This window comes from Lathyrus oleraceus, chromosome 7 (genome assembly GCF_024323335.1).
Source record: "Lathyrus oleraceus cultivar Zhongwan6 chromosome 7, CAAS_Psat_ZW6_1.0, whole genome shotgun sequence".
NCBI classification, from domain to species: Eukaryota; Viridiplantae; Streptophyta; class Magnoliopsida; order Fabales; family Fabaceae; genus Lathyrus; species Lathyrus oleraceus.
Genome location: NC_066585.1, coordinates 264,692,461 through 264,764,549, shown reverse-complemented (window position 1 = coordinate 264,764,549; position 72,089 = coordinate 264,692,461). Strand labels below are relative to the sequence as shown.

The following is a 72,089-nucleotide window of genomic DNA, read 5'->3' as shown; positions in this document are numbered from 1 at the left end:
TTATTGGAGCGTGAATTGATTGATATGTTTATGGGTAACCTTCAATGCCCCTACTTGGACTGAATGGTAGGAAGTACATCTATTGGTTTCTCTGATCTAGACCTAGTCGGTGAGAGGATCGAGAATATGATAATGATGGGTAAAATTCAGAATGTCGCAAGCATATCCCGTGTAGTGAAGAAACCCTATGTATTCTATGGCAAGAAAAGGGAGGGTGAAGAAAATGAAACTATCGTGGTAAGAGGAAGAGTCCCAACTTACCGTGTCCCATATCAACAAGTTTCCACTATGGCACCAGTTCAAAACTAAACACCGTATGCTATCCTGGTCAATCAGCAACAACATCATCAATAATAACAACATTTTCCACAACAACAACAACAAGGGTTTATATGAATGTGAATGAAGAACACACACAGAGTTTTCTCAAATTTTTGGGTATATGGGTCTTGGTTTTCAATTGTTATCACAAGCTTGATTAATCAAGATGAACACAAGATTAGTCAACTCATTATCTCTAATTCATAAGCAATAACAACAAATTGCACGAGAACAAGACGCAATAAAAAGAAAGTGAATTTTGACATAATTACACTTAAGAAGTTGTTTTAGATAAGAAGAGAAAGATTTGTGGTGATGGGTATAGACACACTAATAAGGGAAGAAACAATTACATCTTTGTCTCTATAGGTTTCGCCCATATGTTTCACTCACTTGTGCATTTCATTAAAAAAACAATGATTTAAGTCAAGGGTGGAAAATGGGTCTTGTGAAGCTTTGATTCGAATCAAGAAGAAATTGTAATTCAAATCAAATTTGAGCAAAGCCCAAATATGACTTCAAAAGGACAGTTGATTCGAATCAATTTTTACACTGGATTTAGATCACATGAGGTTATGATTCGAATCATGTTTGTTTTATTAATTCGGATCAAATGGTCCAGAGGCAATCCCCAATTTTCTCACATCTTATGATTTGAATCATGTTTTACACTTGTTTCAAGTCAAGTAACTAAAAATCCAAATTTAATAGTTCTAACTTATGATTCAAGCAACGCCTGTTGAAACGACAAAGTAGAAACTTTATAGGCTAAAAAATTCAATATCATGGATAAAAATTAACTCTTATTCAATTGTAAAAAAGAGGGTTCTTAGTGGTACAAATCACAATAGCTGAAGCGATTACAATACAATATATCATACAAGTATATGAATAATAAACGAGGGACAAATTAAAAATGCACAAACAGAATAACACATATATATTCAAAATGATAAAAACATAAAAACACAAAAGCGATACCAATGCACTTTCAAAGGTGGCTCTTTCAGCTGAAGAAGGTGGTTCTAACGATTATACTCTTGAAGTTGAAGACCCTGCTCCTGCTTGTGTCACTTCTTCCCGTGGTCTCCATCAGATGCCAAAGCCTATATGGATTTGTGGGACAAATATTTTAGCACAAAATCGTATGAAAGATATTGAAGATGCAAGTCAAGAAGAGCACATGACTTCTCATATCAACTCCCTTTTTGCCTCCATTTGCTTCGGCCAATCAATTCATCAGGATATGGATGCTTTTAGGTTGTGTGATCTAAGAAATTTCACATTTTAGGATCTCCACCAGTTTGATCAGCAACCCTTTCCATCATCATATCATATCATAACATTCATGTTTTTTCTTCTTGTTTATTTATGGTATTTTTGGTGCTCTGCACTAGCACATTCTTCTTGCTCTTTTTTTTATATATTTTGTTGGTAATTGTTTATATTAGTGTTTTTGGATATTTTGTTTTGTTTTACATGCAGTTTTTCTTCTATTATTGTTTGTTATCTCGTATCCTCCTTCCGTTTCTTCTAAAATGGCTTATGTGTTTATCGGTTAGTTGTTGCGTGTTTAACATTATCTTGTGTAGATTTATTATTTAGTTATCATCATTTTATGTTGTTATTTGTTGTTAGTTTATCTTTGTTAATTTGTGTGTTATTTTCATGTTCATCTCATTTTCTTTTCATCTTTTTTTTTGTCGGGGGGGGGGGGGGGGGGGAGTTTTCTGAGATTAAACTCAGTTTATGCACATGTGTTGAATGCCCGGGGAGCTTAGCTCTGTAACACAAATACTCAATTTTTCCAAGCATAAAAAAAGGGAGACTGGAATTGCTCCTTGGGTAAATTTATCAATTAATTTTTTTAATGCATTGTTGTTATTTAAATTCGAGAAATGTGAATCAATTCAAGAGTGGCTATGAATTGATTCATAACTGTGTCTTTCAAGTTCATTTTGAGCTCTGAAAATATGCTTGAATTATGGGATTATACAAATCAAGTCACATGAATGGATTTATGACTCATGTCACAACTTGAAGAACTCGTCTCTTTTTGTTTGTTTGATTCAATTCATTGCATGTTGTTGACTGGAATCATTAATTATTTTTTACAGTGGTTTTGTGTCATATTGTTTACTGTAAAAATTGGTAAACAATCTTTGGTCTCCAAACAAAATGGTTTACTTGATAGGATCAACCAGTGAATCCTAGGACATGTGCTTTTGTTAAATGTTCCTTTTGAAAGTTCATGAACACTTCGACAATGTTCATAATTTGAGAATGTTGTTTTAAAGTTAAGAAATAGAATGCAGAAAGTGTAAAAGAATTAAAATAAAGGAACTCTAAAGTAAATTGCAGTAAGTAGAAATAATGGATAAACTGCGAACAATTTCAATTAAAATGCAAAGACGGTGATTCACACGTACATTCTCAATAATCTCGTTTCTCATATATATTTAGATACTTGGAGGAATTTATGAGTGATTGTACAATATTTGGACACATGAAATCCTATACACTAAGACCCCTATTTATACTAAGTCGAAGATAACCGCTATCAATGGTCTTTCCTCCAGAAAATGACACGTTTTACTTGCATGTCTTCACTTCGCCGTAACTGTACACGCGTCCTTTTCAGATAAATGGATAAATACAGAAAACGGTTATAATCCTTATTCAAAATTCAAAATCTTTCATCGAAAGCAACATTAATATTGCTTCTGTCGAAATTTCAGTCTAAACCCAGAAATACTTCTAAGTCTTAAAACCAACATTTCTCGTACATCAAAAAACCTCTTCGACAAGATCTCTTTCTTTGATGGCAACTCCTTCCTATTGTCGAAGTTGAAACAAACAACACTCTTTTTGCCTATAACATTTAATCCAATCTTGGCGTCGAAAATCTCAGCTAACAAATTGCCCCCCAAAAATGTCATTTTTGACCAGAAGGAGATAAAAGCATTTTTTGAAAGTATTTTTCGACGCTATAGACTCTCCATCTGCTATGACATCATAACCATCATGATAACTTTTCTAAAATGTCTCCTCAAAAGCATGCGCAAATCTTTTTCCAATCATCGTGTTTCCAGCACCTAAGAAATCATGGGCTAGCTTCAACTGCCACCGTCTCATCACTTGTTCACTGATTGACACGTGTCCTACCATCGCTTCTGCCATTAATGCTTGAAATGAACCATTTCCACTACACTTATTTATAAACCACGGATACTAACTTTCTTCACTTTTCTCTATCTTGAAAACTTCTCATACCCAAAAGTTCTTCCTAAAACTCTTCATCTTTCACACAAAAAAAACTAGTTTCTTCTTCCTCACACCTACTGCATCAATGGCGTCCTCTACTAAAACTCCTAAAGATTCATCAAAGGCCACCAAAGAATCCAGGAAATCATCTGGTCTCGCTTCAATCCACAAGGTATTAGGTCCAATTATTATGGGTAACCAAAAGTACGTACCGGAGCCTCCACTCGCTGAGGAAAAAAGAGGGATCTACCAATCACATGTATTAATTCCCATTTCTATTTCTGGAAAAACACATGTTATGTTAGGACCCTTACCAGACGCAACAGTTAATCCTGATAGTCTTAAGCATTTTTTCCCAACCTATCATCGTTACAAACCCATAGCTAATGGGAAGAGACTTAGGGTTAGCAATAAAATTGCTGAAAACCCTCACCCTGATAACCAAAGCGTACCCTCAATAGATAAACCCATTGAATTAGATTATATGAATAATGGTTTTAGGGTATTTCGACCGTGTGTTTTATTCAAGGACCCCTCTGATTACCTAGGCTGGTTACAAAAGATAGAAAACCAGAAATCCCAAGTTTGGAAAAACATGGGTATCTTCGACATGATTCAATTGTCGAAGGTTGGACTAGGATATTGCCAACCTATGTTGGTTTCTTCTCTGTATTTCTAGGATAGAACCCATAATAATTTTCATTTTCCCTGTGGTATGATGACACCTACATTGTTCGACATTACTGCCATTACGGGTCTCAAACCGATTGGAGAAACTTATGACCCAAGTGTTATGGCTGAGGACACCATCTTTTTCAACACCACTAAAGTTGCCTTTACCACCTATATAGAATATTATCATGACAAGAGTTCTATCAAAGATTTTCATCAGGAACATATTACTTTCCTTGCTCTATGATTATCTCACTGCGTCTTCTGTTCGAAATCCCTACAGGTAGCAAAGAATTTCCTGAGTATGGCGAACCAACTCCATGTTGCACATAACCTTTGTTTCAGTGAAATGATCTTGGCTAGCCTCTATGAGTTCCTAGGGGAAGGCGTCACAACTCTAAAAAATATTCAACCCAAAGGAAACATGCTACTCTCTGTTCCTTTCTGGTTGCTGCAACTATGGTTGAATGCTACCTTCGAAACATCTCTTCCGGTTCGAAATACCATAAATGCAGAGGCTGAAGAGATAAAAAAACAGGAGGGTCAAAGGAATATGCCTCGCTCTGCTGACTCCTAGTGATTAAGGAATAAACCTACAACAAACTTTCACTGGCTATGTGATGATGTTCGCCAAACGTTATAATTTTATTGCTTCCATGGCTCATTTCGCCCACAGGACGCATGGCCCTGAGTGGTTTACAAGAAAATTCCCTGCTCCGTCAAAAGATCAAGAAGCAGAATCCCTTGCCATATGGGAGGCATTTCTCACCCCCAGGCTACTGCTAACTAGGCTTAGGCAGTCGAGGAACCAGTTTACCCTCGTGAGCTACCAGCCTAATCTTGTCTCTTGACAGTTTGGACTTATCCAAATCATGCCAAAACCACTCTTCGCCAGAAAGAACTCTCTCATTCTCTATAATATGATATACACATAAGTCTAAAGTGACAAATTACTAACCCGATACTCTGGCAGAACACAACTCACTCTCATTGCATTCAAACCAAACTTTCTCTGTACCCAAGAGTTCCATTCTTGGTGGAGAAATTATTATACTGAAGAGGTCTTCGACGTTCATGCTTTCACTCAACATCTGACTAAAGTTTTCTCCTTTGTGCAGGACAAAACCAAGAAAGGTAGTTCAACTCATGTCAAGGAAATCCAAGCATTCCAAAAGTACTTTGAAACTACTTACAGACATGATGATCTTAGTTGAACCATCCACGAAGTAGCAATTACTTTAAAAGATAAAATTTTAAAGAATTGGAGGATTTGAAATTGCCTTCGTATGTTAAACCTGAACAACGATACAAACTAGATTTTAGCATGCATCCCCCAATATTTCCTCGACTTCCCATTGTTGAGTTCGGCGTGGCTTTTAGCCCTTCATTCCCATATTGGTTCGCCTGTGGAGATTTTGTAAAAGTGCTTCTACAAGAATCACAAAAACGTGTCAAGCGGGTGGTTTTGACTAAGCATACTCTGGACAATTTCAAAGGTCATCTTCATATTAGCATAGAACATGTTCACATAGAGCCTCGAATATATGAAGGTGTGGAATGGGAGGTTTTTCTACTTCATTTATCAAATCCTTAATTTCCTCTTATTTATGATAATTGTCTTTGTTTTATTTCAGCTATAAAAATAACTGCCAAGAAAGCTACTTCTACGAACGAAGACGTCGTCGAAGAGAAAGACAAAGGAAATACCAACAAAGCAACAACAACAAAGGTACACTTCATATATTGTTATCATATCATTATTATTTTTTGTTGCCTTCTTGTCTTTTTCATTATTTTGAAACGTCTTTTCTAGCAGGCAAGTTGAAAACCATCGCCTACGCCTAAAAAACGAAAGCAAAAGGAACCTCAGGTTCAAATAACCGATTCAAACGATGGTGATCTCTCACCGGATACCACAAAACCAACTAATAAGAGAAAGAAGCAAATAAATACGTTTAATACTCTCTCTCACTCAAAAATAAAGGCTATCAAGGTTCTAGCGAAGATAACTTCTATCCCAAGGGTATCTTCTGCTGATCCCGAGCCTCAATCGAAAAATACTCCAGAACAACTTGAGAGCGACAATTCCATCCCTGGGGCTGAAGGTCCTAAAGTAAACTAAAATTTACCTTAATTTCTCAAGATATTAATTGCTTCTTTTGGTTTTAGACTCATCCATGTTTGATTTGTCTTTTTCAGGGAGTCGTAGATAGCACAAAGCAACCAGTCATTAAACAAATAATCCTAGTCAGCAGTAGCAATCCCTCTTATCATCCTACCAACACTCCCTCCTATCATCCCACCAACACTCCTTTTTACCATCTGACATCTCCCAAAGATTCTAGAAAAGAATCAACAGAAGTGGACAAGCCTATTGAGGGAATGCAAAAGGGTCATACCAGTGATTTTGAGCATGAGGATAAAGAAAAATGCCCATGTCGAAGGGGAAGAGGATGAGGAGATGCAGGATGCGGGTGACGTCGCCGAAGACATATCTGAAGATGGATCTCCAACAATTGGAAATCCAAACACTGATAGTCCAGATGACGAAGAAGAAGAGGATCATTCCATGTCTAACCTTCACACGGAGCCTACTGAGGACGAAGATGAGGATCAAGATAATGCCCTAGAGGATTAGCAAAACAAAGATATGCCAAAGACCCAACCAATGCCTGATGCTGCCAAAAAGACAATAGCAACTTTGACCAGAAATACTGCCACCCTCTCCTCAGAAGAACTTGAAGCGCTGAAAAAGAGCAAACCAATGGAATACCTAAAAGCCATTATCAGTGTGAGAGGTAGTTCGACTGGAAAAAACCCCAGTACTTCAACAACGTCAAGTGGCTAATCTGCTAGCAAATATGGTGATGAATTTCTCCTCAAAATTAAAGAAAAGGCCTTTGAAGTCGATCTGTTCCAACTTCTAGAGAATGACACCACTGCCTGCTTTGGGATCAAAGATCTCCTGAAGCAAGTTGACATCTTGACTGCTTCCCTAGAAGTTGCAGACGTCATCATGGATCTAGGATTATTTATTGATTAAGTCGTTGTTGAACTTCATTGTATAAGGGAAGCTTCGAACAAAATCCACAACAAATCAGAGACCTAAGCAGCGGAATGGGAATCCACCACTTAATCCACTGCAAAAGTAGCAGAATTGGAGAAGGGATCTGAGCATAAGAAAAATGAGGTCGAAGCTTGTGACAAAAACATCGAGGCTTAAGAGCAACAGATAAAAGAATTGCAAGACAAATATATCAAGGCCAAGGAGTGCAAAGATGAAATCCTAAAGTGTGATCAAGACGAATTGGCCAAGGAAATCCAAGTTGGTATGCATCATGTCGAAAGGGACCATAAACTAGAAAAGGAAATTGACAGCCTTATTTCAAACAAATCTGTTTACAAACGACACTTGTGACTTCAAAAGTTGAAGTACCACAACATGAAGGCTTCTTTTACTTTTTTTGTTGTAATGGTTGAACCTCTGACTCTTGAACATTTTTGTATTTCATGTAGGGCCGGTTTGTTTTAGCTTTAAAAAATAGATTTTTTCTTTGTATTTTTGAATATTGATTCTACAAAAATATTTTTCAAAATATTACAAGTTTTTTTAAATTTATTTTTTACAAATTAAAAGATTGAATTGTTCATTCTATAACATAAATATACATTATTGAAGATCAAAACATAGTCAAAATCACAATTTCTTCAAAAAATTGTATCTTAGAAATGATTTTTATGAAAAGCTATTTGAAATAGCTTCAAAAATAAGTGATTTTTGAAAATTTGATATCCAAAAAAAGTTTCCATAAAATGATGAAATACCTAAAATAATATTTTAAGAATAACTATTCAAACCAAATTTTCATTTGAAACTTTTATGAAAAGTTTCTTTGTAAATTTTTTTTACACTAAAATATGTAACACTATAAAAATCATTTTTAAAAAAAAGCCAAAACAAACGGGTCCGTAATGACTTTAAGCCCTTCGTGGCATTTATACAATGATTTATCCATCTTGGCATTATTCATTTTAATTTTCCATTTTGGCTTCCATTATTGAGTATGAATTATTTTGTCCTTATTTTTACTTCCTGAAGTTGCGATCTATACTTTTTCAAACATTTCACGTTTACTCTTAGGACTCTTTGTTCTTCATTTAATTATTAGATCTCGTATGCTCCATTAAAAAAATACTTGAATAATTTGAAAAGGGTCTTCCCGCTTAAGGGACCACTTACCCAATGCTCTATCCTTTCAATCCATGGGTAAGATCACTTTTCAAACTAAGTCTTCAGGCAAAAAAGATTTAAGTTTAACCTTTTTATTGTAAGATTTCTCCACTCTCTTTTTCTGCCTCCTTAATAACTCTAAGGCTTTCAACCTTTCTTTGTCTAAATCAACTAACTCGTCCAACATCATGTTCCAATAGGATTGGGATGGAATCTCATTTTTCCTTTGGACTCTAGTTGACTGAAGATAGATTTCGAAAGGTAACACTACATCATGACCATATGTTAGTCAAAAAGGCGTAGTATTTGTAGCCTCTTTAAGGGAAGTTTGACATGCCCATAAAATCTGGTCCAATGTCTTATGCCAAATTTTTGGCTTCCTTCCCACGTGTTTTTTAATCAATCCAATAACCACCTTATTTGCTGCTTCGACTTGACCATTTGCCTGAGCATGATAAGTTGAAGATGTTAATAACTTGAACCCCATTTCCTTAGTAAACTCCTAAACCTTTCGACCATTGAAAACTAATCCCTGGTCAGTTGTAATGGTTTCTGGGATTCCAAACCTATAAATCATATGCCTCTGGATGAATTCAATCACCACTTCTTGATCAACATTCACCAAAGGTATAACCTCGATCCACTTAGTGAAATAATTTATACCCACTAGAATGTATCTTTGACTCTTGGATGATGTTGGTCGAATTTCTCCAACCATATCCAACGCTCAACCTCTAAAGGGCCAAGGTTTCACAATAGAGTGTAGTTCGCTTGCAGGGACATGTAGTATGCATGCATGTGTCTGACACTCTTGGCACCCTTTAGTGAATTCAATACAATCCTTAAGCATGGTAGACCAATACATCCCTTGTCGAAACAACAACCATTTCATCTTGTGGCCTACCTGGTGTGCCTCACACGCCCCACTATGGACACTAGAGAGAGCTAAATATGCATCAACTTTGCTAAGGCATTTAAGTAAGACTCCTTCTGGGGTCTTCTTAAATAGTTTGTTTCCCATAAGAATATAACTTAAAGCACGGTACCTGATTTTTCATTCAGCAGATGTTGTTGGATTTTTTAAATATTCTAGAATTGACTTTCTCCAATCTTCATCTGCCAATCTGTCTATGGCTAATATTTCAAAACACTCTTCACCAGCGTACCCTAACTTTGTTGTTTTCAAATCTGTTGGGGATAATCTAGTTGACACAACTCTTCCTCTGAATTCGATTATATCTTGCAATTTTTCTTTTGAAGTCTTATATCCAGAAGCAATTTGGGCTAAGTAATTGGCCTCTTGGTTCTAAAGTCGAGGTATGTGTCGAATGCTTATCATTTCGAATCTTTGTAATAGTCTATTGGATATCACAAAGTACATTATAAGATTATCTTTCACACATTTATACTCTTTTGTGATTTTTTTTATGACTAACTCTGAGTCACCCATTAGTTAGACTCGAGTTGCCCCCAATTCCAACAAGATCTCAAGTCTGGCTATCAAAGCCTCATATTCAGCCTTGTTGTTTGAACAAAGTCCTTCGACCTTATACTTGAATTTTTTTAGGAGAAATATCAATACTCTCACACCCGTTCCATCTTTATGACTAGAACCATCAAAGTATAATTTCCATGGTTCAAGCTCCAGATAGTTTAGGGAGTTTTCGACTATAGAGTGGTTGACTAGAAAGTATGCTGCCACTTGTCCCTTAACAACCTTTAAATGCATGTAAGTTAACGAATACTCAATTAAAGCTAGTGCTCATTTACTGATTCGACTATGTAAGATTGGTTTTGATAACATATGTTTAATAATGTCGAAATAAGACAAAACATAAATATCAATTGGCTTTATATAACGCTTCAATTTTGTACATGAGAAATATAGACATCTACATAACTTTTTGACTATACTATATCTAGTTTCTGCATCATTTAAGACTCTACTAAGGTAGTAAATGGCTCTTTCGACGCCATTTTCGTCCTCTTGAGCCAACATGCTCCCTAAAGTCACACCAGATGCAAATATGTACAATCTCATACTTCCATTCCTATAAGGAGGCGTCAGAATTTGAGGGTGAACAAGGTAGTCTTTGATCTTGTCGAAATCCTCTTGTTGTGCTTGCCTCCATTCAAAACATTCCTTCTTGAATCGAAGTAGCGGTGAGGAGGCTCGAGTCTTGCCACTTAAGTTTGAGATGAACCTCCTTAGGAAGTTGATCTTTCCTAGCAGCGACTGTAATTCCTTCTTTGTTGATGGCGCTTTCGCTTTCATGATGGCCTTGGTCTTGTTTTGATTAATTTCGATTGCTTTCTTATGGACCCCGAAGCCTAGAAAATCCCAAGCATGCACATAAAAAGCACATTTAAGAGGATTAATCTTTAGACCATGTTTCCTCATTCTTTCGAATGATTGTCGAAGATGGTCTATATGACTTCTTCCTAAAACAGACTTAACCACAATGTCATCAATATAAATTTGCATGAAAGTTTCAATGAAGTCATGAAATATAGAGTTCATTGATCTTGGATAAGTTGCCCCAACATTTTTTAGGCTAAAGGGAATCACCATTTGTTCATAGGTGCCTAGGGCGTCGGGGCTTCAAAATGCCGGTTTGGGCACATCTTCATCAACATGGAAAATTTGGTTATAGCCAGAATATCCATCGAGCAAGCTAAGATATTCATGCCTTGTAGTGGAATCAACCAGCATTTCTGCTACGGGCATTGGATATTCATCATTTGGGGTCGCAACATTCAGATCTCTGAAGTCAATGCAAACTCTCAAAGTGCCAGTCTTCTTAATGACTGGTACAATATTGGAAATCTGTTCGACATACCTGATCGTACGAATGAAATTTCACTTGAGAAGCCTATCAACCTCTTCCTTGATTTTTGACAGAACTTCAGGTGTAAAACACCTTGGAGTCTACTTAATTGGATCCTTCCCATGCTTTATAGGCAACCTTAGTTCGACAAGTTCCCTGCTTAGTCATGGCACCTCATCGTAATCCCATGTGAAGTAGTCCTTGTAATCCTTCAACAGCTGGATTACTTTGACCTTGAGTTTTGGACTGACGTTGGCGCTTATGTATGTTGGCCTTTTGATTTTCCCTTCTCCCAGGTCGACTTCTTCTAAAGGATCTTGCGCTAGCATCTTTATATTGTTTGCCAACAGATCTTTTTCGAAACCCAAAGTCTTGTCATCATAAATGGTGTCAAGCCTCTAGCCTTATGCTTTTTCTTGAACCTTATCAGGTGGTTCTGGCTTGAAGTCCTTACCAGGACCTTCTAAGTGCGCTTCGTTTATTTTGGATTTGACAACCATGTAATTGACTTCAGCCTCTAAGGCCGCATTTAAATTGTTTTGGGCTATATAAGCCGAAATCTTTTTCAATGTCTCTGACTCAGACATCGTCATCGAATTCGCTCCCTTAACTAGTTGGTCGGATTCCTTCCGTTCCTCCGAATCCCAAATCTTCTTTGCCTAATATCTCCCCATCCCACTAGAAACCATGGGTTGGGTATAGGTATAAGAAATAGTACATATTGTCAGCTGGTGTCAAGCCGAACCCTGCAAGATTGCAAGGGGAAATGTGTGCCAGGTGTTTTTCGAATTGCCTGTTATCCACCTGGTTGACTTCCGCCATGTAGTAACTTTGGTCTTCCTCTATATTCTCCATTATTCCATCGTTTTTCCATATGTAAATCCGTTGATATATTGAAGAAGGCATTGTGCCGATACCATGGATTCATTCTCGACCCAGAAGCACGCTATAGTTGGCTTTTGATGCTATTACCGTAAACATAGTTGGCCTTGTGATGGTGTTGATTGTGAGGTATACTTGAATTACCCCCATTATTGTACCCACCTTCCCCTCATAGTTCGAAAGGACCATGTTATGGGGTTTAGTGTCGGTATTATCCTTCCCTATTTTTTTCAACATGTAGTGCGACATTAAATTCACATCTGCTCCACCATCCACTAGGATTTTATTTACTCCGATGTTTTCCACTTTGCCTCTAATATACAGAGGTTTCAAGTGGCTCTTCATCCCTTCATAGGGCCTTTCAAAAAAGGAATTTTGCTCTTCTACGCACCCATTGTTCATCACGTAGTAACAAACTGGCTTACGCCTGGCCATTTCCACATCTTTTGCATCCTCAGATTCCTCTACTTCCATGACTTGGTCGTATTTCCTGGGCAACACAGACATCATGTTACACGTGATATCCAAGGATGGTTCTGAATCTGTGCCAGAATCATCTATCAGCATATCGTCTTCTCATGTTGCTTGGTCAGACTTCTCTGCAGATTTCTCCTTTTGAGAGGAAAAGAGCTTCCTTTCGATGAGCTTCTTTTCTTCATTCCTCTCCTGTTTTAGGAGTATGTTACTATTGGATTCTGCTTTCGCCATTTCTCTAGCCTCTCTCTCTCAGCTTTTTGTCTCCTCTGATCTCTCCTCCACTAGGACCTTGACATCAAGTTCTTCCTTTTGTAGTTTCTGGAGCTTTACGCTAGTTGTTTTGAGGTTTGGAATTCCTTGCGGTATGCCAGAGAGGAACCTCTTTGTACTTCAAATTTTTGCCACTTCTTATGGCCTTGTTCGCCTCTTTCGACAGGCTTCACCCACTTACCCTTAGGGGCATTAGTCGTAGGCTTGAAGGTGGTTGGTCTGTAGCCATGAGGGGTCTTGGTCTTCCTCCCTCTTGCTTCCTGGTTACCCCCTCTTGTCGAAGGTGAAGCGGTTGTTGGTGTATCTCCAGTTATTCCTGTTCTTGGCCAGTCGAACTCCCTCGACGTTCTCTTCCGCCTTTAGGTCGAATACTGAGTTGCACCTTGGGCACAACATTACCTCTGATTTCTTCCTCTGGCACCTCCGGAGGAATTCGACCAAGCTTTCGTCTTGCTCTAGGTAAGCTACCTTGGCATACTCCTCTTGCCTGAGGTTTTGTTCTTCGACTTCCATAGCAGTCTCTTGGGTCACTTCGACCATGTTAACTGCTAGGTTGGCATCCTTAATGATGTTCAAATCCTGTAACTTGATTCTAAGGCCTTCAGTGGCCTCAGTTATGTTATTGACCAGTATGAAACCCTTAGTAGTTTAATTTTTTGTTATCATATGACTGGAATCCTCAGCAATTCCCTTGTCTAAGCCTTCAATGACTCCTAGAATGGAACCTTCAATGGTTCCCTTGCTGAAGCTTTCAGTGACTCCTTGGTTGAAGCCTTCAGTAGCTTCGACCATTTTGACTTTCTTGGCACAGTTCACAGACACTTCTACCATATTCATAAAAGATGGTTCAGCAAAGTGGGCGTTTGCCACCTGGAGAGGATCTAAGTCGGTCCTCATTTGAGACTTTGACCTGTCTCCAAACTTGAGCCTTCCGTCTCTGATAGCCTTCTACCCGAGATCTCTGAAGAGAAAACATTAAGAAGATTTATGGCCCAAAAAATTATGATACTTACAAAATACCCTCTTTTTTCTTTGTTCTAGATGAGGTAGTTAAGCACCGGGAGGCACTATCATATGGCCGTCTTTAAGTAATAAATTAAAAATCTCGTTACACTTGGTGACGTCGAAGGTGTATGTCTTCTTAAGGACAACATCACTCTTTTCTAGTTCGACTGGGTTTTCCCCAATCGAAGGCGCTAAGACTCTGCAAGAGTAAGGTGGCCCTTGCTTCAATTCAGCGAGGCCCATTTCACTTTGTCACACCTCGAAAAAAAATGCGATCCCTCACGATTGGACGCCGAAAAATGTTCGAACAGAGTCGCCACCGAATTTTATTCATTCCAATGAAGGAATAGGAAAATATCGAGAAAACCCTTTAAGAAAATGGAATAATGGTCGTCGCAACCATATTCGGGTTCGGGAGTGGATTACGCAGGGGGAAGGTATTAGCACCCCTCACGCTCGTTGTACTCAACGGGAACCTTTTAGTTCAATTTTGCGATTTGAGTGTTAACTGAATGTTGTTTGTTTTCTTCGAGTAATTAGAGTTGATAATAGATATGGATGAAGACCTCGGGAAGGGGAAATGGGAGGTTTTTTTATTAGTATGCTCGCGAAGATACAACAATCTCCTGCCTACGTATCCTTATGGTGCAATAAGGAAATCAGAGCATTCGTAGTTCGGGCTACTACGAATATTTGGTGTGTTTTGTTTGATGAACGACTGTGTAAGTCGGTGTTCTAACGGCTAAACGTTGGCTTGTCTACTCTCGGTGGAGGCTCTAGCACTAGTTTGTTGTGCGCATTAGAAAGTATTAACAGTTTTCTTTTGAGTAGAGTTTGTTGGTTTTGGTCACACGGGGTGACAAGTTGAATTGATGTGTTTGATGTTTTGTTTGGTTTATTTCGATCGCACGGGGGCGAGAAAAGATAGGTTGGATGTGTCAAGGTATTTTTGATTGGATGATGATTACTCGGATGGCCGAGTAAGATAACTCGTATCCTAATAATCGGGAAAGCGAATAGAAAACTCTAGACCACTTTCTTTTTCCTCCTTAATTATAAAAGGTTTTAGTAATAATTAAGGTATTTTGACTAGATGGCGTATACTCGGATAATCGAGTAAGACAACTCGTATCCTAATAATCGGGAAAGGGAATAGAATACTCTAGACCACTTTCTTTTTCATCTGAGTGATTATGAAAATAGGTTTGTGTATGGTTGATGTATTTTAGAATGAACGACAAGTACTTGAATGACTGAGTAAGACAACTCATATCCAAGCATTTGAGAAGAGCAATTGAAAACTCAAGACCATCTCCCTTTTCATACAGTTTGTTATGAAAATGATTTGATTAAGTTATATGTTTGTGGAAAAATGACAATTGTTTGACTAACCGAGTAAGAGAACTCGTATTCAAACAATTGGGGAGAGAAGTTGAAAACTCAAAGTCATCTCCCTTTTCATTTAGCTTATTAGGAAAGTGTTTTGGTTTAATCGAGGTTTAGAAGTTTATAGAGGAACGACAATTATTTGACTAACCAAGTAAGAGAACTTGTATTCAAATAATCGAGGAGAAAAATTGAAGACTCAAAGTCATCTCCCTTTTCGTTTCTTATTATAAAATGATTCGATTTTTTTGTGCTTAGATGGATGGAAGTGACGACTATTTGACTAACTGAGTAAGAGAACTCGTATTCAAGTAATCGAGGAGAGGAATTGAAAACTCAAAGCCATCCCCTTTTCATTTCCAAATGAAATGGTATTTGATTGTGATTGGGTACTTTAATTTAATTCGAATGAAAATACTCGACATTTGATCGAGGTTTTAAATTTGGTGCTTATGAGTGAAATGAATTTTATTTTAGTGTATCGTTCTTCTACTCGATTGAATAAAATCAAATAGGTCTCATTGTAAGAAAGCCCAAGAGTAAGCTATGTGAGATTGATGGCGATGCTAAAAGCGACCGACTTATAAAGTTTTGGAAAAATGGGCTCAACTTTGAATTAAGAATTGTACGGTTTATTTGTGATTTTGGGTTGATGATAACATGAAGTGGAATTGAATTTGCTTATTATGAAAAGACAGTGGAAAAGAAACTAGTCAACCTTTAATTAGTAATTTATCAAAATTTGGTTAAGTCGATTAATTGAATCGGTGTGCTCAAACCGGTTTGTGCAAGTTGACAACATGATCAATGTCATTTACAAAATCCAAACGCGGTGAAAAATATTCTATTGATATATTGAAATTTTGGTGGAATAACGACATAAAAGGTCGAATCCATTAATTTATCGAATTTTGCACGCACCAGGAATAAAATAATAGCAACACAAACATTGTTTATATCTTTGCAAGAGTAATACAAAAACTGGAAAGAGTAAAATTCCAACAATGGCTACACGAGTGAACCGAAATCTAGAATGTTACATTAATATAAGAAAATAGTGTCAGCATACTAACCTATACTCAGTATCGAAGCTACATATAAATGTCCTATTTAATAAGCAATTAGCTATCATATACTACAAAAATAAGGGTGCATTTTCAATTTTGGCATACTAGCTAAGGTCACCTTTATATTTAAGGTCCACATTTTGTCGAAGGAAATGTTTGATGGTTTAATGGTGGTTATGGTGTATGAGGCGCGGTAGATTTGGTGGTGATGAACGGTTATTTTGGGTTGTGACGGTGGGGGAGTATGACGGCGGATGGATTCAAGAAGAGGAACAGTAGTTCCTCCTTTTCTTTTTTATCTTTTTTTAATTCTTTTTTAGAGAGAGTCTGAGCGTAGAGAGAGATGTGAGTGAGTGAGTAATTGTAGGTGAGTGTCAGGAGAGAGAGAGAGAGAGAGTGGTGGTTCGTGCCTCTCTTTTTCTTTTTTCGTTTTTTTCTTCTATTTTTTATGCGTACGAGAGATTAGAGAGAGAGTTAGTGGGAGAAAGAGTATTTGTTGTGAGTGTGATGTGGCTGGGAGAGAGAGAGAGATGAGAGATCTTTTTTCCTTCTTTAATGATAGCTGTCAAAAATACTACAAAGAATCCAATGTTAAATCTCAAACAATTACTATTATTATTAAAAGAAATATTCTTATTAAAAATTCCTAATAAATATTTTGATTTAAATAAACTTTTAATTACTTTAGTTGAATAATTAACCTAGCAAAAATAGTGATCGATTATAAATAGAAGCCGAATATAAATTTGCTCGAAAAATTAAATCGGGCACACTAAAATTATCAGCACAAAATATACTTATTGAAAAAATACAGCGTTTCTTTAAATTTTGAAATAAATTTTCACCGGTTAAAAGGCTCAGGCGGGTCACAACGTAGTCGAAACAGTCATTGAAAAATATGACGAGCACACCAAGTTAAACTACGTGAACCGTAGATTAATAATACTGGCGTCTGCAATTTTAATTTTGAAACTTTTTACCCGCTGATTTTTGCCCGTTTTTGAGAAATTATTTAACCGATTGTCTGTATTTTCCATAATTTATTCCGACTGATATTTTAGGTTTTATTCATGATGGAATGCATGTCATGCTGTGCATATGATGCAAATTAAAAATGAAATCAATTTTACAAAGATTTAAATGCCCGGACAAAATTGGGGTATGACAGCTGCCCCTATTTAATTATCTTGAACTAGAAGGTAAGAATGACAACAGTCTTCATACATTCGTGGTGGAAGGTAATTAAATACGAAAAGACCCAAATTTTGTCCTTTGGAATGCAATGGAGATATACAGAAAGAAAATGCAATGAATTTTAACATCACCAAGGTATTAGGGGTAGAATGTCAAATCAATGTCAACCCTCGAGTCGACATTTAAATCTTTGCAAAGGTCGTTATTGATGTAAAGACAAATGTGGGACTAAAACTGAACAGGTTTTCTGGCACCGAAAGGATGACAGTAGGATTAATTGATGTCACCAAAAGGATGACAGAAATTCACCATGATTTTCAGGATCATCATCACCAAAAGGATGATGGATAAACTGGGCTTCAAAAAGAATCACCACCAAAAGGATGAAGTCCATCACCAAAAGGATAATGGTTAAACTGAGCTTCAAAGGTAGTCATCACCAAAAGGATGATGGTTACAATGGATACAACAAAGATCGCCATCACCACAAGGATGATGGTAATATCAACAACAAATCTTGCTATCACCAAAAGGATGAAAGTTGGACACAATCCAAAGGTTTCCATCACCAAAAGGACGATGTCCGTCACCAAAAAGGATGATGGTCGTTCTGATAAAGTTTCCCATTACCGAGAGTATAATATCAGGGCTACCACCAAAAGGATGATAGTTAACTCATCAACTTCAAAGATCGCCGTCACCAAAAGGATGAAGGTAAGATCCAGCAACAAAACCTGTTATCACCAAAAGGATGATAATAAGTCAAATGACTTCAATGATCACCATCATCAAAAGGATGAAAGTAAGACCAAACAAAACTTGTTATTACCAAAAGGATGATAATAAGTTAAATAACTTCAATGATCATTATCACCAAAAGGATGAAGGTACAATTAAACAACCAAACTTGTTACCACCAAAAGGATGATAATAAGTCGACAATCACCAATGATCACCGTCACCAAAAGGATGAAGGTCAGATAAAAGACGAAACGTGTTACCACCAAAAAGATGATAATAAGTCAACAACTCAAATGATCACCATCACCAAAAGGATGAAGGTAAGATCAAAAATAAAACTTGTTATCACCAAAAGGATGATAATAAGGACAGAACTTCAAAACTTGTTATCACCAAAAGGATGATAATAAGCCGAAATAAACTTAATGATCTCCATCACCAAAAGGATGAGGGTAAGATCAAAACAAAACTCGTTATCACCAAAAGGATGACAATGAGCCCATAACTCAAATGGTCACCGTCACCAAAAGGGTGAAGGTAGGATTAAATAACAAAACTCGTTACCACCAAAAGGATGATAATAAGTCGATGATTTAAATGATCACCATCACCAAAAGGATGAAGGTAAGATCAAAAACGAAACTTGTTACCACCAAAAGGATGATAATAAGTCAACAACTCAAATGATCACCATCACTAAAAGGATGAAGGTAAGATCAAAACAAAACCTGTTATCACCAAAAGGATGATAATAAGTAAAATAACTTCAATGACCACCATCCCCAAAAGGATGAAGGTAAGGTCAAACAACAAAACCTGATATCATCAAAAGGATGATAGTAAGTCATAACCACTTAAATGATCACCATCACCAAAAGGATGAAGGTGAGAACAAAACTTCAAAACTTATTATTACCAAAAGGATGATAATAAGTCACCAATAACCATCACCAAAAGGATGAAGGTAAAATTAACAACACAACTTGTTACCACCAAAAGGATGATAATAAGTCACACAACTCAAAGGATCCCCATCACCAAAAGGATGAAGGTAATATAAAAAAAACCCGTTATCACCAAAAGGATGATAATGAGTCCATAACTCAAATGGTCACCGTCACCAAAAGGATGAAGGTAGGATCAAACAACAAAACTTGTTACCACCAAAAGGATGATAATAAGTCGATAACCTTTACTGATCACCGTCACCAAAAGGATGAAGGTGGGATCGAACAATAAAACTTGTTATCACCAAAAGGATGATAATAAGTTGACAGTCACCATCACCAAAAGGATGAAGGTACTACAAACAACAGGACTCGTTATCACCAAAAGGATGATAATGAATCAACGATCACCATCACCAAAAGGATGAAGGGGAGATCATAACTTCAAAACTTGTTACCACCAAAAGGATGATAATAAGTTATAACAACTTCAAATATTGATGACACCAAAAGGATGACAGTGGGATTGGACTTTCCAAATGTCACCATCACCAAAAGGATGATAGCTTAAACCAAACTCCGTAATCTCTATCACCAAAAGGATGATGTTTAGATTGAACTGGACGTCATCACCAAAAGGATGATGATTAAACATAATAACCGAGATCACCATCAAAAAAAGGATGATGGTTGAACCAAAATGACAAGGATCCATATCACCACAAGGATGGCTGACACCAAAAGGATGACGGTAAGCTATAATAATTGCAAAGGGCACCATTCACCAAAAGGATGAAGGTTAGGACAAAACTTCAAGGATCGCCGACACCAAAAGGATGACGGTAAGATCACGAATGCCAAGGATTTACCATTACCAAAAGGATAACGGTTATCGTAAACAGGGCGATGATCATTATTCATCAAGGGAATTTCACCAAAAGGATGATAGTGAGAGAAATATTGGAAAAATAAGGCTACTGACAAAGCTCAATAAACCCGACTTGTTGGGTAGTATTGGAACACTACTGGGTAAGACTTGCTTGGGGTATCAACAACAAAAGGTTGCAGAAAAATGTTCTCTAGAAAGATGTAATTTTCATCAACAAAAGGTTACAGGAAACAACTCATTGAGGGACGCTCAACGCGAAACAAGGTAGGTGTTTAAAGAAACAATATTTGACTTAGCTGAGGATAATACCTTATCAACAAAAGGTTGAAGGATGTAACTTAATGGGGGACGCCCGATAATAGGGTAGGAACTCACTTAGAGGAAGTGACAATGACTCAACTGAGGGTTGGCCTGGATGCCTACCACTAGACCTTGGATTTTGATTTGTGCTATATGCATAAATGTTATGTATGCGTTATGTATGAGGTGATGCATGGGATGCATGTGATGCACGTTTGAATGCAAATGATGATTGGTTTGATAGGGATTTCCCCCCCTGTCGCATTACGCGAAAAACCGGCGGGAAAACGAAACAACAGAGCCGCCACCGTGCGTTATTTATCCCAAAAGAGGGAAAGGAAACACTCGAAGTAAACCTGGAAAAGACATGGTCTCGCGACCAGAGAGAGATGGGATCGGGAGTCGGTTATGCGAAGGGAAGGTATTAGCACCCCTACGCATCCGTCGTACTCGACGGGATCCACGCTCAGAAAGAATAGAAGAAAGGTTGCTAGAAACTGCTCAAACAAACTGAACACACTGGCTGAAAGGAGACACAGAAAGACAAAAGAAACTAACTCGGCAGGATATCGCATCCTGGGCCTACGTAGTCTGTCAGGCACAGACATCAGAGTCGACGTAGTTCGGGACAAGGGAAACGTGCTCGCTAGGATGTCGCATCCTATGCATACGTATCTTCTCTGACAGGAGAAGAATCAGAGCATTCGCAGCTCAGCTAACGCACGCCAAACAAAACCACACAGGAAACCGACTGCCAATCGCTGGGCTTACGTCAGACTCCACACAAACAGGCAAACATGGAAACCGAATTCCAATCGCTGGACTTATATCAGACTCCGAACCAACCAACACACACTGGAAACCAAATGCCAATAGCTGGGCTTACATCGGACTCCAACAAGCAAACAAGACACAGGAAACCAACTGCCAATCGCTGGACTTACGTCAGACTCCAACTCAACACAAAGAGACAAAACAAAAAGGGCGCCCAAAGATATCAGCTCATCTCCTGCCTACGTACCTCATCTGGTATGAGGATCAGGGCGACGTAGTTCCCCTACGCAGGGAAAAAGGACTATCCTAACCAGAAACAAAGGGAGACACAAACTACTAGGGAGACTACGACTCGAGCCTAGAAGTTATCATGCATACGATCCCTAAGTTAAGGTTTCTATCTAACTTGCACAGGGAGCAAGCTATCCTAACAGCATAAACAGTCAAAAGCACAAAAAGCAAGCACACACACTATATACAAACAGAGGGGCTCAAACAAGGCTTGGCTTTAGTCAAGGGGTCATGTCAACCTCAACAAACAAGCCACTGTATCAGGGTGATGTTAGCTCTTAACCCTAACATTGAGAGTTAGGGTGAAGCAGATGAAATGGGAAGTGAAGATAAGACTTCACAGCTCTTATCCCTGGCCTGGGAGAGCTTTAGACAAATGAAAGTGTGGGAGTCCAGAATGTGGGACTCTACTCCACATGACTGACACAACTGGATCTTGGGTTAATATCCCTAATGCATCAACACAATGGTGTGAGCAAGGTGGATGACACACTGAATATCAGGGGATGGATTGCACATCCCTTGTATCTGCCAATGCCTCTTCACTTAGGAGGTCTTTGATATGTACAGGGACAAAGATAAACAAACACAAGCATTGCCTCTTAAGGAGGGCTTTAGACAGGTGCCTGCCCACATAACAGGACAGGTCTTCCAGACTACATGAAGTCAGAGAGTTATACCTCAAATGGTTAAGCAACAAAGCAAAAGCAAAAGCAAGTTCAAAAGAACTTAAGCCACTTATGTACCTGAAAAAAATCTAACTCAATCAGTATACAAGTCAAACAATCAAACAGACAGTCAATCACACTCAGACAGACAAACAGTGCAACAGTGTGCAATGTGCGAGGCACAAGCCAATGAGCACAATACAAACAACTTGGCATCAACCTACAAAACAACTCAAGGTTAGTCAACATCAACCAATTAATCAACTCAAATGAGTGAGCAACTCCAATCATAGCAATGTGCTTCTTAACCTGAAATCCACAATCCAAACAGTGAGTCCAAACCACTAGGTCAAAGCCTAGGGTCAAAAGTGGGAAAAAAATTCAGGACAGAAGCTAATACTCCACATGAAGCTCATTTAATCGAGTGATGATATGTCCTAAAATTAAGGGAGCATGCAAGATTGAATTATCTCTAAGCCTAGGGGTAGAATCGTCATTTCATAGTTATGGTTAATAGTAAACTTCTATTCTAAGTTTTATTTAAAACAAATCAAATCCTAAACTCATTTTAATATTTCCAAACAAAACTCCTAAGAGATTATTTAACTCTAATCCTAAAATTATTTACTCCTAATATCTCTAATTATTTCTACAAATCTATTAGACTATTCTAGAATTAATTCTAAATCAACATATTATATTCCTAATAATATTCTAATATCTTCTAATCTTCTAATAATACCTAATTCTAAATTTATCTAATCATCCTAATTAAACTAAACTAAACCTAATATTATCCAAAACAATTATCAATTAACAAATATATAAAACAAAGTGCAGTGGATCAAGAAGCAGCAGACTGGGCTTGGAATTGGAAAGGACGGCTAAGCCCAATCGCAGGGGTGCACTAAGTGAAACGGAGTATGTATCTCACTGGGCCTAAGACAACGACCAGGCCCATGGGAGTGAGTGTGGTGTGTCCTCTCGAGCCCTTACCAGGGTTGCAAGTGCAGAAAGGACCAAAAGCAACTTTCAACTCCATATCCATATTCCACAACTCTAAAGGGGACTTTGAAACAAGCAGGAAGACAAACAAATCTTGAGACTAACCTCATCACTCATCCTTTCACCAATTCGAAATTGGAAACGAAATCAACATTCAATTCATTCTCACGTACGGATAACGGAATTTGAAGAGAAAAGAGCTCACCGACTTCGACGTCCAATGAGGTTGTTCGATTTCCTCTTGCTGCCTCGCGCCGTTGATGAAGCGGATGAGGAATCGCTGGATTGTGGCGCTGAAATGAAGAATCCTAGTTTGCACTCGGCGTCGTAGCTTCGTGGATAGGATCTTGGATTTCGTCGAAACTCGCTGAAGGAACTGCTGATGAATCGAGGCGCAAAGGTTCGTTACGATCTTCCTCTGTTGTGATGCTTGGTTTCGTGATGAATTGGTGTGGTGAGATATTGAGTTGCGAGAATCGGTGCGGTTTGGCCTTGAGTTCAATTCGCAGTAATTACTGTGAGATTGTTATGGTGCGGGAACAAGAAGAAAGTGGAAGATTCAAGAAGAAGAAGAAGAAAGAAGGAAGAAGAAAATCTGGAAAAATGGTAGAGAGGTGAAGGTTTGATGAAGGTGGAGATCACGGTTTCGGTTACGGTTTTGGTTGAAGAATTGAGGTTTAGCTTTGCCGTGTAGAGCTTCGAGTGATGAAGCTCTCATAATAATGGAAGATGAGCGTATACTGAAGGTAGGAAGGAAGCGCTTGCACGATGCTTTTCGAATGAGGGGAAAAAGTCCGAACCCAATGATTGGCAATGATTGCTTCTTATATAGCGTGATTCAAGAGGGTAGTTTGGAGAATTGGATTTGGGTGGCTCAATCTCATTCGTCCAGCTGGCACTTAAGTGAAGGTGAGTCTTGAATTAAGTCACGTGGGTTTTGACACAAGTTTACTCTCTAATCCATTTGCTTCCAATCTTTTTGATCCAACTGTGGATAACTGAATTGACTTACATTGGGTGGCTTGCTTCTTCATCTGAACTGATCTTTTATGGTCTATGCAGGTTTGGTTTCTTGTAGCATGGCATTGCAGCAGGATAGGGTGTTTTAGTTCCTGATGTTGCAATTGGTCTTTCTCTCGTAGTTTCTTCTGATTATCCTTCAAAGAATGCGACCTGTTGTAAGCTTCTCAGCAAAAGCAGATGTAGCAGTAGACTGTTGGGCTGTTCTGACTTTGCGTTTCAATATGGTTTGGCAAAATTATCTTGCAACTTGGTTATGTGCATTCAGCAGGTATACTACCTTGTTCCTTCAACACATCCATGGTTTGTAATTGTTTTCTATTTATGTTGTACTCGTCCATGGCTTGGTCTACTGGTTTGCAATGTGATAGTGCAGGTTGTACACTATGATCCAATGGCTGGAAGGTTAGGATATTTCTTGTGCATTGTGACTTGTTTGTAACTATTTGCAGACACTTCATTAGACAGACGAATTTTTTTGGAGCATTATGGGATGTCCCCAGTTTTATGTTAACCAATATTTTGCAATATTTCATGGTAGGTTGAAAGGGATTCTGGTGCAGGTCTATAGCAGGTTGGTCATGGCTGTTATGCAGTGGTTTTGACAGTTTTGCTTGAACTGATGTAAATATGGTTGGTTGTTGTACAAGGCTGAGTTGCTTGTTAATGGATGATAGCTGCAACAGGTATATCTAACTGAATTGTTGCTGTTACTAACTGCTGAATCTGCTTTGTTGAAGTGACCAAATGGCTAATTGCAGGTTTGCATTGCCTTGCTGCTGCAGCCTGGAACGAGTATGGTTTAGGTTTGCTCTTTAGTACCCCAAATAGGTCCTGCTTTTTTGCAGGTGAAGCCTTGTTTCACTTGGTCTATGTGTGTCTTGGACAGGGTTAAATGGTGATTGAGACAGATGGCATAGCAGGTCTGCAACCAGCAGGTAATCACTGTTGGATTCTCCTGTTCTGCACAACAGGTTATATCCATGCCTTAGATTTTGCAGCATTTGACAGGCTGCAGTGTGGTCTGTGGCTTGAACTCTTGTTGCAGGACATCTGGGTTAAAGGCACTGGTTTACTTCCTCATGGCAAGCAAAGCGCATAGTTGTAGGGTCATGTAATTGACACAATGCTGGCTCGGTTTAAGCATGCTTTAATTCTGGCTTTTATCATCATGCCTTCACCCATTATGGATTATAATGGCATGCTTGTATTCTGTCTTTTATTCACATGTTACTATTTATCATGCAGGTCATGGTGGGATAGATGAGCAACATGGCTAAGTAAAGGGTTGGACATGGCATGGCATAACAGTGGAATTTTGAAGTCACAAAAGTCAAACCAAGGATCAAAATAGGACTGAGACATAGGGTTAGGATCAGAGATTGTAGACTTAGGATTTTTGGGATGGGGTTGACTTTGGTCAAAGTTGACCAAAAAGTCAACCATTGACCAAAGTCAACCTTGGTCAACGCCTCAAATTTTGTGATTATTTTGTTCTTCTCTTTTTTTTTTGTAATGAACATTTTATCCTATATAATGGAAATTGATATTCATGAATGGAGTGAGCTTGGATATGTAATCTTGTATGAGAATCATTGTATGGACATGCTTGAGAAAAAGATTGAAATGACTTTGTGGATTTGAACATGATCCTTGCATTCACTTGAACTTTTAAATGAATAGGTTTGACATGGACTCCAATGATAGCCTGAACATGAATGGGAAAGGATAACATGGGTTGAAATGGCCTTGAATACAATATTACAAACGATGATCAAGGTTATGACTTGAGTGGTCAACAATAGGCGCGAAACAAAGGCCTTAGCAAGGATCAAGATGTGTCATGGACTAGGACTTAGCATAGACCAAGCCTAAAGGCATGACAAGGGGTTTGGGTGAGGGCAACCAACTAGAATAGACTTAAGTAACCCATGAACCAGACACTAAGCATGAGGATGGTCTAGATGAAAGGCTAGGGAGGGAAAGAGAGCCAATGAAAGAAGCGAGCCTAGGAACTTATACTAGAATCAATGGCCATGAGCATAGTGAATAGAAACACAACCAAGAACTCAACATGCATGAACCCTGAACAAGAAGTTGTTGGATGCCATTTAACCAAACAAGGAGATCAAGCATCATGAATCCAGCTGGAATTAGGGTTTAGGAGGCCACATAATAGGAGTTTGACCTAATTAGGGTTTATGGAACCATGACCAAGTAAAGACCTTTAGATTAGTGTTTTGCTCCCTCAAGAAACCACCATTGACACCAGATTTAAGCATAATACCCAAGCATCCCCACGCTAGGGTTTGATTGGGGCCACCCCAAGTTTGCTGAGAAATCCTAGTTTCCACTAGGTGTAAGCATAAAGCTCTGAGTTCAAGTCACTACTCTCTTGTATTGAACCTTACTTATGTAGATGAAATGCAACGGACTATGCAATGTGAATGCAATGTTAATAACCTAAAAATGAAATGAATGTACAAATGGGAGGTGCAAATTTGAGGTACTACAGCTGCCCCTATTCAATCAGCTGGGAACCTGAACGGATGATAGCAACGGCTTGTCAGACCTTCAAGGTAAACAGGGATTGAATACCGAAGAACCGTAGAAATTTGCACCCTGCGGGGATCCAAGAAAGGAAAACTCACCAACGGACGCTTCCACTGGGGTCTGATATTTGTCACTGAACCAGACAAGACATTTACCAACGACTTCCCCGGGGATTTTGATTTTTTAGAAAAAGGAACTACCACCATACATCAACAGGTGATGAATAGGAGAAAGAGGTGCAACTAGACGCCAACGGACGAATAGGAAAAACTCAACGTTTATCGATACCAACGGAGAGGTGACCAGACATCAACGGATGAATGGGAAGACTCGACCAGACGTCAACGGACGAACGGGAGAAGCTCGACGTTTATCGACACCAACGGAGAGGTGACCAGACATCAACGGATGACTGGGAAGACTCGACCAGACGTCAACAGACGAACGGGAGAAGCTCGACGTTTATCGACACCAACGGAGAGGTGACCAGACATCAACGGATGAACTGGGGAAAGAGATACAACCATACGTCAACGGACGAATGGGAAAAACTCAACGTTTATCGACACCAATGGAGAGGTGACCAGACATCAACGGATGAATGGGAAGACTCGACCAGACGTCAACGGACGAACGGGAGAAGCTCGACGTTTATCGACACCAACGGAGAGGTGACCAGACATCAACGGATGAATGAGAAGACTCGACCAGACGTCCACGGACTAACGGGAGAAGCTCGACGTTTATCGACACCAACGGAGAGGTGACCAGACATCAACGGATGAACTGGGGAAAGGGATACAACCATACGTCAACGGACGAATGGGAAAAACTCAACGTTTATCGAAACCAACGGAGAGGTGACCAGACATCAACGGATGAATGGGAAGACTCGACCAGACATCCACAGACGAACGGGAGAAGCTCGACGTTTATCGACACCAACGGAGAGGTGACCAGACATCAACGGATGAATTGGGGAAAGAAATACCACCATACGTCAACGGACGAACGGGAAAAACTCGACGTTTATCGACACCAACGGAGAGGTGACCAGATATCAACGGATGAACTGGAAAGGAAAGGGGTGAGGTGTTACCGGTTAGTAGGTAACAAGCTCGGCAAGAACGAATATCTAAGACCGGTGCACGGGTGAGAGATATCAATCAACCAAAAACATCTGAGGAAAACCTGAATAGGCATGTTTCGACTCAGGAAAATATGACTCCACAGGGGACCAAGGTCGCAATAGGGAGCAGACAGGAAGGAACACCAAGGATATCGGGTTGTAGGCATAAAACAGGTGACCGACCAAGGCGTGAATTGGTTTGTGTTCCAAAACACTCATCATCCTGAAGAGAGCGAAAGTAAACTTGTTAAAGGATGGACATTCGATTCCACAAGGAATACGAATCTTACTCAACGAGGAAGGACGAGACCTCGACTAAATAGTGAATGAGATATATTATCTATAGCCGTCAAAACGTAGATAATATACTCGCATGGAAGATTATCCATAACCGGGTTGTAGGTTGTCAAAGGATATATCAACCGAAAAGAAAGGCATCGGGATACCAGGACTAGGTATGTAAAGGACGACCAATCAAAAGGGGAAACAACAAACATCACCGGCAAACGGTGAATGAAAGAGGACCCACTGAGGATAAAACGGCTTACTTGGAGCAATTATCCAAAAGGAACGGGACTATCAATACCGAAAATCGGATAATGATAACCGCAAAGAGGGGATTACATCTACCGGTTAGTAGGTAGAAGACCACAAAGATAGGACTTACGACTACCGGTTAGTGGGTAGAAGCCAACAACTTCCGCTGAGGATAAAATGAATGAGTGCCGGTTAGTGAGCAACTATTCATTTATACCACAGGGAGGCACAAGAGACAGCCAATAGGAAGCCAATTTAGGATCGATCCAAAAAGGCAAACTGAATCAAGACTCATCCTAATGAGGAAAGAACTCAATAGGGAAAACCCATCCCATTATGTGTGTAGGGAGGGAATGGAAACAACCGTCATCCACGAGGATATAACTCAGTGGGGAGCGTAGAAGGAAATGACAGACACTTTCTGGTTAAGGGGTCGACTCTATATGGAGAGATCAGACACACCCACATCTGCTTGGGGAATTGATCCAAGCTTGCTAGATGCTACCAATTTTGTGGGGAGTAGCATTGCTGGGGATACCCACTCAACTAAGGAGTCTCTTGTTGGGAAAACACCAACCTCTCTGCCCTGCTGGGGAACCCAATTATGAAATCGATCCAATGGCGCGATGCTAAACTCTTCCGACAACCCATTCTCGGATGGTCACCACGACTTAGGGCTAGTTTATGTTTGCAATGCTGATGCATGAGTTTTTTTTAGCGCAATGCTCCATGATCATGGAAATGCTACACACTAATGATGCAATATGATATGCTTATCTAAATGATGAATGCATAAAAACACGTCTCCTTCAGAGACAACACCGGGGAGCTCAAGGAACTCTGCTGAGGATTTCAATACCACGTCAGTTTCCACCCTGTTGAGGAAAGATAACCCTTGCTGGGGATACGATAACCTTCAGATTCAGTGGGGACTAACAGTCTTCAGACAAGCTAGGGATAGATCCACCTACAGACCCGGATGAAAAACATCTTCAACCCTGCTAGGGAAAAAACATCTCTCCACCCTGCTGGGGAAAGGCATTCATAACCCTGATTGCTGAGGAACAATCTACCCACAGACACCTCAGCTGGGGATATGGCAACCTTCAGGCTCGCTGGGGAGACACCGATCTCGAATCTGCTAGGGAGATAACGCTCTCAAACCCACTGGGGAGATACGGCCTATTTGACATGGAACGCCCATCGATTCATCTAACCCTGGCATCTACCATCCAACCATAGTGTCAACTTTCCACTTTTGAGAGACTCCCAGACTCATCCGGTCTTTTCTGATTCATCACCTAATATTCTCGTCTCTTCTTTGCTTCGAGACAACCGGTTTCCTCATATCCGGGCTAACTCTCTAATCTTCAGACTTTGAAGAGTTTTCTGGATTACCCTCTGGGATCGTCGTCGTAATTCTTTCACCGTCTTTTCACCGTTCTTCTATCCCTTGCCCCTGATTGGACTCTGCAGGGATCTTTTTTGTCAAAAGGCTTCATATCACAACCTGCAAATGAATGAAGATGTCTAACAGCACCTGCACAAGAGATCGTTAGATAAAAGCGTGCCCCATGCGTGCCAACATTTCAACACCTAGGTCACTCAAACTTCCGAATAAGATTTCCAGATCCCAATCTTATAAGCATGCATCGAAAGGGACCTCTATGTTTCAAAATGCAAATATTCTTATCAAAAATAAACGGATGTTTTTGCAATCAAAGCGGTCATGAAAACAGAAACAAAATTATTTGACTGAACACGCATTTATTGAAAGAAAAAAAAAGTGGCTCCAAACCGAGCAACGCACAGGAAGCAATCCCTAGAAAGAGGTGATTGCGCACAAAAGGAAAAATCTATCCTAATGGCAATGTGAAACCATGATCTCATCGAGTCCCAACTCGGTTACACCTCGTATGTCCTCAAGACTTTCCGCACTTTCTGTCTTCTGAACAAGACGATTCTGATCGATCACTGTCGGGGATTATCCATGATGTCTTATCCAAAGCATAAATGACCATGCTAGATGCAGTTGTTCATTTCATTCCCTCTTTTGCCTGGACCGCCCTTTCGGGTTTTCAGTCCACCGGGATACCCTTTTTTGCCCAAGCCGCCCTTGTGGGGTTTTCGACTTGCCGGGTGTACAGTTTTTTTCATTTTTTATCCCTAACTTTGTCCGAACCTTTTCCTTTTTTTTTCTTTGGTTCGCCGGGATGCCCATTTTTGCCTGGACTCTTTTATTCTTTTTTGTCCAGCGGGTCAATTTTTTACGAAGTATTTTTTTTAACTGCGTCCGTATTCACAAGGGATGGAAAATCCTCGTCATCCATGGTCTTCAACAATAAAGCTCTGCCAGAGAAAACCTTATTTGACCACGAATGGGATCCATAACTGTATGCCCACTGGCCCCTACGATCGTTGAGGAGGAAGGATCCTTTTCAATACCAGCTCTCCCACGTGGTACGCACGAGGTCGCACTTTTCGGTCAACAACACGCTTCATTCACTGGGTACAACTACCCCATGACAAGTAACTGCCAGCCTCTTTTCCTCAGTCAGGCTCAACGCGTCATACCGAGTCCTTATCCACTCAGCCTTCTCTAATTTCTCATCCATCAGGACTCTCCACAATGGGATCTAGACCTCAGTAGGTAATACCACTTCTATCCCATACACGAGCGAGCGCGGCGTTGCCCCAGTAGACGTACGCACCGAAGATCGATACTCAGGATACAAGCTTCGTACTCAGCCACCATTGTCGGTGCATTCAAATGTTAGCCTAGTAATAAAAGGAATGTGGGATCTTTTCGGCGTAACCAAAACGGCACTACCTCATCCACATTAACCTCTCCCCATCAGACATCAGAATCCGTTTGGATTCAGGGTCAGGCCCCTCCTCCGGGATCGGTTCCTCACAATCCTTCGATTTGAGCACCTCGAGATATCCTCATCAGGGAACTCAAACTTCCTTGGTTGATAATCATCAATGGGCTGCTGGGCGAGATAATCAGACATTACATTCCCCCTTACTGCTCTTTGAGAGGCATACTGAATATCGCAAATCAGTCAGAATCATTTGCCCTTTCGCAACCCGTCTGGTCAATGCTGGCTTCTCAAACGCATACTTGATCGGATCCATCTCGGGCATCCACAAAGTGGTATGAACCAACATATACTGTCTCAGTCGGCGAGCAGCCTATGCCAAAGTACAACAATTTTTCTCGAGCAGTGAATGTATTGTTTCACAATCGATAAACTTTTTGCTAAGGTAAATTGCATGCTCTTTTCGACCAGACCCGTCATGCTGACCCAATACACACCTCATAGACCCTTCGAGGGCTGTCAAGTACCAGAATTAACGACCATCCCCATGAGAGGCATCAGAATCAGAGGTTCTTGCAACTTATTCTTTTACCTTTCAATGCCCTTTGACAATCATTATTCCACCTGACCGTTTGCTCCCTTTTTTCTTGAATGGGTTCAGGCATTTCTTGTATTGCTTTTTCCTTTTCTATATCTTTTTTTTAGCAGGATCGACCTCGATTCCTCTTATTCGCTCACAATAAGCCTCGACAACCTACCGGACCGCACTCCATAAGTGCACTGACTCGGATTCAACCTCAGTCTGAGTTGTCTCAACCGGTCAAACACTTTGCCCCGGTCTATCGGACACCCTTCCTCTGTTTCAGACATTGCTGTTATGTCATCATCATAGCATTCGATTCCACGATGAATCATATCATGAAACAAAGTCACTCTGATACGTGGCACCGACGTTCTGCTTCACTAGAGGGCAGTCTTCTCTTAATGGTAGCTTGTGCACAGCGACATCAGCATCCGACCCTGGCATATCCTGACACGACTAGGCGAAGGTATCCACATGCTCTTTCAACAGGGCTACCATTCTGTTCTTGACTCGCCTCTGAATCGGCCCTAATTTTCACTTCCTTTCTGACCTCGGCGGTGTCTGGAATAACAATCTTGAATCGCTCCTCGTGCGGGTAAATCACCTTCTCCTCTTATTTCAACAACCTGGCTAATTCCAGCAGATCACAATCTTCTTCGCCTTCTTCTTCGGCATGATAGATCGGATTATCGAAGTCATACAGAGGGGTAACCGAATTGTTATCAATGAGATCAGGAGGATAGTCACTTTTGAGGTCGGAACCAAATGAATCAAAAGGAAAGAGAATGAAAAAACATTGCCATTTTTATTTTTTTTAAATTGCAAAAAGAAATGAAGAACAGGGAACACCTGCTTTTAATCACAAAAACATCCATTTATTACTGATGCAAAATGTTGCAAAATGAAACACATGAGGTGGCCCTTACAATGGACCATTACGTTTCGGGCAAAACGTATGGCTTTCATGCAAACAAAATTGAAAAACAGAAATACTACACTTTAGGATGAGTGACAGTGATGGTCTTAGAGGCCTTCCAGTTTCCTGGTACGCACGATTTTATCCACGACTCAAGCTCGCGGTCACAGTCAATCTCTTCACCCACTGTACAGGCGTGACCAGGATCCAACATTCCTGCACTGACGAATGTGAACGGTTGACGACGTCCTCTGTTTTGCCCAGACGACTCTTGATCTGGCTGATATCCAACCCCGAACATATCCGCTTTCACCACAATGTCTATGATCTTCCCCCAGCCTAGGGCTTCTCCATTCTTCACCACTTCCATGGCCTGTTTGTAAGAAGAAATGGACAGCTTCTTCTCTTTCTCAGCAAGAATGGCATTCTCCACCTTGACGGTTTCAACTGCCTGACTGGGTGCTTTACATCTTACATCGTCCATTTTTACTTTCATCATTTTCTGGATCGTTTCCCCCATCACTACACACCCCTTTGTGGCGACGGCCGCACAACAATTGTCCACACCAGGGAAAGCTCCGTCCTTTGCCAGATGTTTTGAGACCATAGACATTGGAATTTCTAACTGATCTCCATCAATCACCTCTATTCCTCTCTTGTCCTTTGACACCATTTTCACTCTTACAGGACCATGCCTTGGTACGGGGTTAACATCATCATTCAGTATCTGTGCCAAGCTGATGGTCTTGGAATCCACCATGTCCTGGACGACATGCTTAAAAGCTCTACAACCCTCAAAGTTGTGTCCGGGTGTCCCAGAATGGAACTCGCACCTGGCATTCTCATCGTAGTTTGCAGGCCTCCGATGCGGTTCTACAGGAATCAATATCCTTGGCCGGACTAACCCCAGATCCCTCAACCTTTTGAACAGAAGGGTATAAGTCGTGGGTGGCTTATCGAACCGACGATCCGTCCCCTTCTTCACTTGGCTCTTAGCTTTAGGTGTTTTCTGTTGAGGCGGCGGTTGTTGCGGTTGTACAGGTGACTTACCAACAGGAGTGGTTACAGTGGCAGCATAAGGGTGGTACCGATCCTTACCGCGTTCTTTTTTCGCCTGCACACCACCTGATTCATCCTCCTTCTTGAGCTGACCACTGCAAGAGGGCTTCTTTGCTACAACGCCAGAGGGGTTATTTACTTCGGATGACGGAGCCTTTCCCTGACCTTTCTCCTTTATCATCCAGCCTTCAATCCTTTCCAATCTCTCCGCCATTGCTTTCTGACCCAAGGCGAGCCCTTGCACGACTTTGAACAACTCCCTCATCATCTCTTTCAATTCAAGAATGTCGGTGTTGGGTGGATCCATCAGCTTGGATTTGTTGAGTCTGGCTGGATATCTGAGCGGAAGAGCTATGGGCACCGGTTAGATACTGACACCTACAAAACAGCAAACAGGTTAATATGACTCACACATGCAATGTCTATCCGTATGAGGAATATGATAACATGAAATTATATCACATTTTAGGACTTAATTCAATTAGATTATATTATCATTTACTTTAATTTATCTCATTTTATCAGATATTATGCGGTATTTCCTTTCTATTTATGTCAGGTATCCATTTTGAAGCAAAAGTGAAAAAGGGAAGAAAAGGAGGTGTAAGAAGGAATAAAAAGGAAACAAATAACAAAGACCAAGCCCAGCCCAAAGAAAGCGCACGTTGTGACTGTGACGGGCGTCACAAAGGTTGTGACGAGCGTCACACTAAGCACACTCCTGTGACGAGCGTCACACATGGTGTGACGGACGTCACACCATTCCCCTATATTTTTGGCACTAGGAACGCAACTGACCACGTTGAAAGCTATTTCCACGCTTGACCCTCCGAACGAAAAGATCGTGTATACGGAAACCCTTGGAAAGCAGTTACACAAGTAGCAGTATAAATAGCAGCTAATTGGGAAAGCTCTGGGTTCGGAGATTTTCCACGCCTTTTGCCGTTTTCGCATTTTTTTTTCTTCCAGCAGTTTAGGCTTATATTTTTATAATATTACTTTGCAGAATTTTTATTGTTTTACCTTTTTGCAATTCTATTTTCTTTTCTAGCATTTAATCAATTCTTTTCGCACAATAGTTTCTACACCGGAAACTATTGTGCAACTTTTACCGGATCTAACCTTACGTTAGAATCTAGTTTTTATTTCCTTCGTTTTAATCTGTTGTTTAATTGAAGAATCCAAGAACAAATCCTACTGGCTTGTGGTAGAGTGTTCAAGACTATTGTTTAACGCATTCAGGTTCTTTAATTATTATTTAATGCTTTGTTTTATTACTTATTTATATTATCTGCCTGGGATGAGTCTGTTTATGCATGATATGTATTTTTGTTTGTTTAGCATGTCTGGCTAATTCGCCTAGATATCGGTATGTAAAGTAAGCGAAATAAGGGATCAAGACTAAGTCGGTCTAATTAAACTTAAAATTAAAATCAATCTTTTTACGGTCTCAATTTACAGGTTTAATAACAAGAATTTTTTACAAAAGTAAAAGACATAAAGAAGTTAAAATCAATAGAGCGAGAGTTTGAGGTTTTAACTGGACAGTGTAAATTAGGCATTAATTCTAGATCAGGGCGAGAGCAAGTTTTAGAGTTAATTAAATTCTGACCTTTTCCAAAAAGTATTCTTAAAGATTGAATGTGAGGACGAGAGTTAAGCATTCGGGTTTAATTGTATAACCTAAGTCAACAGAGCGAGAGTTTGAGATAAGGGTGTTTAAAACGGTCAGTGTTTTCTTAAAAAGAGTTTCTGCAACTTTATTGCTTTCAAAAAGTGGTTTTTGACTTAATTATAAGTGACAGCTACATTAACATAAAGTCATGGTTTATTCAACAGAGCGAGAGTTTGAGATAAAACCTTTAATCAATAAAGTTAACTGAAACGATTTATTTTAAAACCAAGAAACCGACAAAGAATTGATTCCCTAATTACGACGAACTACATACCGATATCCGATTTATTAATATTTAATCTAGATCTTAGTTTAGTTTTTAGCTTCGCCCCCAAACAATCAACCATTATTCACCTTAGCTTTACGTAGTAACCTTAGATAACGGTATATCGATTCATAAGTCCCTGTGGGATCGATATCTTTTAAAACTACGCGATAGAACTGTGCACTTGCAGTTTGTACCCCAAATTCGACTCATAAAGTCGCGATCAAGTTTTTGGCGCCGTTGCCGGGGACTTTTATTTAATCGATATCGTAACTCTTCCGTTACGCTGTAGAGACTAAGGTTTCTTTTTCTTCTATTCTTTCTTTCGTTGATTTGTATGCCACGCACTCGCTCACAAGGCGAACCGCTCTATTTACGAATCAACGATATCGAACTATATCTCCGAGTCTTACGACGAATTCGGGAATATCGTGCTGCAAACAATCTCCCTCCTATAGAACTTCCTGATTTCAAAAACCTTTTTCCTTCGATAACCGAGATGGCAGAACCAGCTCGTGCTCTTAGAGATTACGCCGCTCCATCGCAAGATGAGCCGCATTCAAGTATTGCTCCGCCCGCAATCGAAGCAAACAACTTCGAACTTAAACCTTCGCTGTTGCAGGCGGTGCAACAGAACCAATTCTCTGGAAATCCTACCGAGGATCCAAACCTTCATTTATCCGTATTTGTCCAATACGCTGATACTGTTAAAGCTAATGGTGTCACTTCAGAGGCAATTCGACTTCGTCTTTTTCCTTTCTCATTAAGAGATAGCGCTAGAAGATGGCTTCAATCTCTCCCTTCCAACTCAGTCACCACATGGAACGAGTTGAAGAAAGTTTTTCTTGCCCGATACTTTCCACCAAGCAAAACAACTATGTTAAGAGCCCAGATAAACGGATTTAAACAGAAAGACAACGAGTCTCTTTTCGAAGCATGGGAAAGATATAAAGACATGATGAGACTTTGCCCACACCATGGTTTGGAAGACTGGTTAGTAATTCACACGTTTTATAATGGTCTCTTATACAACACAAGGTTAACAATAGATGCCGCTGCAGGTGGTGCATTAATGAACAAACCTTATGCTGATGCTTACCAGCTTATCGAGAGCATGGCCCAAAACCACTATCAGTGGGGAACCGAACGAACAACGGTGGAAAAACCTCAAACGAAAACTGGCATGTACGAGATAAGTAACCTTGATCACGTTAACGCAAAAGTGGATGCTTTGGTCCAGAAAATTGAAAGTTTAAACGTATCACCTCCAGCCGCCGTGGTTGCTATAACTCAGAATTGCGAGGTCTGTGGAATCCAAGGCCACACTCCTACGGACTGTCAACTCTTGACAGGAATCCAAGCAGAGCAAGTAAACTATGCTCAAGGAAGCCCCTATTCGAACACCTATAACTCAAATTGGAAGAACCATCCAAACTTTTCATATAAGAGCAATAACGCTTTGTACGCACCTGGACAGTCTCCAAATCAAGCCCCAGCTATACCTCCGGGATATCAGAAACCGAACCCATCCATGCCTAACAATAACGCCCCTAGGAAATCCAACTTGGAAATCATGATGGAAAACTTTATAGCTTCCCAACAACAAACCAATAAAGATTTCCTAAACCAGAATGTACACACTGGCGAACAACTTAAACAACTAGCAAGCAAAGTAGATGCCTTGGCTACCCATAACAAAATGCTGGAAACACAAATATCACAAGTAGCCCAACAACAAGCACCTACTGCTGCCCCAACTGGTACATTCCCTGGACAGCCCCAACCTAACCCGAGAAGCCACGCTCATGCAATTATATTAAGAAGTGGAACGGAAGTGGAAGGACCGTCTGATCCAAGGATAGAAAACCAAAACCCTAAGAAATCAACTGAGGAAAGTGAACCTAAGGAAAAGGAAGAGAGTAATAAGGAAACCCTAGAAAAGAAGGAACCTTATGTACCTCCACCACCTTACAAACCACCTATACCTTACCCTCAAAGGCTTGTTAAAACCAAAGATGCGGGCCAATTTAGAAAATTTGTTGATCTCCTTAAACAATTAAACGTTACAATTCCGTTCACCGAAGCTATTACGCAGATGCCCTCATATGCTAAATTCTTAAAAGAAATCCTTTCTAATAAGAGGAAACTTGAGGATAGCGAAACCGTTACACTCCCTGCCGAATGTAGCGCTATAATCCAAAACATGCCCCCTAAACTCAAGGATCCAGGTAGTTTCTCTATACCCTGTCACATAGGAAAATTTGTCATCGACAAAGCCTTATGCGATTTAGGAGCCGGAATTAGCGTTATGCCTTTATCCATATGTAAGAAACTGGAAATGGGAGAATTAAGACCAACCAAAATGTCTGTGCAACTAGCAGATCGTTCCATCAAATATCCTGTAGGAATCCTTGAAAACGTTCCCGTACGCATAGGTCAATTCTACATTCCCACTGATTTTACAATTATGGACATTAGAGAAGATGATATTACACCCATTATACTGGGAAGACCATTCTTAGCAACTGCCGGTGCAATCATAGACGTAAAACGAGGACGACTCACCTTCGAAGTAGGTGAAGAGAAAATTGAATTCATTCTTTCCCAATTCTTGAAAGCACCTGCAATAGAAGATACATGTTACTTCATGGATATCATCGATGAATGCATAAAAGAAGCAGAGTTGGAAGAAGACAAATCATCTGATTGCCTTGTAGAAGACAGATCTAACCAATGTTTAGCAATAACACCGGATCCTACGCAATGTCTTAACAAACCAACCCCTGACCTGAAAACACTTCCCAAAAATCTGAGATATGAATTCCTAGACTTAGAACTTGAACGACCTGTGATAGTTAATGCAGACCTAGGGAGACTCGAAACAGAAAAACTCTTACATATCTTAAGGAAGTATCCAACCGCACTAGGGTACCACATCACCGATCTTAAAGGAATAAGTCCTTCTATTTGTATGCACCGCATCATGTTAGAAGAAGACTGTAAAACCTCTAGGGAACACCAGAGAAGACTAAATCCGATCCTGAGTGAGGTAGTAAAGAAGGAAATAACCAAGTTATTGGAAGCAGGTATTATATATCCTATATCTGATAGCAAATGGGTTAGTCCTGTGCACGTTGTACCAAAGAAAGGAGGCATAACCGTTATTGAAAACGAAAAAGGGGAAACTATAACTAAACGAATCGAATCAGGATGGAGAATGTGCATTGATTATAGGAAACTAAACAAAGCAACCCGAAAAGATCATTTCCCTCTACCATTCATTGACCAAATGTTAGAACGATTAGCAAAACATTCACATTTCTGTTATCTAGACGGTTATTCAGGCTTCTTTCAAATACCAATTCACCCTGATGATCAAGAAAAGACAACGTTCACGTGCCCTTTTGGTACCTTCGCTTATAGACGAATGCCGTTTGGTCTGTGTAATGCCCCTGCAACCTTTCAAAGATGCATGATGGCAATTTTCGCCGACTTTCTCGAAAACATCATGGAAGTATTTATGGATGACTTTTCTGTATACGGACAAAGTTTCGAAGAATGCCTTGAAAACCTGGAAAGAGTTCTTGAGCGATGTGTAAAAGTAAACTTAGTACTTAATTGGGAAAAGTGCCACTTTATGGTACAAGAAGGAATTGTTTTAGGACACATCATCTCGAACAGAGGAATTGAAGTAGACAAAGCCAAAATAGAGGTAATCGAAAATCTTCAACCCCCAAGAACCGTGAGAGAAGTACGAAGCTTTTTAGGACACGCCGGTTTTTACCGACGATTCATCAAAGACTTCTCTAAGATAACTAAACCTTTAACCGGACTGTTGATGAAAGATGCCGAATTCATATTCGACGATAACTGTTTAAAAGCATTTCAAACGCTTAAGCAAGCATTGATCTCCGCACCCATAATGCAGACACCAGACTGGAATGAACCATTCGAAATAATGTGCGATGCCAGCGATTATGCTGTAGGTGCTGTTTTAGGACAACGAAAGGATAAAAAGCTTCACGTTATATATTACGCAAGCAGAACCCTGGATGAAGCGCAAATGAATTACGCCACTACCGAGAAAGAACTCCTAGAAGTGGTATTTGCGCTAGATAAATTTCGTTCTTACTTGGTTGGAGCTAAAATAATAGTTTACACTGATCACGCTGCTATCAAGTATCTTTTAACAAAAAAAGATGCTAAACCTAGACTCCTAAGATGGATCTTGTTGCTACAAGAATTCGACTTAGAAATCAAGGACAAGAAAGGAACTGAAAACGTAGTAGCAGACCACCTCTCTAGACTTGAGAACCTTGAACCGGAAAGAACATCAATTAATGATGATTTCTCGTATGACAAACTTATAGCTACTTTGGAAGAGAACAACTCCGACATGCAAGTAGAAACCACCTTAGCTATATCTGCCACACCATGGTACGCTGATCTAGTCAATTATTTAGCTGCCGGAATAGTTCCACCTACTTTATCTTACCAGCAGAAGAAACGATTCTTCTACGACATAAAACACTATTACTGGGATGATCCCTTACTTTTCAAAAGAGGCCCCGATGGTATTTTCCGTCGATGTATACCCGAAGAAGAGGTAGAAAATATAATCCAACACTGCCACTCCGCTCCTTATGGTGGACACACAAGTACATCCAAGACCTGCTCTAAAATCCTACAAGCCGGCTTTTATTGGCCAACTATATGGAAGGACGTACATGCGGCTATTAAGGAATGTGACAGATGTCAACGCACGGGAAACATATCTAACGTGACGAGATGCCACAAAAAGGTATTTTGGAAGTAGAGATCTTCGACGTGTGGGGAATAGACTTCATGGGACCTTTTCCATCCTCTTTCGGTAACAAATACATACTCGTGGCAGTTGACTACGTATCAAAATGGATCGAAGCTGTAGCCTCCCCAACAAACGACACCCGAGTAGTAACTAGACTCTTTAAGAATATAATATTTCCGAGATTTGGCATCCCAAGAATAGTAGTCAGTGATGGTGGATCGCACTTTATATCCAAGGTACTCGAAAAATTATTATTTAAATATGGAGTGAGACATAGGATAGCGACACCTTACCACCCTCAGACCAGTGGACAAGTGGAAGTATCTAACAGAGAAATCAAGCAAATACTAGAAAAAACGGTCGCCACTTCAAGGAAAGATTGGTCATTGAAATTACCAGAAGCTTTGTGGGCATACCGAACTGCTTATAAAACCCCCATAGGGACGACCCCATTTAAGCTCATTTATGGAAAATCCTGTCACCTCCCGGTAGAATTAGAACATAAAGCCTATTGGGCTATTAGAAATCTGAATCTAAACTATAAAGACGCCGGTGAAAAGAGAATCCTTGACATAAACGAATTAGAAGAACTCAGAAGAGACGCCTATGAAAATGTCAGAATCTATAAAAAAAGAACAAAACAATGGCATGACAAGCGTATATCAAGGAAAATCTTCAAGCAAGGCGACGCAGTCCTTTTATTTAACTCTAGACTAAAGTTATTCCCGGGAAAACTACGATCCAGATGGTCAGGACCTTTTCATATCACTAACATCTTCCCCAGTGGAGCAATAGAAATTAAAGGCAAATCCACAGAACCGTTTACCGTAAACGGGCAACGTCTAAAACACTATCATTATGCGGAAACCAATGGAGATTCGCAAATCCTACACTTAGACGAAATGCCCCCAGGACCTATAGATTATACTTAACAGTTTCTTTGTCGAGCTTGCGACATTTAAACAAAGCGCTTAGTGGGAGACAACCCACAATTATTTTCTTATTCTATTATTATCTTTTTCCTATTTTTTTTCCTAAATTATTCTTTTAATTTCTGTTTAGTATTAATTCCTGATTTATTTTAATTCAAAATATATATATATATATATATATATATATATATATATATATATATATATATATATATATATATATATATATATATATATATATATATATATATATATATATATATATATATTTTCTCTTCTTTCGGCATTTGGCCAAATCCTGACTAAAACTCATGTTTTCTTTTCTCTAGCTAACACTAACCAGATGGGACATTTTGATCGTATGAGTATCAAATTCAGAGGAATGGCTCAGAAACAAAAGTTTGAAGAACTAGCCACTAGAGAGATGCTACCTAGTTTATATGCTGATGATTGGGCTATGACTGCCCTTGGACTTAGACAAAGTGTCCTGTATTTGCTGAACCAGATAGGATGGGAGACATCCCCTATCCTGAGGCATTTCACCACCTACCGGAGACTCACACTAGAACTCCTTAGCTCATTAATCTATCTACCCAGCCATGGAAAAGGAATTAGCAGAGGTTTTATCCAGTTCAGAATGTTCAATATGGAGTACCAATTTAATATTAGAGACTTTACCAATCTTTTGGGTTTCCCTACCTCCTTTGACACATTCACAGTAAGCCAGGAAGAACTTTTTGAACATAGAGAACTTGAACACTTTTGGGGTAAGCTGACTGGAAATGATGAGCCCGAAGAACATGAGTTTCTCTCTGGAAACATACACAACCCGGCCTTTCGCTATTTCCATAAGATCCTGACCCACACTTTATTTGGGAAGAAGCCAAATAGTACTTCAGTTTCACGTGATGAACTCTTCATCATATTTTGTGCTTCCCAGAACCGTCCAGTAAACGGTGTCACTTTTAAGTTAGCTAATTTGGACCACCTTATCTAGGATGAGCGAGCACCCATTAGAATAGGCGGTTTGATAACTATGATAGGTAATGCCATTGGATTACGTCAGCCTATGCTTGACCTAAGCCCTTTTTGTGGCATTACTACTATGAGTATACCCTTCCTCTTCAACACTATGTTTATAGCAAACCTAGGGTCTGACGAGTTTGAGCTTATTATTGATAACCAGGTTCTTTGCCTATTCACCATGCCTGATCCTAGGACTAGCATTCATAACCGCAGTAACTGGCTCTATAACCTGAACGAAACTCCCACTCCTGCTAGATCCACTGAATCCATCCAGGACTATGAGATTTGTGATGACTATGAGACTTATGATGACCAGATCCCTCATGCTGAATCTGACCCTCAGACACCATCCGGCTATTATGATATTGACCCTCCTCCTCAGCCTGTTCAGACCGAAGAATCAGCCATATCCGACCTCCGGCATCATATGCCCGGAACTGATTATAACACCGCCATTGAAGCTTTGATGTCAGAACAAGACGCCCTCAGAGGAGAATTTACTAACATGAGACACGAAGTTCTAGGATACATGAGCAGTATGACAGATCAGTTTCACGAGTTGCTACATCGTGCTAACTCTTTTACTCCTCCGGCCAGAGATCGTACAGAGGGATAGAATTTAGTTATTTTTCTAAGTTATTTAGTTTTAAGTTAGATTATTCATTAATGTTATTTGAATTCATGTTCACATTTATTTCTCTTTCATTTCATTGTTTTCCTTTCCTATATTACATTATGATCATTTTATTGAAGCTGTTTATTTAATTTTATTATGCAATAGCTATTATGCTCTACTGTTGCTACCTATGACTTATTATTATACAAAGCAGATTAAGCGTGCACGATAAATTAAATTGCAAAATAAACCAATCATAAGCAAAACAAAACAAAATAAATAACAAAAATAAAATCCATTGATTCTGTGAAACGCTACTGAAGCCTTGCCAAAATGGAATGTGTGACGAGCGTCACACAAATCCATAACGGACGGCACACCAAGTGCCTGTTACGAACGTCACACCCCTGTGACGAGCGTAACACCCTTCAGACTAGTGAACGTTAAGGAGCCGTTGGAGACGAACGTTACACCTTTTTATTTTTTACCTTCCCCATTAATTTCCATTCAACCACACTTAATTACTTTTCAACCACTTCTTCTTTCCAACTTCCAAATTCTTCTCCTATAAATACCCACCAAACCTCCCTTCATTCACCACAAACCATTCTCTCCTATCAAATACATTTCTTTTCTTTCCAAATCACCCCTTCAAAATTCATTCATCACAATGGCGGGAAATCAGAATTTTGGAAATATCATCTTCCGATCCGAAGATGAAAATTATCAAAGGGAGCAATTCGAGCGTTTCCAACAGCGAGGCGTCGTTTCCACCAGGTACCCCGATTTAACTTGTTTACAACAATTAGGATTACTCCAAGGTATCGAATGGATGCTCCGTCAAGCCAACTTAACCTTCCTTTGCACTCATAATCAACCCACCTACCCATCCCTAACCTTAGAATTCTTAAGTTCATACGACTACACCACTCCCGCCGGTGAAGACGAATTTTTAACCGGTACCGCAACCTTCCGTATGTTTAACACCGAGTACTCCTTAACCCAAAACCAATTGAGTACCATGCTACAATTCCCCATAGAAGGTCTGCTACACCCCAGAATCCCTCCAAACTCAAACTGGAACACAGTTGGCATTTTCGGCCTTTTTAAGAAAATTTCCGGTATAGATACCTACAAGTGGGAAGAGCTCCTTCTCTCCCATATACATAACCCCACTATCCGGTACTTTATCCGCATCTTGCAAAACACAGTTTTCGGAAGACCAAACAACAGCAAGGTCAACTCAAAGGAGCTATTCTTCCTCCAGTGCGTCTTCGAACCAGATACTCAGGTAAACGCCGCCTCCTTTCTATTTCATCATATCCGCACCTTATGTGCTAGAGGCCGGCAACCTTTTATAATTGGTGGATTAATCACCACCATAGCACTTGGCCTAAACCTAGGGGATAAACTCCAAACTTTAGAATCTCTACCCCCCCTATCTATGGATATCAGCTACTGTCGATCCAGCCGCTTGATTAAGAACAGAGTAGGCGGAGGATATTATCTTATGGTGAACAACCAGGCAGTCCCAAGCGTTGTTCTACCAAATATCGCCCTAACTGATGTCACAAACCCCGACCGCCACCTCTATGATCTAAACGCTCCCGAAGTCACCGAGCCTTCACAAACAAACCCGCACACAGACGAGTTTGAAGCAATGGAGCAAGGTGATCATCCGCCTACACAACAGTCAGTCCCGCTCAACCCTTCCGTCAATGCAACTGGCCCATCCTCCCAACGTCGTCGACGAAGAAGGCCTGCAACCAACGACGACATCATGGACGCTATTGAGGGTATGCAGGCACAGAATGTCGAGATGATGCAGATAATGCATCAAATGCAACAACAACAGGATGCTAGGAATGCCATAACCGACCAGCGGTTTACTGAGTTGTTCAGCAGGTTTGAGAACTTAGACTTACGTCAGAGATCACCAGGTCCAAGAACCAGAGGTGGTGGTTCTTAGTTGTAGTTTTTCTTTCCTTTCCATATTGTATTTCATTTCCTTAAAACATTGGGGACAATGTTTAGTTTAAGTATGGGGGGGAAACCATGTTCTTTCTATTTCCATTTCTTCAAGTATGTACCTTTCCTTTCATTGCTATTTCAATTATTATTTGTTTTTAATTACAAAAAAAAAAAATCTATTATCTTAAGTTAAGTCCCGAGTGTGAACAAAAATTTCCATTATCTATTCCCTCAAGTTTCATGAGCCACAACAACAAAAATTCAACACCCAATAAGTATAAAGGTTGCTCATCTTATCCATCTTGAGTCGAATCAAGACAAAGACTACTACCGCCAAACACTCTAAACGAACCTCAACACGTTAGATCAGGATAAGTACCTATTATACCAATTCCTTGAACTTTTAGTTTTATAGTAACCCCAAAGTAGTTTATACGAGAAGTCAGCACCATCTTAATAACAAACTACGTGGAGAGCCGATGAATATAAGTGAATGATTCCCAAAGTAAAATATATATATATATATATATCAGGAAATGCACTAATTAAGTTAGGTGATCCTTACCAGATCATTTAATCTAAAGGTTGCAGATCATACAAAAACTCAATATGAAAGATCCATTATGAGTTGGTTCAGTAGGTATCTGGTACTGAACTCGGTAGGGCGGACTACGGTCCGATCCCCCGCAATTTGCAATGGACTGAATAACGAAGTTATCCGACTTGGGTACCAGAACTTCTAGCTAAAAGGGGATCAGAATCACTAACCGGTTACTCCACTATGTGTGCGAAAAGATAAAGGGCTTAATGTGATTTCGCTAGAATGAAAACGGGTGAAATAAGAATAAGGGAACCAGGATAGCTATCATAGTGTACTTGAACTGATTTGCACGAGGCAGGGTTATCTGGGTTGTGACGGTAGTTGTTGATATCAAGATTTAACTCAAGTTGCTTCTAAACAAAATCCACTTGCAACCTAATACGAATTGATGTGTGTTGTGAAATTTCATCTGGCTAAAATTTTCAAAACAAGTTCTATACTGAATTTTGCTTGAGGACAAGCAAAGATCTAAGTATGGGGGAGTTTGATAACATGAAATTATATCACATTTTAGGACTTAATTCAATTAGATTATATTATCATTTACTTTAATTTATCTCATTTTATCAGATATTATGCGGTATTTCCTTTCTATTTATGTCAGGTATCCATTTTGAAGCAAAAGTGAAAAAGGGAAGAAAAGGAGGTGTAAGAAGGAATAAAAAGGAAACAAATAACAAAGACCAAGCCCAGCCCAAAGAAAGCGCACGTTGTGACTGTGACGGGCGTCACAAAGGTTGTGACGAGCGTCACACTAAGCACACTCCTGTGACGAGCGTCACACATGGTGTGACGGACGTCACACCATTCCCCTATATTTTTGGCACTAGGAACGCAACTGACCACGTTGAAAGCTATTTCCACGCTTGACCCTCCGAACGAAAAGATCGTGTATACGGAAACCCTTGGAAAGCAGTTACACAAGTAGCAGTATAAATAGCAGCTAATTGGGAAAGCTCTGGGTTCGGAGATTTTCCACGCCTTTTGCCGTTTTCGCATTTTTTTTCTTCTTCCAGCAGTTTAGGCTTATATTTTTATAATATTACTTTGCAGAATTTTTATTGTTTTACCTTTTTGCAATTCTATTTTCTTTTCTAGCATTTAATCAATTCTTTTCGCACAATAGTTTCTACACCGGAAACTATTGTGCAACTTTTACCGGATCTAACCTTACGTTAGAATCTAGTTTTTATTTCCTTCGTTTTAATCTGTTGTTTAATTGAAGAATCCAAGAACAAATCCTACTGGCTTGTGGTAGAGTGTTCAAGACTATTGTTTAACGCATTCAGGTTCTTTAATTATTATTTAATGCTTTGTTTTATTACTTATTTATATTATCTGCCTGGGATGAGTCTGTTTATGCATGATATGTATTTTTGTTTGTTTAGCATGTCTGGCTAATTCGCCTAGATATCGGTATGTAAAGTAAGCGAAATAAGGGATCAAGACTAAGTCGGTCTAATTAAACTTAAAATTAAAATCAATCTTTTTACGGTCTCAATTTACAGGTTTAATAACAAGAATTTTTTACAAAAGTAAAAGACATAAAGAAGTTAAAATCAATAGAGCGAGAGTTTGAGGTTTTAACTGGACAGTGTAAATTAGGCATTAATTCTAGATCAGGGCGAGAGCAAGTTTTAGAGTTAATTAAATTCTGACCTTTTCCAAAAAGTATTCTTAAAGATTGAATGTGAGGACGAGAGTTAAGCATTCGGGTTTAATTGTATAACCTAAGTCAACAGAGCGAGAGTTTGAGATAAGGGTGTTTAAAACGGTCAGTGTTTTCTTAAAAAGAGTTTCTGCAACTTTATTGCTTTCAAAAAGTGGTTTTTGACTTAATTATAAGTGACAGCTACATTAACATAAAGTCATGGTTTATTCAACAGAGCGAGAGTTTGAGATAAAACCTTTAATCAATAAAGTTAACTGAAACGATTTATTTTAAAACCAAGAAACCGACAAAGAATTGATTCCCTAATTACGACGAACTACATACCGATATCCGATTTATTAATATTTAATCTAGATCTTAGTTTAGTTTTTAGCTTCGCCCCCAAACAATCAACCATTATTCACCTTAGCTTTACGTAGTAACCTTAGATAACGGTATATCGATTCATAAGTCCCTGTGGGATCGATATCTTTTAAAACTACGCGATAGAACTGTGCACTTGCAGTTTGTACCCCAAATTCGACTCATAAAGTCGCGATCAGAATATTCTGTCCTTTGATTCTAGTTTCATCGAGACGGATAATATTTCATCAATAACATTCCGACATCCGGATGTCTCTCAACCAGAATCTCAATCAAAAATAATGGACCCTGAATACGGATAGACATGAGTTGAATGCAGATGAATGCGAAATGGGACCGATGCGAATGCATGAATGCAGGTCACTGTGCCACCAAGTCATCTGAAGACCCATTAAGTCTCTGAACCAGTCACCGCCATCTGAGGGACTAAGTCACCATAAATCCAACTTGGGGAGTTCCGAAATAAACGGAACCGAGGGATATATCACTATCATCACAGGAACATCCACTGAATGGACGACAACCAGATCCTCTGAACGAGTACTCTCAAATTCACCCCGGGGATCCGAAATAAACGGAACCCGCTGATAGATATCATGGACAGAATTCCGGCGTCAGAGATATATATCCATAAGTCCATCTGAACCAAAAGTCACCATTAGTACCAAGAGTCACCAATAAGTCACCAACGGTACCTGTAATGATTCAATCCCTCCCCACTCACGGGTGTCATCTAGGCCAGGGTAGGGTTGAGAGAAATGCAGCATAAATAACCCTTTCATAGAATATCATCATATACACACCCGAAGTGTGTAACGATAATACCCCATCAGAGTCTGAACTGCTCGTGATATCAATGTTCCGCTAAGTGGCGCAATACCACCCGCTTCCCATGAATCACTCTATTCCTAGGTGTCCTAGATTTCACTCATAGCCTGGGTATTGGGCCTTTCACCTCGAGTAACTCCCACCCCAACAGAGAGACAACACAGCACAGCCAGATGAACAGATGAATATGAATGAATGCAAACATAAATGCAAACAATAAATAAATGAATGCAATAAATGAAACAGCAAAAGCAACCAAACCCTATCCTAGAGAGCGCTAGGAGAGACTCGCTTAGGGAAGATGGACCAGCAAGAGGTCAACTTCTCTATACGATTCCCCAGCAGAGTCGACAGCTGTCGCATTACGCGAAAACCCGGCGGGAAAACGAAACAACAGAGCCGCCACCGTGCGTTATTTATCCCAAAAGAGGGAAAGGAAACGCTCGAAGTAAACCTGGAAAAGACATGGTCTCGCGACCAGAGAGAGATGGGATCGGGAGTCGGTTATGCGAAGGGAAGGTACTAGCACCCCTACGCATCCGTCGTACTCGACGGGATCCACGCTCAGAAAGAATAGAAGAAAGGTTGCTAGAAACTGCTCAAACAAACTGCACACACTGGCTGAAAGGAGACACAGAAAGACAAAAGAAACTAACTCGGCAGGATATCGCATCCTAGGCCTACGTAGTCTGTCAGGCACAAACATCAGAGTCGACGTAGTTCGGGACAAGGGAAACGTGCTCGCTAGGATGTCGCATCCTATGCATACGTATCTTCTCTGACAGGAGAAGAATCAGAGCACTCGCAGCTCAGCTAACGCACGCCAAACAAAACCACACAGGAAACCGACTGCCAATCGCTGGGCTTACGTCAGACTCCACACAAACAGGCAAACATGGAAACCGAATGCCAATCGCTGGACTTATATCAGACTCCGAACCAACCAACACACACTGGAAACCAAATGCCAATAGCTGGGCTTACATCGGACTCCAACAAGCAAACAAGACACAGGAAACCAACTGCCAATCGCTGGACTTACGTCAGACTCCAACTCAACACAAAGAGACAAAACAAAAAGGGCGCCCGGAGAGATCAACTCATCTCCTGCCTACGTACCTCATCTGGTATGAGGATCAGGGCGACGTAGTTCCCCTACGCAGGGAAAAAGGACTATCCTAACCAGAAACAAAGGGAGACACAAGCTACTAGGGAGACTACGACTCGAGCCTAGAAGTTATCATGCATACGATCCCTAAGTTAAGGTTTCTATCTAACTTGCACAGGGAGCAAGTTATCCTAACAGCATAAACAGTCAAAAGCACAAAAAGCAAGCACACACACTATATACAAACAGAGGGGCTCAAACAAGGCTAGGCTTTAGTCAAGGGGTCATGTCAACCTCAACAAACAAGCCACTGTATCAGGGTGATGTTAGCTCTTAACCCTAACATTGAGAGTTAGGGTGAAGCAGATGAAATGGGAAGTGAATATAAGACTTCACAGCTCTTATCCCTGGCCTGGGAGAGCTTTAGACAAATGAAAGTGTGGGAGTCCAGAATGTGGGACTCTACTCCACATGACTGACACAACTGGATCTTGGGTTAATATCCCTAATGCATCAACACAATGGTGTGAGCAAGGTGGATGACACACTGAATAGCAGGGGATGGATTGCACATCCCTTGTATCTGCCAATGCCTCTTCACTTAGGAGGTCTTTGATATGTACAGGGACAAAGATAAACAAACACAAGCATTGCCTCTTTGGAAAGGACGGCTAAGCCCAATCGCAGGGGTGCACTAAGTGAAACGGAGTATGTATCTCACTGGGCCTAAGACAACGACCAGGCCCATGGGAGTGAGTGTGGTGTGTCCTCTCGGGCCCTTACCAGGGTTGCAAGTGCAGAAAGGACCAAAAGCAACTTTCAACTCCATATCCATATTCCACAACTCTAAAGGGGACTTTGAAACAAGCAGGAAGACAAACAAATCTTGAGACTAACCTCATCACTCATCCTTTCACCAAGTCGAAATTGGAAACGAAATCAACATTCAATTCATTCTCACGTACGGATAACGGAATTTGAAGAGAAAAGAGCTCACCGACTTCGACGTCCAATGAGGTTGTCCGATTTCCTCTTGCTGCCTCGCGCCGTTGATGAAGCGGATGAGGATCGCTGGATTGTGGCATTGAAATGAAGAATCCTGGTTTGCGCTCGGCGTCGTAGATTCGTGGATAGGATCTTGGATTTCGTCGAAACTCGCTGAAGGAACTGCTGATGAATCGAGGCGCAAAGGTTCATTACGATCTTCCTCTGTTGTGATGCTTGGTTTCGTGATGAATTGGTGTGGTGAGATATTTAGTTGCGATAATCGGTGCGGTTTGGCCTTGAGTTCAATTCGCAGTAACTACTGTGAGATTGTTATGGTGCGGGAACAAGAAGAAAGTGGAAGATTCAAGAAGAAGAAGAAGAAAGAAGGAAGAAGAAAAATCTGGAAAAATGGTAGAGAGGTGAAGGTTTGATGAAGGTGGAGATCACGGTTTCGGTTACGGTTTTGGTTGAAGAATTGAGGTTTAGCTCTGCCGTGTAGAGCTTCGAGTAATGAAGCTATCACAACAATGGAAGATGAGCGTATACTGAAGGTAGGAAGGAAGCGCTTGCACGATGCTTTTCGAATGAGGGGAAAAAGTCTGAACCCAATGATTGGCAATGATTGCTTCTTATATAGCGTGATTCAAGAGGGTAGTTTGGAGAATTGGATTTGGGTGGCTCAATCTCATTCGTCCAGTTGGCACTTAAGTGAAGGTGAGTCTTGAATTAAGTCACGTGGGTTTTGACACAAGTTTACTCTCTAATCCATTTGCTTCCAATCTTTTTGATCCAACTGTGGATAACTGAATTGACTTACATTGGGTGGCTTGCTTCTTCATCTGAGCTGCTCTTTTATGGTCTATGCAGGTTTGGTTTCTTGTAGCATGGCATTGCAGCAGGATAGGGTGTTTTAGTTCCTGATGCTGCAATTGGTCTTTCTCTCGTAGTTTCTTCTGATTATCCTTCAAAGAATGCGACCTGTTGTAAGCTTCTCAGCAAAAGCAGATGTAGCAGTAGACTGTTGGGCTGTTCTGACTTTGCGTTTCAATAGGGTTTGGCAAAATTATCTTGCAACTTGGTTATGTGCATTCAGCAGGTATACTACCTTGTTCCTTCAACACATCCATGGTTTGTAATTGTTTTCTATTTATGTTGTACTCGTCCATGGCTTGGTCTACTGGTTTGCAATGTGATAGTGCAGGTTGTACACTATGATCCAATGGCTGGAAGGTTAGGATATTTTTTGTGCATTGTGACTTGTTTGTAACTATTTGCAGACACTTCATTAGACAGACGAATTTTTTTGGAGCATTATGGGATGTCCCCATTTTTATGTTAACCAATATTTTGCAATATTTCATGGTAGGTTGAAAGGGATTCTGGTGCAGGTCTATAGCAGGTTGGTCATGGCTGTTATGCAGTGGTTTTGACAGTTTTGCTTGAACTGATGTGAATATGGTTAGTTGTTGTACAAGGCTGAGTTGCTTGTTAATGGATGATAGCTGCAACAGGTATATCTGACTGAATTGTTGCTGTTACTAACTGCTGAATCTGCTTTGTTGAAGTGACCAAATGGCTAATTGCAGGTTTGCATTGCCTTGCTGCTGTAGCCTGGAACGAGTATGGTTTAGGTTTGCTCTTTAGTACCCCAAATAGGTCCTGCTTTATTGCAGGTGAAGCCTTGTTTCACTTGGTCTATGTGTGTCTTGGACAGGGTTAAATGGTGATTGAGATAGATGGCATAGCAGGTCTACAACCAGCAGGTAATCACTGTTGGATTCTCCTGTTCTGCACAACAGGTTATATCCATGCCTTAGATTTTGCAGCATTTGACAGGCTGTAGTGTGGTCTGTGGCTTGAACTCTTGTTGCAGGACATCTGGGTTAATGGCACTGGTTTACTTCCTCATGGCAAGCAAAGCGCATAGTTGTAGGGTCATGTAATTGACACAATGCTGGCTCGGTTTAAGCATGCTTTAATTCTGGCTTTTATCACCATGCCTTCACCCATTATGGATTATAATGGCATGCTTGTATTCTGTCTTTTATTCACATGTTACTATTTATCATGCAGGTCATGGTGGGATAGATGAGCAACATGGCTAAGTAAAGGGTTGGACATGGCATGGCATAACAGTGGAATTTTGAAGTCACAAAAGTCAAACCAAGGATCAAAATAGGACTGAGACATAGGGTTAGGATCAGAGATTGTAGACTTAGGATTTTTGGGATGGGGTTGACTTTGGTCAAAGTTGACCAAACAGTCCACCGTTGACCAAAGTCAACCTTGGTCAATGCCTCAAATTTTGTGTTTATTTTGTTCTTTTTTTTTGTAATGAACATTTTATCCTTTATAATGGAAATTGATATTCATGAATGGAGTGAGCTTGGATATGGAATCTTGTATGAGAATCATTGTATGGACATGCTTGAGAAAAAGATTGAAATGACTTTGTGGATTTGAACATGATCCTTGCATTCACTTGAACTTTTAAATGAATAGGTTTGACATGGACTCCAATGATAGCCTGAACATGAATGGGAAAGGATAACATGGGTTGAAATGGCCTTGAATACAATATCACAAACGATGATCAAGGTTATGACTTGAATGGTCAACAATAGGCGTGAAACAAAGGCCTTAGCAAGGATCAAGATGTGTCATGGACTAGGACTTAGCATAGACCAAGCCTAAAGGCATGACAAGGGGTTTGGGTGAGGGCAACCAACTAGAATAGACTTAAGTAACCCATGAACCAGACACTAAGCATGAGGATGGTCTAGATGAAAGGCTATGGAGGGAAAGAGAGCCAATGAAAGAAGCGAGCCTAGGAACTTATACTAGAATCAATGGCCATGAGCATAGTGAACAGAAACACAACCAAGAACTCAACATGCATGAACCCTGAACAAGAAGTTGTTGGATGCCATTTAACCAAACAAGGAGATCAAGCATCATGAATCCAGCTGAAATTAGGGTTTAGGAGGCCACATAATAGGAGTTTGACCTGATTAGGGTTTATGGAACCATGACCAAGTAAAGACCTTTAGATTAGTGTTTTGCTCCCTCAAGAAACCACCATTGACACCAGATTTAAGCATAATACCCAAGCATCCCCACGCTAGGGTTTGATTGGGGCCACCCCAAGTTTGTTGAGAAATCCTAGTTTCCACTAGGTGTAAGCATAAAGCTCTGAATTCAAGTCACTGCTCTCTTGTATTGAACCTTACTTATGTAGATGAAATGCAACAGACTATGCAATGTGAATGCAATGTTAATAACCTAAAAATGAAATGAATGTACAAATGGGAGGTGCAAATTTGAGGTACTACACCCCCCCTTTTCAAAGGCGATGTATCTTTTGGAAACCAGTGCTGGTTGTATTTGATTTTGTTAGAGTGCCAGCCAGGAGGACTTTGGTCTTTTCTGGTAATTGTCAATGTGGATTGAGCTATTGATTGGTGGGAGAATCTGACTTCTCGACACTCGGTAGTTGATGATGTGATGAACACGCAGTAGATGCGGATACTCTTGGTGCCCCAAGTTTGATTTCTTGCTGATATGTTGTGTATTTTTCTTTGAGAAGATCTCGGCTTCTTCTTCTGAGATGTCTGGCCATCCTGTAACTGAGCATAGCGACGTGATCAATGCATGATGTTCATGCCTTTGATGTGCCACTAGGATTCTCGTTAAGATGTGATGTTGTACTGGTATGAACCTTCGACGTTTTTGTTCGTGAGTTCAAGCAGTCACTAGTGTCTAACACGATCTGCTTGACTAGCTTGAAGATATGAAGGGAATTTGCCTCTTGCAACTTGTCTTGCCCCAGTCTGTAGGGTGTTCACAGGAATCCTCCTTGAAAGGAAACCTTTAGGAGTGATTATCTCATGGCTTGAGTCTGTTTTCTCCAACGTATGATTCTTGCAACAATCTGCCCCTAATTAGCCTTTGAGAGACTTGCCTCAGACGGGCTGCGTATCGAAGTGTTTTTCCTCTCTGATCCACTGATGCTTGGAGATTTGTCTTATACTGTGTTGGTTCTATGTGTTGGCGGCAATTTTGGTAAAACCTAGAGTGTTCACAAGATGTCACAAGTGTTGTCTTGACATAAGATAACATGTACCTGCAGGATGTTTAAAATGTGAATATGCAGGATTTTACTGAGATGTCAGACCCGATGTCATGACATCTGTATACAGAACATTCAGTCTGAATGTTATGTATTATGTGATTGTGTTTTTAATGCTAATCTATGTATGATTGAAGAGATGATTAGACGCGCTCTCAATCAGTAATTACAACTAGATTGACTTATTTTCCAACAAGATATAATCAGCTGTCATGAGAAGATATGAATGGAAAATAGTTTTAGGGTTTTATGATGTCCAAGCCCAGCCAAACGATTCTATAAATAGGGCATGGAAAACCTGGTTTTATACACAAGAAATAACGAACGAAAATTGAGAGAGAATAAGGGTTTTAGTCTTGTGTGGTCGTGTGTATTGTAAGCCATTCATTCATCCATAGATGATTGAATTGGACTGATTTTTGAGTTGTAATTTGTCCACTCTAAGCTTTGAAGCATGAGTGTGTGTTTACTTGATTGAAGCTTTTAAGTAAGATCAAGTATATGTCTTTGAAGAGTGTCTTCTTTTCATTGTAATTCTTGTTTTATATCATTGTTGTGATTGAGGGGGAGTGAGTAGGATCTCATATCTAAGAGTTCTTAGGTAGAAGTCACACTGGTAGAGATTAGGTGAAAAGAATGTAACTTGAAGTTGTTTACTGAGAGTCTTTGAACTAATTCTGTTTAGTGGATTTCCTTCCTGGCTTGGTAGCCCCCATACGTAGGTGAGTTTGCACTGAAATGGGTTAACAATTGCTTGTGTCTCTTGCATTACTGTTCTTTATCTGTTATCCTGTTTGTATTGTTCAGATATTAGTGTCGTGAAATTACCTTCAACATCTCATATCTGATACCATAATTTCAATTGGTATCAAAGCAGGCATCCTGCTCTAGTTCTGGGTGAGATCTAGGGACGTTACTTTCTGGTACTATGGATAGAGACGGAGGATTTGTTCACAGACCACCTATTCTGGATGGATCCAACTATGACTACTGGAAACCTCTAATTGTAGCCTTCCTAAAATCTCTGGATAACAAGGCTTGGAAGGCTGTTTTAACAGGCTGGGAACATCCAGTGATTACTAAGGATGGAGAAGCTACAACTGATAAGAAGGCTGAGGAACAATGGACCAAGGAGGAGGATGATCTAGCCCTTGGGAACTCTAAAGCATTGAATTCTATATTCAATGGAGTAGATAAGAATATCTTCAGATTGGTAAACAACTGTGAGGTGGCTAAAGATGCTTGGAACATTCTCAAAACCACTCATGAAGGCACCTCTAGAGTGAAGATGTCTAGACTGCAGCTGCTCACTACCAAGTTTGAAAACTTAAGAATGAAAGAAGATGAAAATATTTATGAATTTCATATGAATATACTTGAAATTGCTAATGCCTCAGGAGCCCTGGGTGAGAAGATGTCAGATGAAAAACTAGTGAGGAAAATACTCAGGTAACTTCCTAAGAGATTTGCCATGAAAGTGACAGCCATAGAAGAGTCTCAAGACATTTCCAATATGAGAGTTGATGAGCTAATTGGATCCCTCCAAACATTTGAGATGGGAATGTGTGATGGATCTGAAAAGAAAGTCAAAAGCATAGCCTTCATGTAAAACACTGAGGAGAAAGAGGAGGAAAGTGGTCAAGATATTGATGAAGAATTGGAAAATGATGTAGCATTGGTGGGAAGACAGTTCAATAGACTTCTGAAAAAGATAGATGTAAGGTTTAAAGCTAATGTCAAGAACATCTCATCTGACATCAGTAAATCCAACAATTCTGGAAGAAGAACTAGATCAGATGAAAAGCCCAAAGAAGGAAAAGGAGTTAAGTGCCATGAATGTGATGGGTATGGACACATTAGAACTGAATGTGGAACCTACCTCAAGAAACAGAAGAAGAGTCTTGCTGCTACTTGGTCTGATGAAAGTGAAATAGAAGAGTCTGCAAATCTTGTGACTGCCTTGACTAGAAGATGGGGTTCTGATGAAGACTCAAGTGATGATGAAGTGACCTTTGATGAGTTAGCCAATACCTACAGAAAGCTGTGTCATAGATCTGAAGAAGTGTGTCAACAAGTTGAAAGTCAGAAGAAAGTGATAGCACAGTTGGAGAATGAGAAGGCAGAACATTTGGAAACCATCTCTAAGTTAAAAACTGAAGCAGTATTCTTGAATTCTAAACTGGATGAGATGACAAAGTATGTCAGAATGCTGAACAATGGAACTGACACCTTAGACAAAATACTCCAGACTGGACAAATGGCAGGAGACAAGTCTGGCATTGGGTTCAATGAATCTAAACCTGAGTGCAGTCACACTGGTAGCAAACCTAAATCCAAACCTAAGTGCAATCACACTGGTAGCAAACCAGAGATGTCACAACATCATAAAGGAAGACACCAGAAAGGGAAATATCAAAGATGGAGATGTCATTACTGTAGAAAATTTGGCCACATAAAACCATTCTGCTATAAGTTATATGGCTATCCTAGTCCTTCTCATCATCAACCTAGACCCAAACATCACATACCTGTCAACAAAAAACAATGGGTTCCTAGGACTGTTGTTACAAACTTGATAGCTCACACTTCCTTCAGAGTTTCAGCCAAAGAAGACTGGTATTTTGACAGTGGGTGCTCCAGACACATGATTGGAAACAAAAACCTGCTAACTGGCCTTCATCCTCATGCCACCAGCTATGTAACCTTTGTGTCGCATCCGCGAAAAACAACCGGCGGGCTAAAACAAAAACAACACAGAGCCGCCACCGTGTGTTATTTATCCCAAAAGAGGGAAAGGAAACGCTCGAAGTAAACCTGGAAAAAGCATGGTCTCGCGACCAAAGAGAATGGGATCGGGAGTCGGTTACGCAAGGGGAAGGTATTAGCACCCCTCACGTCCGTCGTACTCGACGGGATCCACGCTCAAAAGATAGAAAAAGGTTGCTAAAACAAACACCACACGCACACACTGAAGACAACACAGGTGGGAAGAGAGGGGAGAGGGCTCGATAGGACATCACATCCTATGCCTACGTATCTCGTCTGGAACGAGAATCAGAGCTACCGTAGTTCAGCTCACGCACGCCGAAACAAGACACACGCAAAACATGGAACCCGAACGCCAATTGCTGGACTTACATCAGCTTCCGAACCAAACAAACCCACACTGGAAACCAGATGCCACTTGATGGACTTATACTGGACTCCAAGCACACAACAATAGGATACGGAATGCCAATTGCTAGGCTTACATCCGTCTCCTAACACACACGAGAAGAAACAAACAACAAGCTACTAAGGAGTCGGGGGCTCGAGCCTAGCAACTGTCAAGCAAACACACGCAAAAAGAAAAAAGGGTGCCCGGAGAGATCTCGTGCGACCTCCTGCCTACGTACCTCATCTGGTATGAGGATCAGGGCAACGTAGTTCCCCTTAACAGGGGAGAAAATTTCTCCTAACCAGAGACTGGGAAATGACCAACTAGAAGGGAGACTGACTCGAGCCTAATAGTTATCATGTATTCCACAATGGTCCTAGGTTGAGTTTTCTATCTACTTGCACAAGCAGCAAGCTAATCCTAACCAGGCAAAGCAAAGCATGCAAGCACAATCAAAACAAAGCAAACATTCACAATTAGCACACTCTATATACAGACAGAGGTGGGCTCACACAAGGGTTAGGCTGCAAAAGCAAGCCAACTGTATCAGGGTGATGTTAGCTCTTAACCCTAACATTGAGAGTTAGGGTGAAGCAGATGAAATAGGAAGTGAGGGGTGTGCCTCACAACTCTTATCCCTGGCCAGGGAGAGCTTCAGACAAAGGAAGTGTGGGTTCAGAAAGTGGGAACCCTTCTACACTTATGACTGACTCAACTGTACAACTGTACAAGGATCTTGGGTTACTATCCACAATGCATCAACACCAGTTGTGTGAGCAAAGGGATGACTCAACTGAATAGCAGGAGATGGATTGCACATCTCTTGTATCTGCCAATTGCCTTATTCAAAGGACTTTTCCTGCTTGGGGACAAAAATAAACAATCATAAACATTGCCTCTTAAGGAGGACTTCAGACAGGTGCCTGGCCAAGTAACAGGCCAGGTCTTCCAGACTACATGGAGTTAGTGAGTTCTACCTCAATTGGTTAAGCAACCAAGCAACAGCAAAAAGCAAGTTCACAATGAACTATAGCAACTAATGTACCTGAAAACAATCTAATTCAGTAAGTATACAGCTCAAACAGTCAAACAGACAATCTAAAAGTCAACAGTCAACTGTACACAAGCAATGCATCAAGCAAAGCATAATCCAATGCTCAACACAAATGAATTAGAAGCCACCTACAAAACAAACTTAATGTTAATCAACATCAATCAAACAAGCAACTCAAGCCAAGTGAATTAATTCCTCCATGCCTTATGTTTTTTGTTCTGAAAACACAACTCAAACATGAGAAGCAAACCCCTAGGACAAGGCCTAGGGTCAAAGGGGGAGAAATAATTCAAAACAGAACATGAAAATTATCAAAAACCAAGTTCAATCAATTTAGAACAATGTCCAAGTGGTCTCACATTCATATCACTCACCAATTTCATTTCATGAAGCATTTAAGGCAAAGCATGTCATTTCAAAGCTCATTGGACCAAACAGAATGAATCAATCCAAACTCAATCAAAAACAATTCAATAAATCCCCAAAAAATTCATGGCTAAACAGCATTCATAACATGATTATCATACCAAATTTAAAGTCAATTGGATAATGGGAAGCAAGTCAAATAAAATCCATAAGTCAAGGCAAGGCAAAACAAGCTCATACAAGGCACCAAATCATGCATCAACTTCAAGCAAGCACAAAACAGAATTGGCATAAGATAAATGAACCAAATCAAAGCCATGACAAACTTCAATGTGTCTAGAATCACTCCACAAAATTTCAAGTCCATCCAATACATATCAAGAATTTCACAAATCATTTAAGATCATGACTCACAAAAGGTCCACAATTGGTCAAACAGAAAGGAAATTCTCAAACAAATTGGAAATGCATTCAAAAATTCCACAAACATTTACAAGTGATCTTAACATCCAGAAATATCATCATGCAAAAATTCAGCTCATTTCAAGTTCATATGGCATGGCAAATAAAATCAGGAAGTTAGTCAAGAAATGGTGTGACACAAATTGTCACACCTAGATTCAACAGCTCATATCTCACAAACCAGGAAAGCAAAAATCACAAACTCTATACCAAAATATTCATTGAGATGTCTAAATTACACATGCAAAATTTCAAGAATTTTGGATTAAGCATCATCATTTCATGATCAAAACATCAAGCAAGGTGCATGAAAGAACACATGTGAACAAACCCTAGGCCATGTTAAAAACCACACGTGCACAATTTTTGCAAAAATCATCATAAAATAGAGGACATTGCAAGGATCATGGCACAAAAAATCCCAGCCAATTTGGATTATTATTTTAGGAGATATGATTTTTTCATGTGGAAGAAAATTAAAAATGTGAATGAAGTCATGTAAAATATGTAAGGCATATATGAAGAAAAAAAGCAAATGTCAAAATGTGGAAAAGCTCTAGCCAAGAATCGAAGTATGTCCACGTTTGAAATGCTGCGCGCGCTCACCAATGGCCAGGACACGTGGTCCAATCGCATGGCCAATAACACTCAACACCATGCAAAACACGGAAATGAAGATCAAAAGAGGTTTTCTGGAAAATTTTCTAAAGTTCATCACGTGTTCTTCATCCAAACCCAACTCATGAACAATTTTTCACCAAAATCAACAATCCTTATATCAATGGAAAGGTCTTTCAACCAACAACACGAATCACAAATCATTTAGACCTAATTCTTCCTGGATCAAGAGATACGATGAAAAACATAATCATGCATGAAACTTCTAATCCATGTAACTTCCTCATTTCTCAACCAAATTCAATGAAACAAAGTGCAGTCCACTCTACTAAGAAAGATCTATCAAACACATATATCAATTGCATGAATTATCAAAGTCGAAAACTCACCTTCAAGAATTGGCAGAAGTTGATCCGCGTGTTTCAGGTCATGGAAGTGCAAAACAGAAGTTCTATGATGATGCGGAAGATGAATGAATGCAAGGCTTTAGCTCAACAGTGCTTGAACACGATGAAATCTCCATTTGCCATTGTTGAACACTCTTGTAACAGTCCACGATTCTTCAAGATTTCTCCAAGATTTTGCTTCAATCCACTTCAAATATGCATGTAGATGATGAATTGATCGAAGGCAAGGCAAAAAGAATGAAGAAAATTGATGAAGAAAGTTGGGAGAAAAATGAAAAAGTTTTGGATCTAGATCTAGAATTCACAATTTTGTTATGGTTAATCAGAAAACAGTTATGATTATGACTTTATATGTGATGTTAATGAAGTTGCTAATCATGATTAGCCAAAATGCAAATGTTTAAGCCAAAACCAAGTTTTATGCTAAATTTAGCATTTCACCCTCACATGTACAAAACCAATGTAACAGTGCCAATTCTGGTTTGGATCACTTGAAAATGATGTTTAGAAGCAAATGCAAGTGGAATTGAATGAATACCATGTCTATTTTTCAAAATCACCTTTTTCCCTCCAAATTCAAAATAGGTTCACTTGAAAAATGCACTTTTTGTGTGATCACAATTCATGAAATGTAATGCTTGTTTATGATAGAGGGCGTCAAAAGAAATTTGCTCCAAAAAGTCTCACTCCATTTGGCCTTGTGGTGTGAAAGTTATGCACTTTTGAAATTCAACTTTTCTTGACAATGATCAATCCATAACTTGCCAACCACACATGAGAAATTCATGTTCTTTGACTTTTTGGAAAGGTGAGAGCAAGATCTACAACTTTCATGTTGGACAAAATTTCATTTGAAGCATTTTTGGACATGTAATCCTAAGGAGAAAACCTTTCCATTTTTGGCAATTTTGAATTACAAGTCACTTTCTATTTTTGAAAAGTTTTCATCTGACTTTATTTTCTTCATTCTTGATGTTTGCAATGTCAAATGAAACTTGTTTGGACATGAATGAAGTGTCTCTAACCCTCTCCCACCTCCAAATCCACCAGTTGACCTTTGGTTGACTTTTTCTGACTGATAGATGAACTGGCCATGCATAGATGAACTTGAGCTCCAAACTCCTGATGAAATGGCTCAATGATGAAACCCTAGCTTCCATAAGCTCAATGAAACCATATGATGATCCCCATATCCATTGAAAACCTCATCTCCTTGACAAGCCCTGATTGGCACAATGCAGATGATTAGGGTTGACCAGAGGTCAAAACCCTAATCTCAAGGTATCTGATCAAGCATTATGAACCTCTTGGTGATGACAAAACCATGATGATGATGATGTACCATCTCAACCAAGATGAAGCTCAACCCCCTTGAGGAACCAGGAAACCCTAATTTGAATCACAAACCCTCAGATGGCTAGTGATCAATTCAATAGGACCCTCAGCTTGAATCTCTTAACCTCTTTATCTTCTGATCAAGACCTAGGAGGATGACTTGCTTGTTGTGGCCATATGATGTGCAAATATGCAATGCCTAATGACCTACAAATGAAATGCAATATGCTAAGCTAGTCCCAAGAGAGGAGGGCAAATTTTGAGGTGTTACAGCTGCCCCTATTCAATCCACTGTGAACCTGTCGATATGAATAGCCTCGACTTTCAGATGATCAGGATGAAGAGTGATTGAATACCAAGAACAGACGAACAATTTGCCCTCTGATGGGAAAATAATTAACAGTGCCTGTCAGAACTGGCAAAGAAACAATCTTGAAGAAAAATCCGTCTGGTACGGAGAAAAGAAGTCGGCCTGAATACCGAAACAGAATGTCGACCCGGATACCAAAATAAATGGTAACACAGGAATAACCATGGCCTGAACACCACATCCGCTGGGGATTATCATCTCTTTTTAATGCTTTTCTTGAACCCCGAAAATTTTCTCTTTTTTCGTTTTCTTGAACCCCGAAATTTTCCTTCATGCAAATGATCCCGGATCACTGCATTTGAACCCCGATATCTTGTTTGCCAAAATAATGAACCCCATTCTCCATTTGAACCCCAGTCGCCTGACGATAGCTCGTGATCGCCATTGTGAACCCCGTTCTCCAGAAGACATTCTGCGTCTCCTTTTCTCCGTTTGAACCCCGCTCTCCAGAAAATGCCTCAACATTTCCCTTTCTCCATTTGAACCCCGTTCTACAATTTCTTGTGATAATTCCGCTGGCAATGTCGGAAATAACACCAAACACCACTCTGAGGGCGACATATCAGAGGGTACACCTTCACAAAAGGAAGGTAACATGTGCATCTCTTCCTCAGAAGACACCCATAACGACCTCCATTGGCCTCAGCCAAAGTCTAAGGTGACACATGAACAGAAGACAATCCTGCGGACCTCATCCCGGATATAATCTTCAACTCCAATCTCTATTTGAACCCCGCTCTCCAGAAAATGCCTCAACATTTCCTTTTCTCCAATTGAACCTCGATTGTCGCGCTGATCGCGTAACGTCCTTTGATTTTATTTCCATCTCCGCTCGACGGAAAATTTTCCTCCAATATCGCACTACTGGAGAACATTGCTGATCTGACATCATGATGCTAGACTCCTCAGAGTAACATCTTCCAACTTCTGTCTCGCACGACAGAAATCTCCTCCAGTATCGCACTACTAGGGGAATATGTTGGATAAATAAATCCAGCGTCACCCTTAGGGATTCGAATGGGCTTAACATCCCAACCCATGGCGCTTAGAGGGAGCTTACAAACTTCGCTTTAGGTGCAGCCCCTGAAAAAGCTCATACTATAAGGAAATACAGTTGCACCCTCACTAACAGCAATTGCTTTTAGCTCAGTGGTAAGCGCTTGATCCTACAAGTGGTATCAGAGCTTGGTCATGGGTTCGAATCCCCCCGGCTGACACTGGGGGGGGGGGAGATTGTTGGATAAATAAATCCAGCGTCACCCTTAGGGATTCGAATGGGCTTAACATCCCAACCAATGGCGCTTAGAGGGAGCTTACAAACTTCGCTTTAGGTGCAGCCCCTGAAAAAGCTCATACTATAAGGAAATACAGTTGCACCCTCACTAACAGCAATTGCTTTTAGCTCAGTGGTAAGCGCTTGATCCTACAGAATATTGTTGATACAGTACCAAACTCCTCGGAGTAGCATCTTCACCTTTGGGCAAAACCACCTCTCAAACGATGACCACGGTTTGAGACTAGCTTATGCTTGCAATATGATGCATGATTGATTTTTCTGCGTAATGCTCCATCATTATGGAAACGCTACGCGATTCATTATGCAATATGCTATGCTTATCTACATGATGAATGTATAAAAGGCATCCCCCTCGAGGGACTCTTCTGGGGAGCTCGAGACACTCTGCTGAGGAACTCGACAACACTCCGATCTCCACCTTGCCGGGGAATAGCGCTGCTGCTGGGAAAAGGCAACCCTTGCTGGGGAAAACCTCCTTCGCACCCGATCCACTTGGGGAATTGCTGAGGAAAGAACCACCAACGCCCTGTGGGGAAACAACGGTTTCTGACTTGCTGGGGATATAAATCCCGACTCTGCTTGGGAAACCACCACCCACAGATACTTCCGCTGGGAAAACAGCAACCTTCAGGCCTGGCTGCTGGGGAAGCATCGATCTGAAACCTGCTAGGGATAACCATCCTGACCCTGCTAGGGAAGTCACAGACCTTGAATCTGTTGGGGAGTTAGTCCTCACGACTCTGCTCGGGGAGATGAGGAAATATGGATACTAAACACCTGTCGACTCGTCGAACCATGGCATTTATCATCCAAATCCACTGTCAGCTTTCCAATTTTGAGAACTCCCAGACTCGTCTGGACTTTTCTAATTCATCACCTTGTATTCCCAACTGCTCCGCACTCGACGAAGAGCCAACTCCTGGGATCTATACATACTTTTCAATTTTCAGACTTTGAAGAGTCTTCTTGATTAATTTTCAAGGATCGTCGTACGTCTCACCGTCTTTTCATCGTTCTTCTATTCATTCGTCCCTGATTGGACTCCGTGGGTATCTTTGTCAAAAGCTTCCACATCACCACCTGCAAGTGAGTGAAAAATATCTAACAGTATCTGCAAAAGAGACCGTTAGATAAAACCGTGCCCCAGGCGTGTCAAGAATTCAACACTTGGGTCACTCAACCTTCCGAATAAGATTTCAAGTTTTCGATCTTATAAACATGAATTGGAAGGGACCTGTATGTCTTAAAATGCAAAGATTCTTTATCACAATAATTGGATGTTTTTGCAATCAAAGCGGTAATGAAAACAAAAACAAAATTATTTGACTGAATATGCATTTTATTGATTGAAAAGTGTGGCTCATAACCGAGCAATACAAAGGAAGCAATTCCTGAAAAGAGGTAATTGCGCACAAAAGGAAAAATCTATCCTAATGGCAATGTGAAACCCGCGATCTCATCGAGTTCCAACCCGGTTACACCCCATATGTCCTCAGACTCTCCGTGCTTTCTGCCTTCTGAACAAGACGTTTCCAATTGATCCCTACCGGGTGTTATCCATGTGCCTTAACCAAAGCAAACGATCATGCTAGACGCAGTTGTTCGTTTCAATCCCTCTTTTGCCTGGACCGCCCTTTCGGGTTTTCAGTCCACCGGGATACCCCTTTTTGCCCAAGTCGCCTTTTCAGGTTTTCGACTTGCCGGGTGTACATTTTTTCATTTTATTATCCCTAATTTTTGCCCGAACCTTTTCTTTCTGTTTTTTGGTTCGTCGGGATGCCCATTTTTGCCTGGACTATTTTATTCTTTTCGTCCAGCGGGTCTTTTACACAAAGTATTTTTTAACTGCGTCCGCATTCACAGGGGATGGAAAATCCTCACCATCCATGGTCGTTAACAACAAGGCTCCACCAGAGAAAACCTTCTTGACCACGAACGGACCTTCATAATTGGGTGTCCATTTGCCCCTACGATCGTTTTGAGGAGGAAGGATCCTTTTCAGCATCATATCACCGACGTGATATACACGAGGTCGTACCTTTCGGTCAAAAGCACGCTTCATCCGTTGCTGGTATAACTGCCCATGACAAATAGCTGTCAGCCTCTTTTCCTCGATCAGGCTCAACTCTTCGTACCGGGTCCTTACCCATTCCGCCTCTTGCAATTTCACGTCCATCGGGACTCTCAAAGAGGGAATTTGAACCTCAACAGGTAGCACAACTTCCATTCCATATACCAACGAGAAAGGTGTTGCCCCAGTAGATGTGCGCACCGACGATCGATACCCAGTATACAAACTTCGTACTCAATCACACCGTCGGTGCATTCAAATGTTATCCGGGCAACAAAAGGAACGTGAGATCCCTTTGGCGTAACCAAAGCAATACTGACTCCTCCATACCACCTTCCCCATCAGACATCAAAACCCGTTCGGATTCAGGGTCAGGCCCCTCCTCCGGGATCGGTCACTCTCAATCTTTCGATTTGAGCACCTCGAGATGTCCTCATCAGGGAATTCAAACTTCCTTGGTTGATAATCCTCACTGGGCTGCTGGTCGAGATTAACACTCCCCTTGATTGCTTTCTGGGAGGTATATTGTATTCAGTCGACACCATTTGCCCTCTCACAACCTGTCCAGTCAACGCTGGCTTCTCAAGCCCATACTTGATCGGATCCATCTTGGACATCCACAAAGTGGTATGAATCAGCATACTGTCTCAGTCGGCGAGCGGCCTATGCCAAAGTACATCAAGTTTTTTCGAGCAGTGAGTGTATTGTTTCACAGTCGATAAACTTTTTGCTTAGGTAAATTGCATGCTCTTTTCGACAAGACTCATCATGCTGACCCAATACACCTCATAGACCCCTCGAGGACCGTTAGGTACAGAATTAACAGTTGTTCCTTCCACGGAAGGTATCAGAATCAGAGGTTCCTGCAACTTATTCTTTCATCTTTCCATGCCCCTTGGCAATCATTATTCTACATGACCGTTTGATCTTTTCTCCACAACTTGAGTATGGGTTCACACGTGGCTGTTAGATGAGATGTGAACCATGAAATGTAGTTCAATCTACCTAAGAAACCACGAACCTCTTTCTTTATTTTCGGTTCAGGCACTTCTCTTATTTTTCTTTCTTTTTCCTTTTTTTTAGCAGGATCAACCTCGATTCCTCTTTTCCGCTCACAATAAGCCTCAGCAACTTACCGGACCGCACTCTGATAGTGCACTCATTCGAATTCAACCTCAGTCTGAATTATCTCAAACGGTCAAACGGTCTGCCACGGTCTGCCAGATGCCCCTCTTCTGCCTGGGACTTTGCTATCATGTCATCAACATAACATTCAATTTCATGATGAATCAATATCATGAACAAAGTCACTCTGATACGTGGCACCGGCGTTCTGCTTCTCTAGAGGACAGTCTTCTCTCCATGGTAGCTTGTGCACAATGACATCGGTATCCGACCCTGGCATATTCTGACACGACCAGGCGAAAGTATCCACACGCTCTTTCAACAGGGCTACCATTCTGCTCTCGACCCGCCTCTGAAACGGCCCCTATTTCATTTCCTTTCTGACCTCGGCGGCGCTTGGAATAACAATCTCAATCGCTCCTCATGCGGCTGAATCACCTTCTCCTCTTGTTTCAACAACCTGACTAATTCCAGCAGATCACAATCTTCTTCGCCTTCTTCTTAGGCATGATAGATCGGATTGTCGAAGTCATATGAGGTGTAACCAAATTGTTATCAATGAGATCCGGAGAATTACTTTTCGAAGTCGGAACGAGACAAATCAAAAAGGGGAAAAATGAAAATAAACATTGCCATTTTTATTCGTTTTTAAACTGCAAAAATAAATGGAAAGCAGGGAACACCGCTTTTAATGTGAAAAACATCCATTTATTAATGATGCAAAATGTTGCAAAATGAAACATATGAGATGGCCCTTACAATGAACCATTACGTTTCGGGCAAAACGTATGGCTTCCATGCAAACAAAATTGAAAACAGACAATATTACTCTTCCGGATGAGTGACAGTGATGATCTTTCAGGCCTTCCAGCTCCCTGGTACGCACGATTTTATCCATTGATCAATCTCCCAGTCATTGTCAGCTTCTTTACCCACTGTATAGGCGTGATCTGGATCCAGCACTCCGGCACTGACAAATGTGAACGGTGGACGACGTCCTCTGTTTTGTCTAGACGACCCTTGGCCTTCCTGATAGCCAATCCTGAACATATCCGCCTTTACCACAATACCTATGATTTTTCCCCAGCCTGGGATCCCCCCATTTCTCACCACCTCCACGGCCTGTTTGTAAGAAGAAATGGACGGCTTTTTCTCTTTCTCAGCAATAATGGCATTCTCCACCTCGACGGTTTCAACTGCCTGACATGGTGTTTCAAATTTTTCACCATCCATTTCTACCTCCACCATTTTCTGGGTCATATCCCCCATCAGTACACACCCATTTGTGGCGACAGCCGCACAACAATTATCACAACGAGGGAAATCTCCATTCTTCATTAGAGGTTTTGGGACCACAGGCATTGGAGCTTTTAACTGATCCCCACTTATCAGCCCAATCGTCCTCCTATCTTCAGAAATTGCATTCATCCCCATCTGACCATGCGCGAGCATGTGATTAGCATTAACATTTGGAGATTGTGCAAAATTAATGGCCTTGGAATCCACCAGGTCCTGGACAATATGCTTAAAAGCTTTACAATTCTCCACGTCGTGTCCAGGGGCACCAGAGTGGAATTCGCATTTGGCATTCTCATCATAACCGGCAGGCCTCTGATCAGGTTTCAACGGAGTCAACATCCTTGGCCGCACCAATCCAAGATCCTTCAACCTCTTCAACAGCAGGGCATACGCCACGGGTGGCCTATCCAATTGACGATCAACCCCCCTTCCTCTCACTTGGTTCCCAGCTCTCTGTGCTCTCTGTTGAGGTGGCTGATGTCACTGTGGTGCAGGTGAATTACCAACAGGAATGGTTACAGTGGCAACATAAGGGTGGTAACGATCCTTACCGCGTTCTTTTTTTGCCTGCACACCACCTGATTCAGTCTCCTTCTTGGGCTGACCATTGTCAGGGGTCTTCTTTACTACGGACGATGGAGCCTTTCCCTGAACTTTCTCTGCTAGCAGCCATTTCTCAGTCTTCTCCACCCTCTCAGCAATTACCTTCTGCCCCAAGGCGAGCCCCTGCACGACTTTGAACAACTCCCCCATCATCTCTTTCAGCTCGAGAATGTCGGCGTTGGGGAGATTCATCATTCCTGTGTCAATCAAACAGGTTAAAAACTGACACCTGCAAAACAGAATACACGTTATTATGATTATGCATGAATGCAATATTTATCCACATGAGGACCACTTTATCTCTCGATCCTGACTTCATCGAGACATATAATAATCCGGCAGCAATATGCTGACATTCATCATTTGATTTCATCATATAGATCAAAGATATATGATTTAGCAAAATACCCCCAACCATGTGTGTGCCGTGTGAGTGCATACAGGAAAGCAAATAAAGCTTGAAGATCAATCACTGAGTGAAAACAACCACTGTATATCAAAAGTGCACCATAAGTGCAAGAGTCATACATCAAGCTGATACAAGTCATATACAAATCTCCAGAATCAGGAAGGAAATACAAGCAAGTGAATTCCATCAACAGGCCTGACGGTAATCCACACAAATGAATAACAAAAGACTACACTGAAGGAGGTCCTACATACGGCTCCACATCATCTACCATCTTGGTAAACTTCACCGCAAACCTAAGCTCAGTGTTCTCCTACTGCAATCTTCCTATCTCCTTCTGGCCAATCTTCATCTGTCTGAAGTAATGATCTCTCTCAGCAATGTAATGATCTCTCTCAGCAATGATCTTCATGTTCTCTGCTTCCTTGGTCTTCAGCTTTGCCTCCCACTCAGCGATGAGGACTCTGACTCTGTCTTCTCTATGGTCCCTCACGAGGATTTTCCTCCTCTTCTCATCTTCAATGACCTTTGCAGCTCTGGCTAGCTTCTCCTTAGTGATGTCGTGCTCCCTTGTGGATGATGCTAAGGCTTGGCTGATCTTCCCATATTAGGCAGTATCCATCTCAAAGCGCTTTGCTTCCAAGGCATGTCGCTTATCCTGATCTTCCATCCTCACCCTAATCTCCTGATTAGCTGTCTGAATCCGAGCAACACTCATCTCCAATTCAGCTTTCTCGGCAAGCAACTGATCTCTGGCTCTTTTCATTTCGAGGAATTCTTCCATACTGACAGAAGAACGCGGACCCTCAATCATAGGACACCAAGGATCACCTCCAGGAAATGGTAGATGTGTGATCTCAATTCTCTTCTGAAGCCAATCATCGAATAGAGGAAAATACCGGCTATTAACCTTGCCATAAGGAACTTTGCCCTTTCGCTGAATGCTACGCCACTCATCCAACACTTGCCTCAACTTGGCCTGATTGCCCTTAATCGGGAAGTAGAAGGACTCCTGAATCTCTCGCCCGAGAGGAGGACCCTCTATAGCAAACCCCATCTGTCTCCTGAGAAGCACCGGGTTGTAATTGATGCAACCCTGAACTCCTACAAGAGGCACATTGGGAAGACTCCCACAGCTATATATGAAATCCCGTCCAGCCATACCGTTATGAGTCCACGCTATATCAGCAGCCCGCAAACCCATCAATCTGACTGACCACTTGACCGTAGGATCAAGAGAAGCAAAAGCACCTCGGGAAGGCAAATACCCCATAAACCACCTGGACAGCATCTGAGCACAACACCGGATCAAACCCCCACGCCGCTTCTCGTTCCTGTTATGAACCGAGTAATAGACATCTCCGATCAGAGTAGGAATAGGGTTCCTCTGTATGAACAATCTGATAGCATTATGGTCCACAAAGCTCTTCTGATTAGGAAACAGAATAACACCATAAATGCTCACAGCAATCAAGGCACAGACCGTCTTCCAATTACCCGCAACAGCATGTTCCTTGGTCTTAGCCTCCAAGAAACTCAAATGAAAACCCGGTAATTTTCCCTTCTCTTTCAAACCCTCCCTGGTCACCTCCGGGCTCAAATAAAGAGCGCGAGACATCTCAACAATATTAGGCTCCACCCTAGCGGCACAAAAAGGGATCTGATCTCGGATCTGAATACCCAAGATGCTAGCATAGTCCTCCATCAGAGGTCCCAACAAATAATCTGGGAACACAAAACATCTCAAACCCGGGTCATAGAACTGGAGAAGAGTATGAATGGCGCTCCTATCACTGTCAGTGAGTCTGAAAACCATCTTCAGAATACCACCGTACGCCTCTCTGAACATCCCCACATGGTCGGGTGTAATCAATGCTATCATATCTCTCAGCAAACTGATCTCTGGGTCAAAAAAGCTATAGACGACATCGTCCTTCAAATCGGTCCTCATATCTGAGCAGAAAGTCTCTCAACCAGGATCAAGATCAAAAATGTCCCTGCATATGGATAAACATGTGTTAGATGCAGGTAAATGCAAAATGTGATGATACTGATGAATGAATGCAATGCATTGCCATCCTCCAAGTCATCTGATCATCTGTTGCTCTGAATTACAGCCCTGATCCCTGAACTGATCACAACCATCTGAAGGAATATGTAACCACAAATCCAACTTAAGGGTTTCCGAAATAAACGGAACTGAAAGATACATCATCATCATCATCAGACAATCTCTGAGCAGATAACCACAATCCTCTGAATCGGCCCGGGGAATCCCGAAATAAACGGATCCCCACTGATAAATACCACGGACAGCATTACGGCGTCTCGACAATAAACGACCATAAATTCGACTTATAAATAAGACTCTGATCAACGGAACCAAAAGTCACCATCAAAGTCTCCATCTGAACATGCATCTGAAAGAATCACCCTCCCCTCACAGGTAAATTCTAATCAGGTCATCCTAAGGCGGATAATAGTCTCGACAATCGGGCAAAGATACTCAATGGGTTTGCCCTTTCGGGTGTGCCATTGTAGCTCCCTTAAGATCGTCTAAACCAAAGATCCGGGATATGATCGGTCACCAGAGTCAATAGTTCAGATGAAGTCACTCAACCAAAGTGGATACTCCACAAAGGAAAAGCTCCCTCAAAAGAACCTCGTCCGGTTCGTGGTACATCACACTGCCAAACACATGTTGA

At 40.7% G+C, this 72,089-nt stretch overlaps 1 long non-coding RNA gene and 1 pseudogene across 6 annotated transcripts; one reads left to right on the top strand and one right to left on the bottom strand.

Moving 5' to 3' along the window:
* Positions 1 to 23,210: 23,210 nt before the first annotated feature.
* On the top strand, positions 23,211 to 25,806 carry LOC127105645 (uncharacterized). Of its 6 annotated transcripts, none has more exons than XR_007795084.1 (4): positions 23,211 to 24,121; positions 24,275 to 24,918; positions 24,994 to 25,346; positions 25,481 to 25,806. It is a non-coding gene; the product is annotated as an uncharacterized LOC127105645 (long non-coding RNA). The 6 variants fall into 6 exon arrangements; XR_007795081.1 differs by having other exon boundaries at positions 23,212 to 24,121; positions 24,994 to 25,170; XR_007795083.1 differs by having other exon boundaries at positions 23,212 to 24,121; positions 24,994 to 25,170; positions 25,281 to 25,806.
* Positions 25,807 to 36,655: 10,849 nt separating this feature from the next.
* LOC127109281 (uncharacterized) lies at positions 36,656 to 36,755 on the bottom strand (annotated as a pseudogene).
* Between the last annotated feature and the right edge of the window lie 35,334 nt (positions 36,756 to 72,089).